Here is a 71,730-nt window from a genome sequence, read left to right as displayed (position 1 = left end):
TAGTGGGGCAGTCACAATGTTGGGCACTCCTCACAGTAATTCCATGAGGTAGTCATTCCTTCCTTTTACAGATGAGGAAGCTGAAGCTCAGAGAACCTCTCAAAGAGGAGGAGTGGATGGCTGGTGTTCCATGGACAATGGAGGCCCAGGCATTGGACATGGCCAGGGAAGCTATGCCTCTCCCCTTGCTGTTCCACATCCGGAAAGCCTCGGAACCCTGAGAGTGTTCCCCACTTTTCTTTAACAGGGAGATAATCCACTCTGCTTTTCAGAGCTGTGGGATCTAGGGCCAAGACCAGCTATATAACTTGCAGGGTACAAAGTGAAAATTCAGGGCCCCTTGCTTACAAACTAAGAATTTCACAATGGCAACATCAGAGCATTCAATCAAACACAAAAACCTAGGCATGAGATTTGTGTGTGTGTTGGGTGGGTGGGTGGGGAGTGTTTATTTTTTCTATTTTTGGTACTGGGGATTGAACCCAGAGGTACTTCATCACTGAGCTATATCCCTAACCCTATTTATTTTTTATTTTTGAGACAGAGTCTCACTGAATTGCTAAGAGCCTTGCTAAGTTTCTGAGTTTGGCCAGGAACATGAAATCCTCCTGCTTCAGCCTTCTGAGTCACTGGAATTACAGGTGTGCACCACCACGCCTGGTTGCATGTATGTTTTTATTTCTATAATAAGGAGGTTGGATAGACAGTAGTTCTTAACCCTGGTTACACATTAGAAACTCCTGGGACTTTAAAAATAAATGTCAGCCCCACCCCTAAAGATTCTAATTGAACTGGGTTAGGATGAAATTTGGGCACATGAATACATTCACCCTCATTCTGAGACCCTGGTTTCTACATTTTACGAGGATGAAAATGTCCTTCTCCTCCTCTAAAAAAAAGCAACAGAATTGTCTGAGTGATCTAGCTCCAGTTCGGCAGGGAGTCTTAAGGTCTCATATCTAAGAAGTTTAACAGGCAAAGACACAAAGAATGTATGTTCTTGTGGGTCTAGATTGGGGATGGGTCTTCTGGGGGATACTGTGTCTCTGCAGCCATTTGCCCAACTGTCCATTCATTCTGCTGAGAGTCTCTACACTCCATTGCTGATGGTCTCTGGGGGATGCCATCCATTTGTGGTAGTATTTCTAGGCATGAAAGGAACAACAATGGCTTTCTCACTCCTTCTGGAAACTTCTAGTTTGCCTGAGCAATGTGTGTAGAACTGTTAAAGAAAAGAAAGTAAAAATGGAAATAATGTTTACTGAGCACTCTCTGAGGGTCTGGCATTACACTTAGGAGCAATATTGAATCCTCCAGAAATCCTTCTAGTTAAATATTTTTCTTAAACCCCATTTTTACAGCTCAGAACAGTTGGGTAAGTTGCTGAATATCATACAGCTGATTGAGTGGTCCCTCCTACCCCAGTAATATTCCCTGGTAAAACCCTGTCTAGGGGACACTGTGATCCCAGACCTCTGTGGCACAGGCCCTCCCTTTTCTGGCCAGGAGAGCGTGGCTGAAGGTAGTGGGGCATGACCCAGGCCTGCCTTATCTTGGCTGCTCAAATCCCAGAAACCCCTCACATCAGGCCCTGTGGAAATGGTCTGGAACACTGCATCCTTTCACAGATGTACGAACTCAAGGACAAAGGAAAGTGCCTGAGGAGGCAGCCCAGGTACCTCACAGGAGCCCATCAGGAGATGTGGCCAGAGCAGATGGGAACTATGGGGCCTCTGCGAAGAGCTGAAAATCCCTATGAATTCAGACTCCTTCTCTGAAGCCAGTCATGCTGCAAAGAAGCTGGGTCTGAGATTTATACAATGAAAACTACAGAACCCTAAAGAGAGAAGTAGAAGAAGATCTTAGAAGATGGAAAAATATACCCTGTTTATGGATAGGCAGAACTAACATTATCAAAATGGCGATATTACCAAAAGCTCTCTATAGGTTCAATGCGATGCCAATCAAAATCCCAACGACATATCTTGTAGAAATAGAGAAAGCAATCATGAAATTCATATGGAAAAATAAAAGACCCAGAATAGCAAAAGCAATTCTAAGCAGGAAGTGTGAATCAGGCGGTATAGCGATACCAGATTTCAAACTATATTACAGAGCAATAGTAACAAAAACAGCATGGTACTGGTACCAAAACAGGCGGGTGGACCAATGGTATAGAATAGAGGACACAGAGACTAATCCACAAAGTTACAACTATCTTATATTTGATAAAGGGGCTAAAAGCATGCAATGGAGGAAGGACAGCATCTTCAACAAATGGTGTTGGGAAAACTGGAAATCCATATGCAACAAAATGAAACTGAATCCCTTTCTCTCGCCATGCACAAAAGTTAACTCAAAATGGATCAAGGAGCTTGATATCAAATCAGAGACTCTGCGTCTGATAGAAGAAAAAGTTGGCTCCAATCTACATATTGTGGGGTCGGGCTCCAAATTCCTTAATAGGACACCCATAGCACAAGAGTTAATAACAAGAATCAACAAATGGGACTTACTTAAACTAAAAAGTTTTTTCTCAGCAAGAGAAACAATAAGAGAGGTAAATAGGGAGCCTATGTCCTGGGAACAAATTTTTACTCCTCACACTTCAGATAGAGCCCTAATATCCAGAGTATACAAAGAACTCAAAAAAAGACAATAAGATAACAAATAACCCAATCAACAAATGGGCCAAGGACCTGAACAGACACTTCTCAGAGGAGGACATACAATCAATCAACAAATACATGAAAAAATGCTCTCCATCTCTAGCAGTCAGAGAAATGCAAATCAAAACCACCCTAAGATACCATCTCACTCCAGTAAGATTGGCAGCCACTATGAAGTCAAACAACAACAAGTGCTGGCGAGGATGTGGAGAAAAGGGTACACTTGTACATTGTTGGTGGGACTGCAAATTGGTGCGGCCAATTTGGAAAGCAGTATGGAGATTCTTGGAAAGCAGTATGGAGATTCCTGGGAAAGCTGGGAATGGAACCACCATTTGACCCTGCTATTGCCCTTCTTGGACTATTCCCTGAAGACCTTAAAAGAGCATGCTACAGGGATACTGCCACATCGATGTTCATAGCAGCACAATTCACAATAGCTAGACTGTGGAACCAACCCAGATGCCCTTCAATAGATGAATGGATAAAAAAAAATGTGGCATCTATACACAATGGAGTACTATGCAGCAATAAAAAATGACAAAATCATAGAATTTGCAGGGAAATGGATGGCACTAGAGCAGATTATGCTTAGTGAAGCTAGCCAATCCCTAAAAAACAAATACCAAATGTCTTCTTTGATATAATGAGAGCAACTATGAACAGAGTAGGGAGGAAGAGCAGGAAGAAAAGATTAACTTTAAACAGAGACATGAGATGGGAGGGAAAGAGAGAGAAAAGGGAAATTGCATGGAAATGAAGGGAGACCCTCATTGCTATACAAAATTACATATAAGAGGTTGTGAGGGGAATGGGAAAAGTAACAAGGAGAGAAATGAATTACAGTAGATGGGGTAGAGAGAGAAGATGTGAGGGAAGGGGAGGGGGGATAGTAGGGGATAGGAAAGGTAGCAGAATACAACAGTCACTAATATGGCAGTATGTAAAAATGTGGATGTGTAACCGACGTGATTCTGCAATCTGCATTTGGGGTAAAATTGGGAGTTCATAACCCACTTCAATCTAATGTATGAAATATGATTTGTCAAGAGCTTTGTAATGTTGTGAACAACCAATAAAAAAAAAAAGAAGCTGGGTCTGCCAGCCACAACTGGAGCGGTCCTTACCCTCATGTCCATAAGCCTCTGGTCCTTTGAACAGGGGATAGCCTTGTTTTGGGGGAAGAGGCTCAAATTCCCCTCACTATATTTGGGGTGTGGGGGAGCTGATAGAAGCTCAAGGAAAGAGTGAGGTCCTGGGTGAAGGAGTGGGAAAGAAAGAAGACTCCAGGCAGCTTGGGGGTGGGGGAGTGCAGAATCATAGTTTTCCTAAAGGAGCCATAGCCAGAGTAGAGGCTGGAATGAATGTGGAGGCCCAGGTGCTGGAGCTGAGGTCCCAGTCCCTAGGAATCTGCATCACCCCTTTCACCAGTGTGGGCCTGCAGCTTTACAACCTAGAGCTGGCCAGAGCCAGTGAGGCCCACACCAGCTAATAGGAGCCATGAAGAACAACTTCTAGTATATTGTGAATCCCAGGGCTGCCAAGTGGTTTGGAAGCAGAGGGCTGGGGAATCCATTTTAAATTCATTCTTCAAAAGCACAGAGTCATAGTCAGGCATGGGAACTCAGTCTATAATCCCAGGACCCTGCCTTACCCACCTCAGCAACTTAGCAAGACCCTATGTCAAAAAATAAAAAGGGCTGGGGATGTAGCTCAATGGTGAACTGCCCCTTAGTTTGATCCCCAGTACCCTTAGTCCCCTTTCACCCTGCCTCACCCACCTAGTCAGCCTCTGTGCCCCTCTGTGATCACACTTTCATCAGTCAAGAATCTTACCCAGACTCTCTACAATTAGGAAAACACCCAACTTCAGGTAACTAAACATCTGCAGTGGCTTTACCAAATGGGACTTTGTGATTGTCACATACCAAGCAGTTTGAAGGAAATTGTTCCGGAAGAAGAGCAGCATTTCCATGATATGTCCTGGATATTTCAGGCTCTTGTCTTTTTACTCTGGGGTCTGAGGCATTTGACTTAACCCCCTGCATGGTCACAAAGTGACTGCCCCACCTCCAGCCTCATGTCTGTATCTGCCTTTTCCATAAGGCAGAAATAAGGAAGGAGGAAATTGTGGCCACTGTGTTAGGAAAGCAAAGCCTATCCCAGAAATTTCTAGTACATATTGGCTTAGCCCACGTATGGCAGAACTGTGTCACATGGCCACCCTAGCTGCACAGGAGTCTGAGAAAGTATTTCAACTGGGTACACTGTTACCATAAAAGACAATTGGGCAGAGCACTGTGAAGAAGAGGAGATGAGAATGACCGCCCAGAGTGACCAAAACCATGTGGTGCTGCATCCCTGTGTCCAGGCCTGCGTTCTTCCGCCATGGCCACCAAGTCCAAGGGAAAGCTGAAGGGGATGCTGAAGGAGATAGAGCCACAATGATCCACAGAGAAGATCCACCAGGCTGTCTGCTAAACCTGCTCCTCCAAACCAGAGCCCACGCCTGAAAAGGACCCCTGCAAAGAAGGAGGAGAAGGGACCCAAAGGGGAAAGCTGAGCTGGTAAGGATGGAATAGCCCTGCCGAAAGTGGAGAGGCCTGGACCGACCAGGCACAGAAGTGGAAGGTGCTGGAGATGCCAAGGGCGCTGTGAGTGTGTTTGATAGCTGTGTGTTTCTGGTGACTATACAGATTGAAATAGTATTATTATCAAGCTTTATAAAAATGCAGAATTTTGTTTTACTTAAAAAAAAAAAGACAATGTTATTATCACACAGAATCCTTCAATGTTGTTTTGGGGAAAGTAGCGTATATCACCAGCAGAATGTCTCCAAAGCTAGACTGCTGTGGGGAAGCGCCTTTTCCTTCTGGTTTTGAGGGACTTCCTCTGGGCTCCCAGGAGGAGGGATTCCTTCAGGTTGGCACACACAGCCGCCTTGGCACATATGCTTTGTGGTGTGGAAAAACTCAAACTCATCCTCTTCCTCTCTGCTGTCAGCTTAGACTTAACTCCCCTAAACCCAGAGACCTGTTGGGACCTGACTCCTGACAAATCGGTTTTACTAATGTGTTGGGCAATCTGGACTTTCCAGTGACATCATTGAGACAGTGTCCCTCAAAAGAGCAGCAGATCCTTTTCTAGATTGTGGATCTCCAGACTGATAATTCTGCCATTCTCATTTCCTGAAAATCAGGGTCAGCTCATGAAAATTTATTAAACAACAAGCTAAACATGAAATGTCAACTGTCACTCTTAAATCCCTATTCAAAGCATCAGATGAAGACTTCATTGGGTTTTATAGTGGCTTTCTGATTTTGGTAGCTCATCCAAGAAGGGAATTTGAAAGTTTCTGTATATTGTTAATGATTGTTTGTTCCGTGTCCTACCTGGAATACCATGAATTTTTATGAAAAGTATCTTAAATAAATATGGACACAGGGGCTGGGGTTGTGGCTCAGTGGCAGAGCACTTGCCCAGAGTGTGTGAGGCACTGTGTTCAACCTTCAGCACCACATATAAATAAATAAAGAATAAAGGTACATCAGCAACTAAAAAATATTTTTAAAAAAAGATGAACACAGTTTGGCTTTGGAAAAAGAAAAATCTGGGCTTCTATTAGTAAAGAAGAAGGGGGACTAGATATTGGGTAGGCAACTAGTCATGTTCCCCACTGTAAGTATAAAATTACATTATTATATTGACTTTATCAAATCAAACCCTCCACTAGAGTTTTTGACGTATCATCTAAAGAGGCATGCCCTTCTCCAGCACCTGACACATTCTTGAGAGTTAGCACATTCTCTTCTGTCTTTCTGTCTCACTGCATGATGCCATCTACCACAGGCCCTTGCCAGAGCTGGCACCATGCTGTTTGGACATTTAGTCTCCCAAACTCCCAACTGTAAGCAAAATAGACCTCTTTAAACAACAACAACAACACAGTATTAGCACATCCTAGTTAATTCATAATTGCCACGGCAGGGGCCCTTGATCACCACCAGTTGCTTCCTAGATCATCTGGCCAGGAGTTCTCTGCCATTTCCAGCAGACTAACTCTCTTGCATTCAGAAAGTAAGCATTTCAGAATGTGTTCCAACTATTTAATTGCTTCATAACAAACTGCCCCAACATTCAGTGACCTCTAGCAAAACCAAGCATAACTTTGCTGACCAATCTTTCCTTTGGGCAGGGCTCAATGAGGACAGTTTGTCTTTTTCTTTGTGGCACCAGCTTGACTGGGGCCAAAGGATCCAATGGTCATCCACTGAATTTTTTATTTTTGTCATTTTTTATGCATAAAAATTGATTTAATTCTTTTTTCAAATATACTTGGTCTCTCTTTATAGTAATCTTTAAAGTGATGGAAATATTAAATAACAGTTATTGTGCATCTTTTCCCAGCTCCATGTTCAGTCATATCACTTTGGGAGTTTGCAGTCAGCCATGGTGGGAGAATTTACAACATGGAAATCAGCAAATGTTGTGAATCAGGGTTTGGTTTATTGCTTTGTTGATTGTCTAGACTTAAAGAGAGCTATGAAAAAAAATATTTTTTTAAAGAGAAAGAGAGAGAGAGAGAGAGAGAGAGAGAGAGAGAATTTTTTCAATATTTATTTTTTGGTTTTCGGCAGACACAACATCTTTGTTTATATGTGGTGCTGAGGATAGAACCCGGGCCGCACGCATGCCAGGCGAGCGCACCACTGCTTGAGCCACATCCCCAGCCCCTATGAAAAAATATTAATAATTTAAATTAAATTTTAAATTGTGATGTATCTTTAGCCATGGTATTGTGACTAGTACAAAAAAAATCAAGAAAATATTCCTTCAGTGTCTGAAAATTATTATCTGACCCAGCAAGAAAGTAGCTTATGTTGTTGAGTAATGAATGAAGTTTCAACAAGTCTTCATTGTTTCATTTCATCTTCCTCCTTCACATAAAAGTGTCAACCAACATTCATGTTAGAACTATGTTAATCGCAGCCAGGGGATGGCTACAGATATAAGAGTTTGGCAAAAATCAACAAAAGTATTTTGTGAGAATCCATTGTCTATGTGGAATTTATAATAAAGAGTGATTCGTATTTTATTATTACTTGTAAGTGATATGCTACATTTCCTTTGTATCAGTAAGATTTGTATATGTATAGGCACACATTTCCCCCCACTTCACTGTATGAACCCTAAGACAGCCATCAAAGTACATCCTCAAGATCTGAAAACTTCAGGGTACCATAAGTTTTTAGTTCTACGGGTTATTTTGTGTTTGCTCAGTGAGACATTTCAAAAGATATTTTGTTGAATATTTTATTCAGCACTTATTTTTTTTACTAGAAGGACCATTCAAACTCATGTTTTCCATTGACTCCCAGCTACAAGGAGTTTGACTAAACTCTAGTCCAAGGATTAGTTTATATCCTGTTCAACAAAAAGGATGCAAACTCAGCCATGTCAGTAGGAGCCATGAACTAGTATTTGATTGTGATGCCACTTTCTGTCTTCTCATTAAACATGTTTGGATTGATGGTGAGGTTTGGGCGTCTCCATTATTTTGTTTTGTTTGCATTTTGTGAATGTTTCAAGTGGCTTTGGTTTGGGTGGTTGTCCCATAGTCCCGATTAGTTTGGGTAGAACAGCCTGCCACACAAAGGGAGCCATTCATTGTAATCATCCTGGGCTGCCAGGAAGCTGCTGGGTCCCTGTCTCAGCTCCCGCTGTTAAATATAAAAGTATGTTTTTGTAGTAAGAACCACAGACTGGGTTCCTTAAGCAACAGAAATCTTTTTCTCACAATTCTGGAGGCTGGAACCCAAGATCAAGATGGTGGCTAATTCAGTTCCTTGATGAAGACTCTTCTTAACTTGCAGATGGCCACGATTTCACTGTGGGCTCCTGTACTGGAGAGAACTGGCAAGTTCTTTAATGTCTTCTTTTATAAGTACACTAATTCTACAGGACCAGGGCTTCATTCTTATGACTTTATTTAACCTTAATGACTTCCTCATTCCAAATACAACCATGGTGCAGACTACAGCCTCAACATATGAATTTAGGGGACATAATATTCAGTCCATAGCAGGTACTGTGGTTTAGCCCACAGACTGCCATTTCCCAGCCTTCTATTCTCACCATTAGCTCTCCTGCTCCATTTCTGGTTGGTTAGGAGAGTTGTGTGAGAAACTTTTACCTTGCTGTTCACATTCAGGGATTCATTCTGGGCTTGCTGACCTCTTCCTTGGCTCCTGGTTCCTAACCTCAAGCCAAGTAAGGCTGCATATCAAATCCAGTCCAAGGATTGGCCCCACCATCCATAATGCACTACAGGCAGTATCTTCATTAGAGACAGGAAGTCCTGTTTCAGATTTTCACTTAAGACCCCTTCCATCTCTGGGAGTCCCAAAAAACTGGGTGGGACCCAGTGAAATTCCAGGAAGTCTGGCTTGCACACACTGCAGGTAAAGAGATCTTGCCTAACATGTGTGAGGCACTGGGTTCAATCCTCAGCACCACATAAAAATAAATACACAAAATAAAGGCATTGAGTCCATCTACAACTAAAAAAAAATTTCTTTTGTTAAAAACCTATGTGATTTACCACCCAGCTTAGGAAATCAAATATTACTCAGATGTTTGAACCATCCTTTGCAACATCTCTGATTCCCTTTCCTTTGCAGAGTTAACTATCATCCTGAATTTGGAGGATATTTTTCCCATTCATTCTTTAACAAAAAGAAAAAAAAAATACATCCCTTAAATACGTCTAAAATTTTGCATTTTCAACTCTCTCACAATGACCTACCCAAAATCATGTTTACAATTTTGCATTTGATGTTATTTGGTGACAAGTTACTTAAATTATAATTGTGATATTTAGTCATCATCATTCATTTACATTTTTGAAAAATGAAAAAATCTAACATATAAATTGATTTTAAATGCTATTGAATGTTTCCAAATACAGCTAATATAGTTGAAATATCAGTTATGTTTTATAGACAAATTAACAAAACAGTAATTTTGACTTTGCTGTTTTCCTTTCATAGTTTGGAGCCTTAGGCTTTCTACATGTTCCTATGGGGATGGAAACCTCCTAAGGCCTAATTCTGTGTCCAGAGTCCCTAAGGGGGATAACAGATCCTGATGATAGAACAAGAGCATTAAGAAAATCAGCAGCTATGGAGCTGGGGATGTGGCTCAAGTGGTAACGCGCTCGTCTGGCATGCGTGGGATGCTGGGTTCGATCCTCAGCACCACATAAAAATAAAATAAAGTTGTTGTATCCACCAAAAACTAAAAAATTAAAAAATTTTAAAAAAAGAAAATCAGCAGCTACACTAAAGGTGACAGTTTGGAGCATTCATTGGACCAGGCCTCTGACATGAGCAGTTCACATCTGTTAACTCACCCCTACCAAGTAGTTGCTACTGCCATTCCAAGTTCCAGAGAAGAGAAGAGGGAGGGCCGGGTAGAAAGGGCAGAGCTATGGTTGAACCCAGCCATTTTCTGAGCACCAAATGTACATATATGGTTCCAAGTATTTTCTCAGACTTCTCACAAAAACCAGATATTATTATTATCCCTCTTTTGTAGGGATAATAGTAGGAAGAGAAACTGGTCCAGAGAGGCTCAGCAACTTGCTCCAGATCTCATAGTGGAAAGGGACAGATTCTGTGTGAGTCCCAACATTGCCTATGCTTCTCAGGGCTCCACACTTGCCACTTTGCAGCCAGGCTGAGTCCTCTCCTTCCTGCCCTTCTCTGCTCTCCTCTGTAACCTTGGTGGTTATATGTGGCAGGGGTGGGGGTGGGGGACTCACTGGGTGGGGGAGGAGAAAGAGGGGCACCAGTTACTTATTTCTGTTAGCCCAAAACACCTGCACTAGGGAAGGGGGTATCTGCAGGTCCCTGCCCAAGGCTGGCCATGTCCCCTCCCTACCCCCCTTCCTCTCACTCTTCCCCTGCTACCCAGGTAGGTGGGAGCCCGCAGGCACAGGCCACTTTTTAGATGCGATAGTCTCAGCTGGCTGCCTCTCCTCCCACAGGTCTTACCTTATCTTGGGCCATCAGAACCTCTCCTTCCATCAGGTCCCCAGCTCAAGGTCACCTCCAGCAGGTTCCAGTCTTGCTTACTGCACAGGGCCCTTCTGCCTACCTGGAAATTGGAAGGGAAAGGATTTGTTGTTGTTGTTGTTGTTGTTGTTGTTGTTGTTGCTCTCACTCAGAGTCCCCCACTTTCCACACAGAAAACAAATCCAGAGTGAAGGTGGGAGGTGAAAGGACAATAGGTTTTAGACAGAAGACCAGGGTTTTGTCCCCAGGCTCTGGGCTTCACTCCTATAACCTTGGATTAGTCACTTTCTCTTTCTGGGCCTCTGTTTCCTCACCTGGAAAGGGCGTGTAAGGCCCAGAGGCTTTCTAAGATCCTTCTAGTAAGTGTGTAACTAAATCTGTTCCCTGCACCGGAGTGTTAGGTTTGTGACAGGTGTATATGTACTTTTTATTTATTGTGATTTTTCTTTAACTAGAACCATTTATATTCTAATAAAATTTGTATATATGTATATAGTTTTTGCTTTAATTAGAAATATTGGCAAGCCCATCCCTGCCATCTCAGGAAGAAGCCCACTAACTGCTCAGTCAAGAGGGAAAAAGAAGACCAAGAAGGACCCAGTTTCTAGGTGAGAGAAGATGGGAGAAGGGGGTGGCAATCCCAGGTTTTCCATTTGGGAAGAGCACATCAAAAATGGGCTGTGTGAGTCCACTCCAGACCAATTAAGTCAGAAGTTCTGGGAGTGGAACTGTGAGTTTTAGAAACTTCTCAGATGAGTCCGATGTACCCTGAGAGTGGAGAACCACCACTGGAGAGTATCAGTTCTCATCCTTCCATGGCCTCTATGTCCCTTAAAAGGCTGGGTATCTGGCCTTGCCTGTGGACCTTCCCACTCAGTAAGTCTGGGATGGAGCCTGTATCAGTTTCCTACGGATGCTTTAACAAACCACCATGAACTCTGTGGCTTAAAAGTGTGAATCTATTGTTTTACAGTTTGAGGGGAATGACTTTCAAAATGAGTCTCACCGGGTGAATGTTAAGGTTAGTGTAGGAAGAAGTTCCTTCTGGAGGCTCCACGAGAGAACCTATTTTCTTGCCCACCATTTTCAGTGCAAGTCCAATGTCAATCTGACTGGATTAGCTTGGATCACATGCTCACCTCTACCCCTACACTGTGGATTGGAAGCACTGACCAGCCCAGGGTGGATGACATATCCTATCCCTGACCTACTCTAGTGAATGAGCAACTCATGAGGAGGAAGAGCAGAAACTCATGGGCTTTAAAAATCAGACATATCCAGGTTATTGATTCATTCATGAATTCAAAACATTAAGTATAAGGCACCAAACAAAACCGACCTAGTCCCTGCCATGTGAGTCATTTAAACCAGTGTATCAGTTATTTATTGCTGTGTAACAAATCACTTAAAACTCAATGTCTTACAACAACGACATTTCATATGCTCACCATGGGTTCACTAGACTTGATGGGCATTTCTTTTGGGCTCATTCATGTGCCTGCCCTCACCATGTGGTGCAACTAGAGCTGGATGAACTAAAGTGGCCTCACTCCCAGGTCTGGCAGTTGACAGGGGCTGTTAACTGGGCCAGGCACCTCCAGCAGGTTAGCTTGGGCTTCTTCATTTGGCTTCAGTGTTCCCAGAGGGCAAACCTAATGCACGTGTGATTTTCAACCTTATGATTGTGACATCTTGCTAATGTGCTATTGGCTCGAGTAAATCACTTGGCCAGGATCACAGTCATTATGGGAAAAGACTTTACAGGTTGTAGTTATGGAAGACATGATCAATTAGGGACATATGGTAACAATTGTTGGGACTCTCCAGCATCTACCTGCCCTGGCCCACAGTAGCACTCTACCTCTTCCTCGAAGAATCTCCTTCAGTGCAGGAGGACTCCTAACTTCCCACTAGAAAAGCAAGAGGACCCCATGGCTCCTGGACTCAGAGGTGCTATTGGGGAGGAGAAAGGAAATGGCGCAGCTGGCCCAGGCCTCTGTGTGTGTTTCTCACATCCTGGATGTTTCTACTGTGATCAGGCTTCTAAGCCAAGAGAGACCATCCCCCACTGCCCTGCGGCCCACAGGTGGGCTCCACACTCACAGCCCTGTACTAAGGATGGTTCTGGTTCAGTGTGTGTCACCAGCAAGGAAGACCTAAAACTGGAGTTCTGCTGGGCTTGGCAATGCCCTTGCCCTTGGATAGGTGGGCACAGTCTAAATGGGGCCTCTGTTTATGCATACACAGTTCTGGGTGGGGGCAGAGGCTAGTTATGGAACAGCTGGTTCTGGGGCACCCTGATGACCTGGGAAGGTCAGACCCTCAGGGCTACTCTTTCCTCTGGCCTTTTACCTGATGTGGAGTGTGATTACGAGTTCTCAGGTCTTTTTGACCATAAGGATACAAAGAGGCTTTTCTGGTGGGCAGGTGGGTGGCATCTAACTGTCATGCTAGGGTGACTATGTCCTATTTGCCCAGGATAGTCCTGTTTATACCTGCTGGCCTTGTGTAATTATTAATAATGCCCCTTTTCATTCTGGTTTGGATGATACCTGTGAAAGGTCACCTTGGTGAAAGCCCATGTTCATCCCAGAGCCCAGGAAGGTGACTGACCAGGAGCCAGCAACAGGAGCTCTGGTCTTGCACTGTTGCCGATAGGTCACTGTTGCCGATAGGTTGGGGGACTTGGGCATGTCCCTTTTTCTCTCTGGTGGCAGTTGCCTTGTGACTGAATTGAGGGTTGTATCAGACAGCTCCTCCTAGCTGGGGAGTAAATGAATGTGAGATGTTCCCTCCACCCCAGGGGGGTTCTGCTCCATTCACAGGTTGGTGAGGATATTGCTCCTTCTCTAACCTTTGGTCTCAGAGTCCTCCGGGGACCCAGCCATGTCCTGCTAGTTTCCCCTCTTCCATTCTCTGCCTCAGCTAGCCTGTGTCTGAGTCTCTGCCACAGAGCTCTAGGCTAGCAGGGACTACCTGTTCACCATCCCCTCCCCCATGCTTTGCTCCAATCAGACCTTTCTTTATTTTTTTATTTTTTATTTTTTAAAGAGAGAGGAGAGAGAGAGAGAGAGAGAGAGAGAGAGAGAGAGAGAGAGAGAATTTTTAATATTTATTTTTTAGTTTTCGGCGGACACAACATCTTTGTTGGTATGTGGTGCTGAGGATCGAACCCGGGCCGCACGCATGCCAGGCGAGCGCGCTACCGCTTGAGCCACATCCCCAGCCCTCAGACCTTTCTTTAACCTGCACCTCCTAGTTGTGTGACCTTTGGGAGAAATACTTAATCACCTGTGATTGTTTCCCCATCTGTCATGAGGGATAATGGTGTCATTGCACATGAGTGTCTGGCTCATACAGGGACTCACCAAGGTATTATTACATTGACTTCTCCATCTTAATATGATATGTCAAGAGCTTTGTAATGTTTTGAACAACCAATAAAAAAAATATATTAACCATCTGGAGGGCCCAGACCAGACCTCACAGGATTGTTTGAGGAACAAAGAAAGTGATTTGCAAGCACAAAGGCACTAGAAGTTTCCTCTCGTAGCACTTTGTCACTGAAAGCTTCTGTGAAAACACTCAATCCTCAATTTTACCTCACAGATCACTCGTCCCACCTGTCATTTGACTAATACATGGGATAAAACAATGGGGACACTTTAATCCCTTTAAAATGATCACATAGTTTCTTCAATCTTCACCCTAGCAAGACCTTTGTGAAGTTCACCTTCCCTGACTTGCGACCTGTTGGCTTTGTTTTGGGATGTTTTGCTCCACTAGAGAGAACATCAGCTCTGCAATCTGTCACACAACTAACTGAAGCCTTGTCCCCTTTGAACCCCAACATCTTCTTTTTGATAAGGAAATAATTGTCCCCAACTCTCAGAATCATGAGGGCTTATACAAGGTGGATATGAAAAGGATTTGTCCTGCAGTAGGACTCAGTAAATATAGGTTTCCTTGCATTTTATCCTGTTATCTTTCTGATTGCTGAGAATATACAATTTTCTGGGGGGTAAGATAAGAAAGTTTCTATTTTCTAGTTTCTATTGCTGCATAACAAATGATCCCCAAACTTAGCAGCTTAAAGCAATCACACTTTTGCTCAGGATTTTGTGGTAGAAATATTGAAAGGCTCCCCTGAGCAGTTTTTGCTGGAGGTCTCCATGCAGCTACAGTCAGATGTTGGATGGGGTTGTCATCGTGTGAAGGCCCAAATGGGCTGTGTGCAAAATGACTCACACAGCTGGCAGCTGAGGCTGGCTGTCAGCTGGAGATCCATCTGGGACTGTCAATCAGACTGCCTACACATGCCCTTCCAGCAGGACAGTCTCAAGGTAGCTGGATTTCTTACAGAGGCTGATTTTCCCCCCACAGCAAGCATCTCAAGGGGACCAGGTAAAGCTTCCTCCTCCTCCTCCTCCTCCCCCCTCCCCCCTCCCCCTCTCCCCCCTCCTCCCCCTCCTCCTCCTCCTCCCCCCCTCCCCCCTCCTCCTCCCCCTCCTCCTCCTCCTCCTCCTCCTCCTCTCAGAAATCACATACCAGCCTGGCACAGTGGCACATGCCTGAAATCCCAGGCCAAGGCTGGAGGATCACAAGTTCAAGGTCAGCCTAGGCAACTTAGTGAGACTCTGTCTCAAAAAAATAAAAGAGCTGGGTATGTGGTTCACATAGCACATACTATCACTTCTGCCCAGATTCAGTAGGAGAGGACAAGGATGGTGCCTTTTTTTTTTTAGTTGTTGATGGACCTTTATTTTTATTTATTTATTTGTTTGTTTGTTTACATGTGGTGCTGAGGATTGAACCCCCTCACACGTGCTAGACAAGTGCTCCACCACGGAGCTACAATCCCAGCCCAAGGACCTCGCCTCTTTTTGGAAGGAATGCCCAGGTTATATTGTTGAGATGCAGACACTATTAAGGCCTTTTGGGGGATATAATCTGTCATATCTCCCAATTTCTTTTTGTAAATTGGAGCTTTAAGCAGTCAGGATTCTTACTCATGAGCAAAGCCATCTTTTGTGGAAGGCTTTACAGTTCACAGAATGGATATTCGACTAAAAGCCAGGAATGGAAAATGGACCAGAACCAAGGAGCTCTGAGGATTGGTTGGCAACTACTCACACAAAGGACAAAGTTGTCTGGTCCGAATGCCACAGGGGCACCACTGCTCAGAAACATGTCACCTCCAAGTGCCCAGTTTCCTTGCAGTGTTCCTTAAAGAGCAGCATCTACCAAGAGGGAGATGATTGGTTGAATTCTATGCTGCCTCCTGATTGGACCAGTGTGGACAGGAGGAGGAGCCATCTGGACCTTCAGAGATTACCACATGGTAGGTTCTCCAAAAGAGGGTAGTGGTGGCCAGCAGGGAGAGGTGAATGCCGGATATTCCCAAACCACAAATGCCCACCAGGGAGTCCGCAGACTCAGACACCCCACCTGAAGCAATCAGTACCCCCAGTCAAGGGAGGTAGGGACTGAGAGCTGAGGAAGCTCAGAGGAAGCAGAATGGTGTCTAAAGTATTAAAGGACTAGCACTTAGATTTAACTTGCTTCAAATGGTGGTAGGTTAGGCTTTGGGCTCAATACTAGGAGGAACTAATCTTTTTTTAAAAAATGATTTTAAAAATATTTTTTTTTGTTGTCGATGGACCTTTATTTTTATTTATTTATCTGCAATGCTGAGAATGGAACCCAGTGCCTCACTCATGCTAAGCAAGGGCTCTACCACCGAGCTACAACACCAACCCTTATTAAAAAAAAAAAAAAAAAAAAAAAACATTCATTATATTTTTAACATTCGAATAAGCCATAGTGTGTGTGTGTGTGTGTGTGTGTGTGTGTGTGAGAGAGAGAGAGAGAGAGAGAGAGAGAGAGAGAGAGAGAGAGATTTGTTTAAAGGAACGCAGTGAAAGTCCCCCCCCTTCTGTTACCACCTACTCCTCATTTCATTCTCCACCTCTTCTGGTTTAATAGTGTGGGGTTGGGGCTGTAGCTCAGTAGTAGAGCGTTTGCCTAGCATGCATGAGGCACTGGGTTTGATCCTCAGCACCCCGTAAGAAAATAAGGTAAAGGTATTCTGTCCATCTACAACTACAAAAAAAAAATTTTTTTTAAAGATTTTAATAGTGCTTTGTGTGTGTGTTCCTATTGATTTTTTCCTTTTGCGTTTTCATTTTTAATTGTAATGAGGAAATTTTTTACTTTATTTTTAAAATTGTAAAATATACACAATAAAAATTTACCATTTTAACTATTTTTCAAGTGTACAGTAAAGTAGCATTAAGCATAAATATGCACATTATTGTGCAAGCATCAACACCATCCATCTCTAGAACTTCTTTTTTTCCTTTTGTCTTACTGGGGTTGAACCCAGCGGCGCTCTACCACTGAGCCACATTCCCAGCTCCCCACTTTTTATTTTTACCAAGTATGTTTCAACTTTATTCAACACTTAATCAGAACAATACTTTTGGCATCTATATAGTGCATATATTTAAAAAGTGCAAAATATTGACCATAACCACATGTTTATGAAACGGAATGGACCTAACTAAATAAACACTTTTGCTCATGGAAAGAAGCCGCAGCTTTTTTGGAAAGCTTTCTGGACCTTAACTGCTGGTCAGCATCTTCCAGGTACAGTTTTCTGAGGATCGAAGGTCAGACCACCTGGAGGGAAGGCCTGGCGTCAGGTTAGAACAGGCAAATGAACCAGACACCTCGAGAGGAGCAAGGCCAGGAACAGCTGAAGCAGACTATCAGTCCTTTTAAATTTATTTTGAGACAGGGTCTGGCTAAGTTTCCCAGGTGGCCTTAAATTTTCGATCCTCCTGCCTCAACCTCCCAAAGAACTGGAATTAACAGGTGTGGCCACAGGACAAACCTATTTTACCTTGTTAAACAGAGTCTCTGCACAAAGAACTGTAACGGCATTTCCTTCACCACCAAACGGCATTTCCTTCACCACCAGCCCCTGGGATCCACTGTTCTATCTTTTGTTTCCGTGAATTTGATTATTTCAGTACCTCATATAATGGAATCTTACATTATTTATCCTTTTGTGACAGGCTTACTTCACTGAGCATAATATCTTCAGGGTTTTACCATTATTCTATCGTACATCAGAATTTTCTTAATTTTTAAAGAATAATATTCCATTGTATGTATATACCACATTTTGTTTTTCCATTCACTTATTTATCCAAATGTCTCTGGACATTTGGATTGCTTTCACTCTTTGGCTGTTGTGATTATACAATACAATGTTGACCTCAAAAATCCTCCATTGATAAAGTCCATCACCTAACATGCTGTTTTTATTTCATTTATTCTAGTTGTTTCAATAGGTTGGTTTTTCGTTTTTTATTTTGTTTTGGGTTTTTTTTTTTTTTTTTTTTTTTTTTTTTGGTAAGAGGAATCAAACACAGAAGCATTTTACCTCTGAGCAACATCCCCAGCCCTTTTTATTTTTAGTTTGAGACAAGGCTTTGCTAAATTGCTGAGACTGGACTTGAACTTGTGATCCTCTTGCCTCATTCTCCCTGGAAGCTGGAATTACTGGTCCACCATTGCCTGGCCTCAATAGTGCTTTTTTTTTTTTTTTTTTTTTTTGTAGCTTTTTGTTTTGACCCAGGAGCCTATCAAGGATCAAGCAAAGCATTTTATGGACTTGTCACATCTCTTTAACCTAGAATAGTTCCTTTTTTTTTTTTTTTTTTTTGGTTTTGTTTTCTATGACACCTACATTTATTTTTTAAGAATATAGGCTAAGTGTTTTGCAAAATGTCCCTCAATTTGAGTTTGCCTCTGCTTGATTAAATTCAGGGAATGCAATTTTGGCAGGAAGAGCCCAGAGAAGATGCACTGTCTTTCCCAGAGTAGCCAGTAGGGAGCATGTCACGCACAGTTCCCCACTATTGGTGTTCTTATTCTTGATCCCACAGTTGTTGTGGAAGAGAGTCTCAGAGATGCCTATATCCTCTCCCCTCTCTCCACAGGTCACCCACACTGGAGACTCCCCATTAGTGTGGGAGGCAGCACTGTGGCTTCTCATGGCTGAAGGAATGGGGGCATGATAGAGGTTCTTCCTAATCCCATCCCCTGCCCTATTCTGGGGACGGTGTGGGTAGCTCTCCTGGGCCCGCCTTTGCAGACTTTCAGAGAGCACTAGAGAGAAATATCATTATCTACCACATAGAAACAACCCCCAAGTACATCTGTGACACTTTTCAATTTGCAAAGGATTTTCCCATTCATTTCTAATCACACAAAACAAGAACTACTGCTTTGTCCAGTACCTAAGCCAGGCTCTGTCTTAAAAAGACCACATGTACCAAAGTCCTCTGGATACTTTTGCCACCCTTATTGTATGAATGGGGAAAGAGAAACCCAAAGAGGCTCAGCAGCTTCTCTGGAAGTGACAGGGCTGAGACTCACACCCTGGTGTCTTTGAATCTCTGGCTCAAGGTGCTAAGCACCCTGGCATGTGGTTTCCAGGAGGTATGCAGGGCAGACATGAGGTTCCCACTTGCAGACAGAGGAAATCCAGAGAAGCTATGTGTTCTGACCAATCTGTGGAACTGTGACCAGCCCCAAGAACTTCCGACTCCTGGCCTAGTGTTCTTGTCACAATCTCAGGTTGCTTGTGGGTCCAAGGGTAAAGATGCCAAAAGTGTTCCTGGTGACCTGCCAAGAGGGAAGGGAAGAAGGAATGGTGGCAGCAGTGACCACTCCTGCACTGCTCCCCAACACACTACTCCTCAGGCAGGGGGAACCCCACCTTGAAAAAAGACAATGGGAACATTCTTTGGACCCTAACTACTTCCTTCCTCTTGCCTGCCAATGTGGTTGCCACATCTGGCCTCTCCCTGGCTTTGGGAAGAATCACCCTGTCCTGGTGGCCAGTCATCCCTGATCATCAAGACACCCATATTTTAGGAGAAAGTTGCTAGTGCCTCAGGTGAACCCCTGCCCAGCCTGCTAGACTTAAGTAGTAGATTTCTTGAACCCTGGTCTCAGAGAATAATCCCAGAATTCCAACATGTGGGCAGCCAATGGAAGTTCTAGGCCAAGTGTGGGGATAGGGGATGTGGCCCTTCTAGGATTGCCTGGTGTATGAGACAAGAAAAGCCAGATGGGAGAGGGAGAAAGGTCTACCCTATAACCCATCTGCAACTCCTAGATCAAACTTTACCTCTTCTGTGAAGCCCACCTGATCACCCAGGACCCACCAGGCTCCCCAGGTTATTCAGAAAAACGCGGGATCTGTTTTAACCACCTTATATTCCTTCTCTTCTATAATATACACAGGTAGTGGGAAGCATCTTTGGGCAATTTAGGCCCAATATCCTGAGGCAGGGCAGCATGACATCCCTGCTTCCCTATCTATAAGGCAGCCAGCCTGGTGAGCAGACCTTCTACCTTCCCATCCCAGCCTAGGTCTCAGGGACCATGCCACCTACAGCTTCTCTTATACCATTACTGCCCTGTGCCACCATGGAACCTCGAGGCCCAAAGACCTACAGGCAATAGCCTTCCCCGCTCTACCTTTTGTCTCCTTACCCTCCTCTTACTTCAATTGCCATGTTCTTAGATGTCTGTTTCCAGTAGTGACTGCACATGCCTAAAATCAAACCACCTTCTAGCTCTGGTCAGAAGGGACCACAGCATGGTAAGGTGAAAAGATGACAGCCTTTGAAATCAGATAGCCCAAGGTTTGAATCTCAAGTAAGTTCCTTAGCCAATATAAGAACTCAGTTTTTTTTAATATGTAGGTTGTAGCTACAGTATGCATCTTGTAAATGTTGAGAATTTAAAATCATATTGAAAGAGTCTAAAAATATATTGAAAGAATCTTTCCACAGTAGGTGCTTAATAATGGTCTCTATTGCTGGTAATGCCCTTGTGATATCTGGCTGTCTAAAGCAGTATGTTTCTCTGCCAAGAGAGTGGGACAACCTGTTACCCCATGCTGATTCAGGGAAGCCACACTCAAGTTCCAAGCACCATGACTGGGTGCTCAGGTGTTAAATGTGGCATTAGAATCTTTTACAAATTTGGGATTCTAATTGTCAAGGATGTTTTTTTCCCTTAAGCCCAGCATTGGCCAAGATGCATGGGAAAGGCCACTTTCCCCTGACTTGTGGAGTACATGCTTTGTTTGGTAGAATCAATCTTGAGGGGAAATCTACCCATATGTACCAAAACAATCCTGTCTCTAGGAATTAATGAAAACACATGCTGACTTATGCACCTGGATGCTCATGACAGCATTATTTATAATATCAAGTGAACAAAAACTAGGGAATTGGCTGAATAAAGCATGGTATTGTCCTGCAATTAAAAATGATGTTGTATGGGCTGAGGTTGTAGCTCAGTGGTAGAGTGCTTGCCTAGCATGTATGAGGCTCTGGGTTTGATTCTCAGCACCACATATATATAAATAAACTAAAGATCCATTGAGAAATTATATATATATATATATATATATATATATATAATGTTGTAGAAAAACAGTATGGGAAGATATTTACAAAATATTAGGTGACTAAACCAGGGCATGACAGTGGAATCCCAGGCATACTGTTGGGAGGCTGAAGCAGGAGGATTTCAAATTGGAGGCCAGCCTGAGCAACTGGGTGAGATCCTATCTCAAAATAAAAAGGGCTGGGATGTAACTCAGTTGTAGGGTACCCTTGTATTCAATCCCTAGTACCACAAAAAGAAAACACAATTAATGAATAACACAGGCTGTAAGTTGGTATTATAAAATGAAGCACTACTCCCCCACTTCTCCCTACCCCTTCTCTAACAAGTTCTAGAAAAACTTAATGAATACAGATCAAAATATCAGTGTTGCTTCTGGATAGTGGGATTACAGGTATTTTTTTTTAACTTTCTTCTTTGTGTACTTTTTTCTGTATTTGCCAAAATCTCTACAAGAAAAGTTAGGAGATCAAAATTTATATTGACAAAATACAGGCTAGGCATAGATTCAACTTAAGTTTATGGTTAATTCATGTGAAGATCCTACATATTAGCCAATCATAATTCCTGATCATAGATCAATGAACTTGTGAAAAACTCTTAAACCTTTTTATATTTTTTTTATTAGCACCTTTTAAAAATTTTTGGAATCATTTAAGATTTACAGAAAAGTTGCATGGACGATACAGATTTCTAGTACATACTTTACCCACTGCCCTATCGTTAACATCTTACATAACCGTGGTACATTTGTCCCAACTAAGAAAGGAACGCAGGTGCATAATTGTGAAATAAACTCCGAACCTTATCTGGATTTTACATCTTTCCATTAACATCCCTTTTTCTTTTCCACATGCCAATCCCGAGTGCCACATAACATGGAGTTGTCCTGTCTCCCAAGGTTTCTCTGGCCTGACACTTTTTCAGATTTTCCTCATATTTCATTCAAGTATCCTGTATGAATTTTGTAATTTTGGAAAGAAAGGAGCAGGAGGAGGGTTCAGGTGTGGGAATTCCTTCATTCTGATCTCCGTGGGAGACCAAAGACACCTCCCCCTTCTTTCTCTGTTCCTAGGGACAAAAAGGAAAAGAGCAGGTATCAGTGGGATCCACAGAAGTTGGGTCCCCTGATCCCTGCCCTCTGACCCAGCCCAACGCAGGGAGCCTCGGGGCGCCTGGGCTGGGGCTGGGCCCCGTGGGTCGGCTCGCCGGTTGGGCTGCGCGCGGGCGGCTCCGGGTCAGCTGTTCCGCGCCCCCAGCAGCCGCCCCGCCCCTCCGAGCCCTATAAGCTCGCAGCCCCGGAGCTTGCTAACCGCCCGCTGCTCGCCGTCGCGTCCTGCAGCATGGCCCGGAACACCAACCTCCGCTGGAAGCTGCCGCTCACCTGCCTGTTCCTGCAAGTGGCCATGATAGTTCTGTTCGGCGTGTTTGTGCGCTACGACCCCGAGGCCCATGCCCAGTGGTGGGTGGAGAAGAAGCGTAGGAACTTCTCCAGCGACCTTGAAAACGAATTCTACTATCGCTACCCGAGTAAGTCCCACCCTTCGCAGGGCCCACCTGCGGCATCTGCAGGCGGTGCCCACCTGGCTGAGGGCTGCCTGGCTGCACCTCCGCAGCCAGCCTGAGAACGACAGGTAGATAGGGACACCCAGGGGGAGATGCTGCCCCACAGCACCGCCCCCCGCCCCCGGCCCCGCGGCAGGCTCCCCACCAGGGCAATCAAGGACTACTGAGTATCACTCTGGAGAAATGTTCAGATGTGAACACGCTCCTTTTCCTTGTCAAAAACTAGCAGGAAACACTCACCTGGGAAGAGATTTTTTTATTTGGCCACCCCACCAGCCATGAAAGGCCCCCAGCATCCCTGTCCAAGAGCCCTGCTCCATGTCCTCAAAAGCCCAGAGTCCCATTTCAGTCATCAACCTGTGAGTGAGCTGGCTCCCATATCCAGCTGTACAAATATAGGGGTAGGTCCAATGTCAAGGGCCAAAGGGATGGCCCGTCAGTCCTGCTGGGAGGACAGGTAGGGGGGACCAGTGGTGGTGTTGGAACAGGAGGTCATGATACCCATCATTTTTGGGTTTGGAGAAGATCAACCAGCACCCCCTGAATTTTCTGTGTCCTTGGTTCTGTAGTTAAAAGAATGACCCTGGAATCACAGACCCCCTTCCTGTCATGACTGTGCTGCTACCCAAGTGGGCAGTTTTAGGCAAATGACAACCTTGCTGAATCTTAGTTTCCTGGTCTATTGAATAGGGATGGTGATATAAGACCTGTCTCTCGGGGTGGAATAAGGCTGGTGTGAGACAGCTCAGGCACAATGCTAAGTATACATAGGTAATTCCCACTTTGTAATGGCACAATCACTAGAAGAGCACCAAACACAGATATCCAAGGACCCTAGGCTGCTAGGAGATAGAAGAACTGGCCCAAGGTCACTCTGGGCAGCCCAGCCTCCAGCCTCCAAGCCCAGGACTCTTTCCATTCTCTAGTGTTTTCTGATTTTCTACTCCATCTACCAGCAATTCTTCTAACTCTGGGTGCTCACATGGTCATGGAACTGTTAGTTTTGGAAGAGACCCTGAAGTTCATCTCCAACAGGCACCTATATCAACCAATATTCTTTCCCTCCATGGCTTGTACATGGAGGATTCGCTACCTCCAGAGATAATGTTTCACATAGGTCCAAAAAACAACTGCTTATATTCAGAATGGCAGCCTAAGTGAAAAAAGATTGCATTTGGGGTGGTTCCAGGCTCAGTGGAAACCAACTGTATTAAGTGGCTGCCAAAAAGTTAGGACTATGGTGGGGTACAGTCATATAGATATATGGTACCTGAAAGAACGCAGGTGACTGAAAAAGGTGTGCCCCCTGCGGTGAGACCACAGCTACTGGACTGCACTAAGGACTATGTTTTATTTATTTATTCATTCATTCACTCATTTATGGTACTGTGGTTGAACCCAAGGGTGCTTTACCTCTAAACCACACTCCCAGCCTCTTCTTTTTTGTTTTGAGACAAGGTCTCACTCAGTTACCCAGGATGGCCTGGAACTTGGAATTCTCCTGCCTTAGCTCCCAAGTCACTGGGATTTCAGATGTGAACCACAGCACCCAGCTAGAGCTGTGTTTTAAAACATATCTTGACAAGTGTGGGCTTGGAACTGAGGCTCCAAATTCACTCTTCACATTGCCCACCGTTCCTCTCCCTGGTGGGTTACGACCAGGCAAATGGTGAGGCAGACAAGCTTAAAGCTCCCTTTACCTATTTAACTTATCCCTCCAGCTCTTGCTTGCCTTTTTTGCCCCAGAACTGGGCCCCCAGGAAAGTAGTAAGGGCAAGGCTTCCCTTCCATGGGCATTTTTTTTTCTGGTACTGATGATTGCATCCAGTGGCAATTTATGGAGCTACATTCCCAGCCCCCCACCTTTTGTCTTTTTTCCTTTCTTTTTTTTTTTTTTTTTTAAACAGGGTCTTGCTAGGTTGTCCAGGGTCTTGCTAAGTTTGGGAGGATGGCTTCGAACTTGTGGTCCTCCTGTCTCACCCTATAATCATTGGGATTATAGGTGTGTGCCAATACACCTGGCTCCCCTGGACATTTCTGGTCCTTTACATGCCCAGGTAAGTGGAGGGCCTTGAGATCTTACAATGGTGCTTCAGCAACTCACCCCTGTCTGGAAGCAGGGGTGCAGTTCTCACATCTCCCCAGCTCCTGTATCTTTCCCTCCACACCCACCTACTTGCCTTTTATGCTCTACCTTCATTTATTCATTCAATAAGCACTTTTCTCTAGAGTGATCAAGTAATATATCATCTAAAGAGACTTCTGTGAGCAAAGGGAAAGATGCTAGTTATGACATAACAGGACTGAGGCATAAGCAATGACTGTCCCAGAAAATTAGAGCTTACAATCACTCTGAACAAACAAGTTCAATATTCTGGGTCTCTGACCCCAGAGGATTCCCAGACTTATTGGAAGCAGAGAGGTAGACCCCAACACCCTCAGTGGGGCCTATGCTCTGGGCATACAGGCTGTGACAGTTTCCTGGGAAGTAGTACATGGCGAAGAGGTAGAGGCACGGCAGCCCAAAAGTGAGTGCTCCAAAACAAGAGTAGGGTTTGTCAGAGGGGTGGGGAAGTTACCAAGGGTAGAGAGATCCCTGTTCATGAACGGGGTTCCTGAATTTCCTCTATGAGTGCAGGGGAGCACTTGGCCATCAGAGCAGAAAGACATAGGAGAGGTATGTAGTGAGGGAACCTTGGCCTCAAGGTGCTTTGGCAAGGGCAGGAAGGTCCTTCCAACTGCACGTAGATTCCCTCCTTTAACTGGTGTGACCACACCATGAGGAAGGCACTATTGGGATTCCTGTTTTATAGATGAGGAAACTAAAGTCAAAAAGAAGTGTCTTGCAGAACTAATTGATCAAGGAAACCAGGAGCCAGGGGAGCGGCCCTGGGATCTGAGCCCACACTCCTGGTTCACTCTCCTACTCTAGTCTTACCTTTCCCCTCTCCCGGGCTCCAGGTCACAATGGCAATGGTGAGGAGCTAGAGGGTGTGAGGCTTCCTTGCTCAGCTGGAACCCCAGGCCTCAGTTCTTGGGCAGCTTAGGTAACCCCTGAGGGTGTGGGATTAGGGCAGGCCCTTGTGGAACCTTCGCAGGTCTTGGCTCCTGGCCATCAGCACCTGCATGGGCCTCATTCCTACACAGGGAATTAGCAAGCCTGTTAGGCATCTGCGGTTCCCAGCAGAGTCTGGCTCCAACTGTCTTGAACTAGGGCTCAGGAGGGCCTGAGGACGGCTTCCCAGGTATGAACCCCTCAGCAAGAAGCTTGCACAGAACTAGCTAGGAAACCTGCCCTTGCTGAGGCCTTGGAGGCCTGTGGTGCAGTATCCACTGCTGATCTTGAAGCTTTAGGGCCAGTGACCTCAGCCTGAGTGGCAGAAGGAAATGTCTGCCAAGAGGTTGATTCGATGAGAACAAGCTTGGTGGGGGACTCCTCTATGAAGAAAAAAAGAGTGAGCCCTGAGGTGGCGTGTAGCTTGTGGCTGTGAGAAGGGAGAGAACATCTGCGTGCTCACCACGGCCCCCCTGGTGGCAGCTCTTGTGGCTGATGCAAGCAGTGCCAGCTCCGCCCATCAGGGACCTCCAGATGCAGGAAGCAGTTTTTGGCAGGGCAGCCTGGAGAGGGAGCCTGAGGGTCGACATACACTGGCCTTCAGCAAGTAGCCAGCCAGATGCAAAACATCTGTTCAGTCTTGAAAGAGAAAAGGAAAAAAATAACAATTCATATGATTGAGCAATCACTAAAGAACCAGGCCAGTACCAGGCCTTGAATTGGGTTCTCTCATTAAATGTGTGCCTCAGAACCTCTGGGCCAAGTGCTATTTGAGCACTGCCATTATCTCCCATCCATTTTCCCATTTTTTTTCTTTTTTTTTTTTTTTTTTTTTTTTTTTTGGTACCAGGGATTGAACTACTCAGGGGCACTTGACCAATGAGCCACATCCCCATTTTGTATATTATTTAGAGACAAGGTCTCACTGAATTGCTTATCACCTCACTTTTGCTGAGGCTGGCTTTGAACTTGAAATCCTCCTTCCTCTGCCTCCCAAGTCTCTGGGATTACAGGCGTGTACCTGGCTTATCCCCCATTTTTACCAGTAGAGAAACTGAACCAGAGAGATTATGTCCTTTGCTGAAGTCATACACATTATTACTATTTACTTCATTTTAGGCAGCCCCGAACCTCATAAAACAGAAAACAATGACTGATACATTTCAGTGCTATATCAGAACCAGGTTGGAAGAAAAAGACAAAGGTTCATGCCCGGGGAGCAGGAAGCTGGTATCTGTATACTGGGGAGAGGAAAGAAATAGGGACACCCCAAAAGAGGGTCACAGAGAGGCAGGGAACCCAGGGAGCAGGGAGAGGGACAGAGAACTGGTGAGAGGGGAACAGGCAGAGAGGAAGCATGGGGAGGTGAGGACCACCTGCTCCTGCTCTGGGGCCACTGAGAGATGGAAGGTGACCCCAGCACTGCAGATGCCCATTTGACACTCTTCAGCCCTGCCTCTGCCTACATGGCTCCTCTGTGCTACCAGGCAATCAGCACCCTCTCCTTGAAAGGCTTCATCTTCTGTGAACAAACACCGGGGTCCCTCCTCCTCCCTGCCAGCGCCTGTCCCCGCCATGCCTACTAGCTTCACAGTAGTCCTTCTTCCACCTGGGTCTTTCCCTCTCTGTATTCCCATGTTTTGGTTCCCAGCTCTGTTCACAGGCCTGCCCAGTCTTGGCCCACAGCTTCTGCCTCCCAGAGCCAGGCGCTGTCTCTCCCAAGCTGCCAGGGGCTCTCTCACCCCCTTCCTCATCCCTGTTGGTCATGTCCGCTTCACCATGGCCAGCACACTGGACCCAGAACCTCCCTCCCACCACACCACTTCTTCCCTCCTATTTCCTTGTGTTTGTCAACAGCCCTGCCATCCTGCCACCTGCCACCCTGCCATTTGGCTCCCCTCCATGCTTCTGGATTTGTCATTTGAATGCATCCCTCCCTCTCCTTCACAGCGCTCTTCAGTCTGTCACCCATCAGTTCTTCCCAGAATAACCACAATACCTTTTATGGTGCCTCATGTACATCAGCTCAGCCTCCTCCACGGCCATTGGAAACGTGATAAACCACGAAACATGATAATGCATGAAATCAGCTGCACACGTTGAGAAACCTAAGCTAAGGTGTTTGTTCGCGTCAACATGGCACAGAAGCCAAACTCTAAGGGAAGTTCAGAGCATCATGTGAAGCGGGGATGGGGGCCCATGGCTCCCCCACACCAGCTTGTATCCCTGCCCTTCATTTTTCCAGGTCCCCTATGCTTCCTCTAGGTGACTACTAGCCAAGGGGTCTGTGGACATGACATGGGCCTCAAGGAAGCCTGGAGGGGAGATGGATGAGGACAGATGGGGCAGACAAGGTCAAGGTGGCTACAATACAAGCATTGCCCCCAACTACCTTAATCAGGTTTCAGTGGCCACCAGAACATATCAGCTCTGTGGGTGGCAGATACTGGACTAGAAACTCCCCCTTGGGCTTCCTAACTTCTGCACGGCTGGGAGAGCTGGGTGCTGCTGAGACCAAAGCTCTTCAGTCACTTGTGGATGTTCATTGAGAGTCTCCCTGGGTGCACTCACAGAGGCTGGGAATAGGCATGGTCCCACCTTCTTGGATTTTCCTAGTCTGATGGGCTAGAAAAACAAACCAACCTATAATTTCAAATTGTGCTAAGAACTATGAGAGAAAAGAGGCTGCCACAAGGGAGAGAACCCACTTGAAACTGGGTAATGAGGAAGGCCTCTCTGATGACGGCACATTGCTGAGATCCACAGGAGGAGAAGTCTGTAGCCACTCTGAGGGCAAATTCATCCCAGGTGAATGGACCACCACAGGTGAAGACCCTGGAGTGGGACTGAGGAGCAGAGGGGGCCAGAGCAGCTGGGGCTCAGGAGGGAGGGAGGAATGGGGAAAGCGGGGAGGAGGCAGTGGCCTGGCAGGCCCCTGAAAAGTTCCCTTTTCCTTTTTAAACTTTGTATTTGGAAATGATTTCAAATTTACAAAGGTTACTAAAACAGAAGTAGTAGAAAGAAACAGTATACTAGATGGTTTTCTGGTTTTTTTGTTTTGTTTTGTTTGGGTACTGGAGATTAAACCCAGGGGTGCTCTACCACAGAGCCACAACCCAAAGCCTTTTTATTTTCTGTTTTGGGACAGAGTCTCACTAAATTGCTGAGGCTGGCTTCAACTTTCAATCCTCCTGCCTCAATCCCAGCACACACTCAAATACTGTCCTCTACCCAAACCATTTGAGGGTCAGTTACATGAATTAGAATCCACTGCCCTTAAATACTCTCTATATAATTTCCTAGTAATGTAGGCATTCTCTTCCATAGCCACAGCACTCAACTTCACAAATTCATATTGATGCATTACCTTAATTCACTGTTTATATCTGATTTTCTTAGTTGACCAATAATGATGTTTATAGCTCTCCCCTGCATCCCCTCTAGCCAAATACAGGATCCAGTGTATAGAGTTAGATATTATATTTAGTTAGCATGTCTTTTTGTGTGTGTGCCAGAGACTGCACCCAGAAGTACTTAATCACTGAGCCACATTCCCAACTCTTGCTTTTACATTTATTTATTTTTATTCGAGACAGGGTCTCCCTAAGTTGCTTAGGGCCTCACTAAGCTGCTGAGGCTGGCTTTGAACTCTCAATTCTCCTACCTCAGTCTCCTGAGCTGCTGGGATTACAGGCATGCTCCATTGTGCCCAGCTTTGACACAATTTTTAATCTGGAACTTTTTAAAGGCCCTTTCTTCGTCTTGTATGACATTTATTTTTTACATAAATTCATCTTTTTTATTTATTGGTTCTTTTTAGTTATACATGACAACAGAATCCATCTTGATATAATTATGCAAGCATGGAATATATCTTATTCTTGTTAGGATCCCATTCTTATGGATGTACATGATGGTTGACATTGATATCTTTCAAGAATACAGTCTTGCTCCTTTTAACAACAGATTTCCTTGTTCTGTGTTTGACTGATATTTTCTTGTGATTAGACTTGGATTTATGGAGTCCCAGCTAGGATACATACAGGTGATATGAGGCAATATGTATTTCCAGGTATCACATCTGGAGGCACAAAATGTCCATCTGTCATTGGTCATGTTAAGTTTGATCACCCAGTGAAGAATATAGTCTCATTTCTCCACCTGCGTAGTTACTATGGTTGTTTTTCTCCCTCCCTCGCAACTAATAAGCAATCTATAAGAGAGAATCTTTAAGACCGTGAAAATGTCCTGCTCCTTATCAAAATTTCCCCCTGCATTTAGCATCCACTGATAAAATCTTTACAGTGAAAATGATTTTCCAACTCCAGCACTCTCCCCACCTTTTACAGTGGAGTCCCAGCATTCTACTGTAAGCAAGAGTCCCATTGCCACCTCATCTATTTGTTTACCTATTATCATTATGGACTCATGAATTCCTATATTTAAATAGCTTTAATTCATTATGGCACATAATTATTTTGATTCTCAAACTGTTCCAGATTTGGTTGGTGGGAACCCTCCAACCTGGCCCCTGCGTCCTGTGACCCTTGCAGTTCCTTTTAGTGTCTTATACTGCTGTAATTCTTTGCTTCTCAAAGCTCTTGGTCTTCTGTCATCTTCTTGAAGTCTAGAAGTAATATCAGGACTGGAAGGATATTTGGATCATTCAAATTTATCTCTTCAGTTTTATCATTGAGAAGGTGAAGGCTCAAAAGGGGGAGTGGCTTTTCAAGCCAATATTGTGAATTGGTAGAATTGGGTCAGAACTCAGAAGTAGTTAACAATAACACCTGTCCATGTTACAGGGTAGACATGGTTTGGCACTTTACATACACATCTGCATTTAATACCTGCAACATCCATGAAGCCAGCATTACAGAAGGTGCTGAGCCCCAAGTGTGTTTAGTAAATTCCCCAGAGTCATCCATCTAGGAGATGCAGGATCTGGGGTCCAAATTCAAGTGTCAGTGATGTGGGGAAGTTTACTTGCTGCAGGAGGTGGTCCGTGTGCTTGGCCTGTCAAGTCACTGTTTGGCCAGAAGAGCATTGATTTCCCATAGTAAAGAAAAAGGTTTTAGGTGGAGAGGGCGGGGCATAAGGACCCCAGATGGTCTGCACTCTGGACCTTAGACCCTGGGTGTGACTCATGGTCTGGCCCTAAATTCAAATGCCCAGCTGCCCACCCCCATCTGGGGCAGAGCCATTGGGATTGGAGTGTGGAACCAGGAAGCTATCATTCCCAAGGGAAGCTCTAGGGCATCTCCTGACATTATAACCCAGTGGTCTAAGCTAGGGTTCCATCTCGGATCCCCCAGACCAGTCCCTTCCAAAAATGCCAGTGGGGGTGGTGACAGTTCTTCTAGCAGAGGAGCCACTCCTTACTATGCCCAGCCCAGGGTTCGGATGCTCGCATGGAGGGGACGAGGCTTGGAGGGTTAAACGAAGAGATCCCGGGTGGTTTGTCCTGGGCCAGACCCAAGGCTGTGGCTGCGCTCTCCCTGCAGGCTTCCAGGACGTGCACACGATGGTCTTCGTGGGTTTCGGCTTCCTCATGACCTTCCTGCAGCGCTACGGGTTCAGCGCAGTGGGCTTCAACTTCCTGCTCGCGGCCTTCGGCATCCAGTGGGCGCTGCTCCTGCAGGGCTGGCTCCACCACTTTGAAGGCGGCTACATTCTCCTGGGCATCGAGAAGTGAGAGCCGGGCGGCCAGCGGGTGTGACCGTCGGGCAGGGCAGTGGGACTGGCACGGTGGGATGGGGGAAGCTGGTCGGCGACGCAGGACGTGGGTGAGGAAGAGGCGGAGGGGCGGGGTAGTGGGTGTGGGGCCCACAGGTGAGGCAGGGCGCTGTGTGTGTGAGGGAGAGGTAAGGAGGGAGGGGTAAGGGGGGAGGGGTAAGGGTGGGTGGGGGGTAAGGGTGGTGGGGGCAGGGCCTGGACGGTGGGGTGGGGCGGGTTGGCGGCCTGGGGCTGTAAGGGGCTTCTCCAGGTCAGGTTGGGCCTGCAATGGACAGACAGATGGACACCCACACCCGCACACACACACACACACACGCCCACGTGCCCACCTGTGCATTCTGCTTCAGTGACTTCAGGGTGGACTTCATTCCAATGGTGTTCAGGTGATGAGGGAAGGTTCCTCCTCCAAGACAGAGGCTGTAGGGACAAAAGCCCCAGACCCTTCACCCTAGCACGTCAAAATTATCCAGCCCTGTGACCTGGAACCCAGATAGGGGAGCCGGAGGCCTAAGCCAGCCTCAGAAGGTCCCTTGTTGAACAAGGAAATAAGGAGTACAGCAACTTGAGGATTCTCTGCCAGCAATGCTTCTACTCCCTCCCCCAGGGAGCAGGCATTAGAAAGAGCTGTGAGACAGGCACCAAGTGTGGGGTTTAGGGCTTGAAACTATCCTGCTTCAGACTCCAAAAGTAGGCGGCCCTGTCCTCAAGTTGCACCTGCATTCTTCTCAATGACCTTTCTCTGATAACTTTCTGTTTGATGAGTACCACTCGACCCTCCCCACCAAGTAACTCAGTCTCCTCTGTTCTGAGGTGCCCTCCTCCAAGCCTCCACCTACCCACAACACCAAACACAGGATATAAAATAAATTTTTTATTTAACTAAAAATTTAAATTTTTATTTAACTAAAAAATTAAATAAATTTAAATTTTAACTTGCCAAAAGTCAGTGGGCAAAGCAGTCCTCTCACTGAATGGTCAGATTCCTTCATCAAACTTTATCCCATGGCAGCAATTTATGCTGCCTGGGACAAAATCAAGAGCCTTCGGGAAAGAGTGCAGTGGTGCACACTTATAATCTCAGTGACTCGTGAGGCTGAGGCAGGAGGATCACAAGTTCAAGGCCAGCGAGGGCAACTTTTAGCAAGACCCTGTTTCTCAGGGTGCTGAGAGCCACACCCAGGGTCTGCTTTGGAATCCAAAACATCTTTGCTGCTGTCAGGGGACTAGGAGGCCCCAGTCAGGCAAAATGGGCGTATGGATGGAACCAGAATCTGCTGTGGCCATACAGTGTCCTCCTGGCTGTCCACCTCTCTATCAGTCCTCTACTGGGCCCAGATTTGAGAGTGCCTGTGTGCCTGCTCCTTTGTCTCCATTTTCTCTGGGCATCTTCCTGCCACTTCCTTCCTCCCAGTCCCATCGAGACCCCTCCTTCCTGAAGGATACTCAGTCAGTGTGTGTCTCTCTCTCCCCCAGCCCCTCCCCCCAGCCTCTCTGGCAGGTAAGGGAAGGCTTCAGTAGCTCAAGTCCCTGCAAGGCCCTGATAGCCAGTGGGGCAGGTATGCACAGGATGAGGCTGAAGGTCTGGAGCAGAGGCCACGTTGGCTGGAGTAATCAGAGAAAGAGGAGGCAGTGAAAGGACATTCTGGAAGGACAGCTGGAAGACAGAAGCAGAACAGGGCCCCAAATAAGGCTCCACTCGGGTACCCTCAACACAAACTGTTTGCAAAGAGTGTGGGCTGCAGGGCAGGGCGTGGCATCTTGTGGGTGCCACTCTGCTCCTGGCACTTTACCTGTGCAGCCTGAAATGTTACGTTCCCATTACCACAGGTGGGAAAACTGAGGCTCGAGTTAAGCCACAAGCCCAAATCCACAGGTGACCCAAGTCCAGACTCAAGCCCTGGGCTTAGAGAGTCGGTTGGTGCTGTCGCCCCAGCCCCTCTTGGCCTATCTCTCCGCAGCCTCATCAATGCTGACTTCTGCGTGGCCTCTGTCTGCGTGGCTTTTGGGGCAGTTCTGGGCAAAGTCAGCCCAGTCCAGTTGCTCATCATGACCTTCTTCCAAGTGACCCTCTTCACGGTGAATGAGTTCATTCTCCTCAACCTGCTAGAGGTGAGCGGGGCTCAGACTGGGGTCGGGGGCAGAGGGGACACTGGTGAGGATACAGAAAGGGAGGGCTAGAGACACATGCCAGCTTGGCAAGTCACTCAACCTCCTGAACTTCAATTTCCTCATCTCTGCAGTAGGAGTAATGGCATGTTCTGGGCAGACCTGATAGTCTACTTAACACGTCAGCCCTGGGCAGAGCAGTGTTCTCTGAATGTTGGGGTTTTCCCCTTTCTTTTCCATCTGATGGAAGTAATGGGGAGTTCCTGCACGTACTCCTGCCTGCATGCTACCTCTCCAGATTGTTCTGCCAAGAAAAGGACCAGTGTATAGAGGGAACAAATCTGTTTGTAATGATCCCAGCGGAGTGTCCGTGTACGGGTGCATGTGTTGTGTCCCGCACAACTTGCCATTCACATGGACTCTGGAAAGAATGCTGCCCTCTAGGGTTGGCTGATTCCTTGGCCCAGATAAGGGGCATCATGGACCTCTGACTCTCAGGAACCTCCTTGATGCCTTTGGGTGAAAGAGGGCCCCTTCTCCACTCACCCCATCAGGCCAATCTCCACCAGCGGCCAAAATGGCCTGTTAATAATGCATATGGTGGGGGGGGGGGGGCTGTGGCTGTGGCTCAGTGGTAGTGCACTTGCCTGGCATGTGTGAGGCACTAGGTTCAATTCTCAGCACTACATACAAATAAATAAAATTAAAATCTATCAACAACTAAAAAAAAATTAAAATACTGCATATGGGACTGTCCCCTAATACAAACCCAGGGTTGGTTTGGAACTTCACTTAGAATAGTATCTAACTTGTTCTAAAGACCTCTATGTCCTGACCCCAACCCTTCTCCCCAAGCTTCTGGTCCACCCTCTCCCCACCTTCTGTGCTCTGCCTGTGGCCTCCTGCCTGCTTCCCAGACGCACCAGGCAGGTGCTGCCCGAGGCCTTTGTGCTGGCTGTTTCCTTCGCCTGGAAGGGCCATCCTTATCCTGCTCATTGCTGAGGCTTCATTGGATTCCCCTGCACAGCGTCGCTCCCCTCGTCCCCTCCCAGGCACTGTCCCTCATGTTTCCCGAACTGTTTCCTTCATGGCACTTGGCCTTTCCTGACAAGGGCAGAGAACCCGCTCTGTCTGGGCCGTCTCTATCCCAGCCCCTCACCGGTGCCAACAGGTGCTCAACGGAGTATTTGTCCAGTGAAGGGACTCTGGAGTCAGCGGGCCTGTTGGGCAGAGAGGGGACTCTAGTGGCTCAATCTGGCTGAGAAGGGAGTTTAGAAAGGTGACAGGGATGCGGGAGGAGCCTGGATCACAAAGACCCCACAAAGTCACAAAGTCGGTGCTCAGGAGTCCTGAGGGCAGTGGGGAGCCATGGGGGGTTCTAAGCAGGGGGATGACACAGATGGACCCATGTAATGAAAATGTCACTTTCACTCTGGTGACAAGAACAGAGGAGGCAGGGAGCTCAGTAAGAGGCCATCCTGGTCACTCTGGTAAAAAGATAATGGGACTGGAACTGGTTTGGTGCACTGAAAAGAAAGAGGATGTTTCAAGAGAAATAAAGGAGGAGAATAAACGGGCCTAGGGGACGAACTAGGGTCAAGGAGAAGAAAGTTAGGCCAGGCGAGGGGTTGGCAGGGGTCAAGCTCTGAGATCTGAAGCCACTGCAAAGGCAGCATTTGGGGTCTTAATGAAGAGGCAGGGAATGCTCCTTAACACGGAAAACCCTGTCCCAGTCTTTGCTGCAGTTAATTCTTTTAGAGCATCTTTCAGCGTCTCATTGAGACAAATTTAAATGCAATTATCCTCAATGACATGTAAGGAGCGGTGTCCTTTACTGGATTCTGCTCTGAATGTGTGACATGGGTTAACTCCCCAAATTCTCATCTTAAAGATGACAATCATTACCCTCACTTCACAGGTAAGAACACTGAGGCTCAGAGAGTCTAAGGGCCTCATCCAAGGACACAGAGCTAGTAAAGGCACTCATGAAGTTGAGAGTCAAGAGCCCAGCCCTGTCAGCGACAAGTTCTGTGACCTTGGATGACACACTGACCTCTCTGTCTGGGTTTCCCATCTGCCTTAGTGTATTTTATGCTGCCATCACAAAATATTAGAGGCTGAGTAATTTATAATGAACAGAAATGTATTTTTCCGAGTTCTGGAGGCAGGGAAGTTCAAGGTTGAGGGGCTGGTACCTGTTGAGAGCCTTCTTGCTTTGTAAAAGTGTTACCGAACCCAGGTCAGAAGGCTCGTCCCTTAGAAAAACCAAGGAAGAAGAGATGAATGTTCAGGAGGAAAAAAAGGCTTTACTCACTGACCAAAGGATGGAGAAGAGGGAGCTTTGCTCACAAGTCAGCTTCTCTACTCCAGAGGGTACAGGGGTTACAGATATAGGACAGGAATAATGAGGGGGAAAGGGAGAGAAAGGGAGGGTGGGCGGCTAATAAAGCAGAGGAATATTCATGTCTTTTCTGGGAATAGGTGGAGATCTTCTAGAAACTCAGGTGCCACCTCTTTTCCCCCTTTCATGGTCTGGTGTTTCTGGTCATGGTGGCTGATAGGTGTCTTTAACCCTGAAAGGGGAGAGGAGAGAGGAGGCAAGTCTAGGTCAAGTTATCCCTGTATTATAGTTCTGGATACAACATTTCTCAAATGATCCATATGTCTACATGCTGTGCGTGTAGAATTTGACCCAAAGGTTAAGGCAGCAAAGGAGACGGACAACATGAAGGCAGAGGTGCCTCGCCTTCTCATCCCATCCCAGTCACCCACGGAGCATCTGCAGGCCCAAGTGAAGAGTCAGCGATTTCAGCAAAAGTAGCCTTCAAGTCCCTGAAACGTAACCTAGGCAACTGTTATCACTATAACCCACTCACCAGAGGTGTTATCTACAGCAAAGCTAGTGGGAAACTAATTATGTATTGCTTCAGCCATGTGACCTCCAAAATTAGTGATTTTTTAAATCAAGTAGGAGCAAACAAAGCTAAAGTGTTTACTTAGATTTTTTTCCCAGTAACAACCATAGGACAGAGGGCAGAAAGGCAAAAGAGGACGAGAACAAGAAAGAGAGGACAAGCTGGGTGCAGTGTCGCACGCGTGCAATCCCCAGCTACTTGGGAGGCTGAGGCAGGAGGATCACAAACAACAGCAAGGCACTGAGCAGCTCAGTGAGACCCCATCTCTAAATATAATACATAATAGGCCTGGGGATGTGGCTGAGTGGTCAAGTGCCCCTGAGTATGATCCCTGGTACCCCCACCCCCCCCAAAAAAAAGAGGATGAACCCACTTTTATAATAAACCTGCTCTGGAGGTAAGGAGCCCATACCCCCAATAATGACATTAGTCCACTTCTGAGCCCTTGTGACTTAATCACCCCTTAAAGGTCCCCTCTGCACTAGGGATGAAGTTTCCAAGATATGAACTGGGGGGACACAGTCCAACCAGCTCCAGTGGAGGAGTGAACCTGGTCTGGTCCTCTGAGCCTGGTTCTGAGTGGGAAGGAGGCTGAAGAGAGGGGAGGGGCCCTACGGCTATCAAGCACCTGTTGAGTGCCAGGCCCGAGCCAGATGTCATTCACAAGCTGTCTAGTTTAATTCTGACAACAGCCCTGCTAAGTCACTATGACCTCCCCCACTTTGCAAATGAGGAACTTGAGAAGAAGTCAAGCCAGAAGTGGGACAGGAAGTGACAGACGAGGAGGGGACGATTCTGCCTGTGCCAACTTAGGGGGATGGAGAGGGGCAGGTAGTGGGAGGTTGGCCTGGTGATTGGAGAGCAAGGACTGTGACAGGATGCAAGAGTGGGTAATGGCAGTCCAGGTGGGAGGTGTTGGAGCAGTTGTGTAAAATGAAACACGAAATCTGGAGACCCAAGGGAAGGGGAGAATTCCCAGGAGGCCAGTAGGTGACAAACTAGGGGGTTGCCCTGGGTTCTAACTCTCCGTGTGACTGTGTGACTGAGCAAATTCCTCTCCATGTGTGGGTTTCCCCATCTGGGATCATCCCATTTGTTAGGTGACAGGCCTCCGGGCTGGGTTCAGGGGTTCCCACTGCCCCTTCCCCAGCTGATTGGTCTGTGGGGGCCCCAGGCTGTGCCCTGCAGCCTGAGGAGTCAAGAGACAGCTGAGAGCCTGTAGGAAATGCTGGGGAGGGAGGATCAGACAGTGCCAGACCCTGACGGGCTCCTTGCACTACAGGTGAAGGATGCGGGGGGCTCCATGACCATCCACACTTTTGGTGCCTACTTTGGGCTCACGGTGACCTGGATCCTATACCGACGCAATCTCGAGCAGAGCAAGCAGAGGCAGAGTTCTGCGTACCACTCGGACCTCTTTTCCATGATTGGTGAGAGTGGCCAGGGTGGCTGAGGGCTGCCTTGGTTTGTGAGGGCTGCCCTGAAGGGTGAGGGTGGCCTTGATGGGTGGAGACTGCCATGATGGACCAGGGCTGTCATGATCACTCCTGAGTCCCGCTGCGGGATACCCGGGAGAGGCAGAGGGAGGCTGCCGGTAGGGGATTCTAGGACCCCAGGAGTCTGTCACTCTTCCTAATGTTCGCCCTAGAATGCTCTGAGGCAGATGTAGTGGTCACCAGGAACTGGCCACTCCATCCCTGGGCTAGGGCAAGGTGTGCATTCTTACCTCCTGTGCCCATTCATTCATGAGAACCCATGCGACCAGGCCTCCCTGGTATTTTAGAGCCCAGCCCCGCCCTCAGGAGGTCCTCACAGTGCAGCGTGAGGCAGCAGGGCCACCACATAATCTCCCTACAGTGGACAGAAGATTCTACCCTGCGGTGCTGGGGGAGTGGGACAGGGGGACCAGTTGACTTCCTGGTCAGCTGTGGAAGGCTGAGTGGGAGAGGTAGGTGAGAAAGGCAGGGAGGACCTTCCAGGAGGAGCCCCTGGCTTGAGCAAAGCTATGGAAGTGGGGGACACCTGGGCCATAAGGTCACTTGGCATTTCAGCGCTGAAGGGCAGGGTCTCTGCCGGGGCTCTAACACCTATTCCCTTGGACCCTGGTCCTCTCTGGGCCCACCCAGGCACCCTCTTCCTGTGGATATTCTGGCCCAGCTTCAACTCAGCCATGTCCTACCATGGGGATGCCCAGCACCGAGCTGCCCTCAATACCTACTGCTCCCTGGCGGCCAGTGTGCTCACCTCCGTGGCAATGTCCAGTGCCCTGAACAAGAAGGGCAAGCTGGACATGGTGAGTAGCGGGGGCCTCGGGGTTCGGGAGGGATACCTCTTGCCTGCCTGTGCCTGGTGGGCACTGATGGCCACGACCTGCCAACACCTCCAGAAGCAGGCAGCATCTGGATGAGCTCTCTATCTCTCAGGTGAAGAAACTGATCAGAACATCCCTGGTGTGGGGCAGAAGCCAGGACAGGATTCTTTTTTGTTGTTGTTACCAGGGATGGAACTCAGAAGCACTCAACCACTCAACCCCTGAGCCATATCCCCAGCCCTATTTTGTATTTTGTTTAGAGACAGGGTCTCACTGAGTTGCTTAGTGCCTCACCATTGCTGAGGCCGGCTTTGGACTCGCAAGTCTCCTGTCTCAGCCTCCCGAGCAGCTGGGATTACAGGTGTGCGCCACCGCACCCAGCAGAAACAGATTCTTGAGGTTCTGCTTGTGGGCTGCTCAGGACAGGCTGGCTCCTTCTGCTCCTCAGTCTCCTCCTGCTGTTTGGGTACCAACAGCCACCATGGGCTGAGCATGGCCTCAGGTCTTCCTCCACGTTGCTGGAGCCAAGTCCAGACACTAACCATCAGGCTCTTCAAGCTGCCCCAGCCCCATCCCACACACTTTAGGAGCATCCCTTGTTCACTTTACTGATGAAGTTTACGGGGTAGATATGGTGGCACACAGTGTCCTTTCTATCATACCATTTGCTTGGGTTTTATTGTGGTACTGAGGATTGAATCCAGGAGTGCTCTACCACTGAGCTACATCCCCAGCCCTCCCCCCGCCTCTCTCTCTCTCCCTCTCTCTCTCTCTCCCCCCCCCCTCTTTGAAACAGGGTCTTGCTAGGTTGCCCAGGCTGGCCTCCAACTTGTGATCCTCCTGCCTCAGCCTCCTGAGCAGCTGGGATTACAGGTGTGCGTCACTGCACCCGGCACACACCATTGGTTTTTGTGGGTTTTTTGTTTTGTTTTGATTTTGTGGTGCTGGGGATGGAATCCAAGGCCTGGTACATGCTGGGTAAGTGCTCTACCACTGAGTCACATCCACAGCCTTCATGTCACACCGCTGGGACCTCTATTTTGAGGTGGGAGGGACAGACCTCATGAGTGTTGGCAGATTTTTTTCTATAAAAACAAAAGTGGAGACGCCAGCTCCCCATCATGGCCTGCACTTCTTGACTTATGAACTGAGGCACTGTCAGGAGGACCTGTCATAGGGTCCCAGTCATGGTCCCTAGTTGCACTAGACACAGAGGTGGCCCTCAGGCACCGAAGGGAACACACTTGTTGCTCCCAAAGCCACATGCAGGGGGGGGTGTCAAATAGACTAAAGGAATAGGTTCATCTTTCTGCCCCTCACAGCTCTGCGCTTTTAAGTTATTTAACCTGCCTGCACCTCCGTCTCTTTACCTGCACACCCATCTCCAAGGCTTGCTGTGGAGACGGAATGAACCAGTCCCCACAGTAAGCAGTACAGCCCCTGGGGCAGGCTGACACTCAGCATCAGCGGATGGGATGGGGACATGTAGTCCCACAGGCATGGTATGGACAGGAAGGGCACCTGCAGGTGCACTGACTGGCCCACTGGCATGTTCAGCAGCACATAGGACACAGAAGATGCCCAGGCCTGCTGGGCTGGGTGGGTGGCATGCTTGCAGAGCACACAGAGGGCTGCCCAGGCCTGCTGAGGTGGACTCTGAGCCATTCCTGGCTGGGTGTTGCCCTCGTGCAGTGTGGAAGCTCATGCCAGTGCTCCAGGGAGAGAACTGAGCCTCTGCCTGCTCTGCCCGCCCTGCCAGGTGCACATCCAGAATGCCACGCTCGCAGGAGGGGTGGGCGTGGGCACCGCTGCGGAGATGATGCTCATGCCCTACGGCTCCCTCATCGTTGGTTTCATCTGCGGCTTCTTCTCCACCCTGGGTTTTGTGTATATAATGGTGAGGGCCCCAGGCAGGGGCTGGGGCTGTTTTCCTGTCAGTGGGGGGGAAGTTCCTAGGGAGGGAGCCAAGGGCTAGAGAATCCTGGGTCCCTGTGTATAGGAGGGCCACCAGAATCCTGCAGCCCCGGCTGCAGCCTCCTTGCTGAGTACCACCCACCTCCCCCCTCAGCCATTCCTGGAGTCCCGGCTGCGGATCCAGGATACCTGTGGCATTCACAACCTGCATGGCATCCCCGGAATCATAGGTGGCATCGTGGGTGCTGTGACGGCAGTTTATGCCAAGCCTGACATATATGGAGATCCAGGGTAAATGCGGAGGAGGTGCGGGGAGGTGGGGCTCCCTCCTTTCTTCTCCATCCCTCCTTCCTTCGGGCCCTCTGAGGTCCAATATCATTTCTTTTCCCCCTTCCTTCCTTACTCTGGACCATTGTGCTGTGGGTCTCTCCCCAACCACATCCCTTCATAAGAATCTCAGAGAGGCCAGGTGCCGTGGCACACGCCTATAATCCCAGCACCTCGGGAGGCTGAGGTAGGAGGATCACAAGTTCAAACCAGCCTCAGCAACTTAGTGAGGTCCTGAGAAACTCAGTGAGACCCTGTCTCTAAATAAAATACAAAAAAAGTCTCAGAGAAAGATGACTGATTTGTACAGCACCCCCATTTTGTAGATGAGAAGGCTGAGGGACAGGGTTTGTCTAGACTTGGTATCCATGCACTTTTGTGGGGTGGCAGCAAGTGGTTAACTGGCATCTTTGTGGGACCCTGACCTGCCCTCTCTCTCTGCCCAGCATAGTCCATTCCCTTGACTTTCACCATTTCAAGGCCTGGTCCACCACAAAAACACAGGGCGAGTTCCAGGCATATGGCCTCCTGCTGACCTTGGCCATGGCCTTTGGGGGCGGCATCATCCTGGGTAAGTGATAGTAGCTGGGCCAGAGAAGGTGGCATCCCTGTGAGGCTCCTGAGTGGGGGACCCAAGAGCTTGTTCCAGGGTGAGCTGGGAGCGCCCAGGATTCCCTCATATCTGCCCTTCTGGCTGTGGGACTGGGGGGATGTGGGTCCCAGCTGAGAGCAAAGGCTAGGATGGGTGGTAAGTGTTTTCTGACCTCTTGTGACCTCCAACTTTCTTTAGGGCTCATTTTGAGATTACCATTCTGGGGACAAGCTGCTGATGACAATTGCTTTGAAGATGCCGTCTACTGGGAGGTGAGTCCTATAGACTCGTCCCCTTGCCAGGCAGCTGTATCCCCGCCTCCCTGCATCCTCTGGTCTGGGGTACACACCTGTGTCATCCTGCTCCTCTACCTGGGAGACTGCCTCTCTTGTGGTTTGAAGTCTCTTCTCTCTCTTCCCTTCTGAACCCCAGGCTTTGGAAGGGGTCATGTGTATGTGTACCTCTCTTTTTGCACTCCCTGAAGGGACACAGAAGCAGCCTATGGTCAGAGCTGTGGCTGGAGCATCCACAGGTAGCTGTATTCTGGCAGTGACTTCTGAGGTCTGCCCTTACCCCCACCTCACAGCAGCAGTACCAGGAATTTGTTAGTAATGCAAATTCTCACATCCCATCCAGACCTCCTGAATCCAAAAGCAGAACTCTGCTTTAACAAGCCCTCCAGGTGATTCTAATAGAAAAAAAAAATCACATTGCAGGGCTGGGGATGTAAGCTCAGCTGCAGAGCCCTTGCCTAGCATGTTCAAGACCTTGGGTTCCATCCCCAGTACTGGAGTTGGGGGGAGCACATCTGAGAACTAGTGGCTTTTCCAAGCATTCCAATGTCCAGTCTTAGCCCAGAGACTTAGATTTAATTGGTCTGGGGGTTGGATCTGGATATTAGAATATTTTTAAAGCTTGCTGGGTGATTCTAAAATCCAGCCTGGATTAAGAATCAAAGTGCAATGCCCAATTTCATTCTCTGTTAGAACCACCTGGAGACCTTGTAAAACTGCACTTTCCCCCAGGTAAAAATACACCTGCCCAGAGAGTTTAATTCAGCAAAACCAGGACCCAATATGAACAAGCCTGCAAGTGATGGTGGTACAAAAACTGAATTTTACAACATGCCACTACTTCCATCACACAGAAGCGTGTCAGTACATTGTTCTAAAGCTGTAAATGGTGAAATGTAGCAGACCTCAGTTTCTTTAAAAACATACCATAGGGGCTGGGGATGTGGCTCAAGCGGTAGCGCGCTCGCCTCTCGTGCGTGCGGCCCGGGTTCGATCCTCAGCACCACATACCAACAAAGATGTTGTGTCTGCCGAGAACTAAAAAAAATAAATATTAAAAATTCTCTCTCTGTCTCTCTCTCTCTCCTCTCTCACTCTCTCTTTTAAAAAAAAAAAACAAACATACCATAATTTGGGCTTTCTGTGGCTTAAGGTAGGGCTCTCTCCCCTCAGATTGTTATTGCCGTGGCTCACCTGCATTGGATGGTGGAGGATGCCTCCTGCATGTCCCCATGACAAGGGTGAGGACCAGACTGTGTCTCTGCACCCTGGAAGGAGGGACATCACTGCCTTTCATTTGGCTCTGTGTTTTTAAAACCATACCAAAAGTTTCCAGGGTAATTTTAATTAATATCCACCATAATCCACATATAACTCTAATATGATTTATACAATTCATATAATTTTGTATATGTAACTAATAAGTCTTTGGAATTAACTATTTAATTTTTTTTAAATTATAAAATGACTAGGAAACCCAATAAAGAAATTCTGGAGCCAGGCCTGATGGCACATACCTTGTAATCCCAGCAACTTGGGAGGCCGAGGCAGAATGATTGCAAGTTTAAGGCCAGCCTCAACAACTTAGCAAGACCCTGTATCAAAATAAAATAAAAAGTTAAAAGGGTTGGAGCTGTATCTCAGTGATAAAGAAAGCCCTGGTAGGTTTAATCTCCAGTACAAAAACAAAAACAAAACTGCTAATGTGGGCTGGGACCATAGCTCAGTGGTAGAGCGCTTGCCTGGCATCTATGAGGCACTGGGTTCAATCCTCAGCACCACATAAAAATAAGTAAAATAAAGGTCCATTGACAACTAAAAAAAACCCCCAATATTTAAAAAACTGCTAATGTTTTTGGTATATATGCTTTCCTTTCATTCTCTTTTTCTCTGTGTGTAATTTTTCTTGAGATCATATTACTCACTCAATTTTATATTCTTTTTCTTGAACTCAGGAACACTCGATCACTGAGCCACATCCCCAGCCCTTTTTTGTGTTTTATTTAGAGGCAGGATTTCACTGAGTTGCTCAGCACCTTGCTCTTGCTGAGGCTGGCTTTGAACTTGAGATCCTCCTGCCTCAGCCTCTTCAGCCCCTGGGATTCAATTTTATATCCTGCTCTGTCCCTTTACCTCTCCAGCATAAGAGTTGTTCTGTTGAATTACATTTCTAATACACTTTCCTTTTTCTCTGCACAATTATTTTCATTCTGAACAAAAACTATTTGAGATGCCACACTTAGAAACCACACAGGTTGCATGCTAATGAAATAAACCAGAAACGTTATCCCAATTCCATAAATATTTTGTTTTAATCTTTAGGATTTATCCCAAATTCACAACTGCTCTCAGATGTATACCTTCAGCAGTCCTTGGTTGGGAGTAACAAATCAATAGGAGCAAAAGCCATCAGACAATACCTGAGGTCCCTGGGTATTCTACCTGGGAGGGGAAGTGGCTTCCCAGAGGATGGGGGTGAGACGGATATTCCCCAGGACCACAGAGAGGCAGTCTTTTTTGAGGACAAGGCAGACCTGATCTGCCTCAACCCTACTCCACCTCCCAGACCCACCTCCAGTCTCCTTTGCACTTCCGCCATTCCCTTTTTGGCCCTATTAGAAGGTGCCTCATCTCTCAGAAATGGATTCTGCGCAACCTCCCAGAATCCCTCCAGGATGGGTGATGACGGCAGTGTCCACCACAACTCTAATATCTCTCTCTGTTTCACCTGAGTGCCTCGCCATTGTTTTTGTGGCGCAAGGACCCTGTCTCCTCCTTGGACGGAGCTTCACAGGAAGCAGGGGCAAGTTACAAAGCGGCATGCAATTTTCATAATGACCACACGGTGGCGCTCGCCACCCACCATTTGCGCTCCTGGCTCACCCAGTTAGTTGAACTACATCAGGGACACTTGCCCTGCCCGGGAGAGGTCCCACTGAGTTGTTTCCTCTCTTCACAGATGCATGAAGAGAAGAGCACTGTCTACCTCCCTGAGGACCCCACCCTCAAGCCTCCAGCACCCTCAGTACCCTTGTCACCCTCAGTACCTGCAGCACCCTTATCATCCTCAGAACCCTTGGGACATTCAGTACCCTTGGCACCCTTGGTATCTTCAACCTCCTTGATACCCTAAGCTCCCAAGGCAGGGGAGAAGCAGGTGAGATGAATTCTGCTTGTCATAGGAGATGCTGGGCTGGCTTTCTGCAGAGTGGGGGAGTTGGGGGGAGGGAGAGAGCAGATCTCAGAATCAGACACCAACAAAAGGCAAGCATGAAGAAATGAGGATGTGCTGGGCACAGTGGTGTCAACCTGTAATCCCAGCCACTCTGGAGGCTGAGGCAGGAAGATCACAAGTTTGAGGCCAGCCTTGGCAACTTGAGACTCTTTCTCAAAATTAAAAAATCAAAAGGACCAGAGATGTAGCTCAGTAGAAGAGCATCCCTGGGTTCCATCCACAGTACACAGAGAGAGAGGGAGGGAGGGAGGGAAGGATGTGAGCTTTCATTCCTCCTGCCTGAGGTGGTGTGGGCAGGCTGCACTGGGAAAATATATGGAAAGAACCCTGGGGCACACTTTCAGTTTGTGACTATGCTTTCTAGCCATATCACTTTAACCACGCTTCAGTTTCCTCCTCCATAGCAGTGAAGTTGAAGTTGGGCAGGAGTTGTGCGTAGCTGTAATCCTCATGACTCAGGAGAATGAGGCAGGAGGATCACAAACTGGAGGCCAGCCTCAGAAACTTAGTGAAACCCTGTTCCTAAATAAAAAATTTTAAAAAAAAGTGGAGCTGACAAGTCTGGCTCTATTCAGTCAGTGAACTCCAGGCATGAGTCTTCCTATCTCCTTCCTTCTTTTCATCTACCTCCTCTATGGGATGCAGCAGCCCTGGCCCAGAGATCACATACCTAATCATCTAGAAAATTCCATGGGGCAGGGTAATTATTTCCCTCTTTTTAATAGAAAATGATACTAAGAAAGGTTCAGGATCTTCAAAGCCACACAGCAGGCTAGGCCTGCTGCCCTAGCCCTGGACCCCTCCTCCTTTCCTGGTCAGTATTATTATTCTTATAGGTATTTGCACTCCTTAGAGACCAGAGCTTAGAAATAGCTGCGTCTGGTGCAAAAAGGCTGAGTGGCATGGATGGAGAGAATGCCATGATTCTCGGGACAAGTTAACCTTGCAGCAGGGTGTGGTGTCATGCACTTGTAGTCCCAGCTACTCTGGGGGCTGAGGCAGGAGGATCTCTTGAGCCCCCAAATTTGAGTCCAGAAACTAAAACCAAAAAATCTACCTTAGAAACAAGAAAAGTGAAACTGTGACCCATTGCTCCTAGTGTCCATCCTGTCCAGAAAAGAAAGTGTGCCAAGAGGCTACAGCAGGACTGGCAGTGACCAGTTGTCCTTGGCTCTCTCCCTGCAGGCTCCACAGACTGTTGGGGGCTCTGGAAGGAGCTGGTGCTGACCTTAGCTGGGGACTCAAGAGCAAGCAGCAGCATCCTGCCTGCTGCCCTGGCCCTGGACCCCTCCTTCCGCCCCTGCCTTCAGCCCAGGGGCTCCGCCTGGGAAAGGAGAAGGAGGAACTGCAGACAAGTAGGCTTTCAAGCCAAGGTCCCACTGAAGAAGGTTTGCCCCTGCCTGGGGTCTTGGTGGCCACTTCCTGAGAAAAGCAGGCCCAAAGAGGACCCAAACCCTCCCAGGAAGCCATTTAGCTGCCAGATACTACCTACTGGGCTCTTCCACCCCTTACTTGCCCCTCAGCCAGCACCTCTCAGGCTCTCTTGGTCCCCTGCATTTTTGTGTCATGTAGCTGGCAGCCTCCATGAATAAATATTGTTGATGTCCTTTGTAGAATAAGGTGTGGATGCTCCAGTGGGGCCAGTTTGAGGGAGAAGTGGACCCAAGAGAACTGGCCTCCTGCCCAACCAGGTCCTCACCCACAGGTCCACCCACAAGGCCAAGAATGCAGCTAAAGAGAACAAGCAGAGCTCAGCTCTGGGATGGGGTCTCAAGGGCTCTGCTTCTCTTATGTCAGCTATTATAGAAGCTCATCATTGAGAAAAACCTCAGCCTTGCTATGCCCTCCACGGCCCTGCTCTAGGCATTCCAGCAGGATAGGGGAATAAGAAGGGAGGGCTCTTTGGGGCCATCAGCCTTCCCCCAGCCCTTCCCTGCTCCTTCTCCGACAAGCCAACCCTGTACAGTGGGGAAGGTTCCAGTCCCACCAGCACCCAGTGCAGAGTAACACCACAGTTCCTGTCATGGTCTAGGACCGTCCTGACAGAGTGTCCACTCTGAACAGGTGTGGCTGGAGAGGCAGTAAGTGACCAGGTGGCTTTCCAAAGTTAGGCCACCTGAGCAGGGTTCTGGAGGCTGAATAGGAGTTTATTAGCAAGATGACAAAGGGAATCAAGATGGTGAGGTTGGGTATGGCTAGCAGAGAGGTGAAGCACAAGTGCGCCGGCTGGAGAAAAGGCAGAATCCAGATCGTCTGTGGAGCAAAGGCTCCTGGGAAGAAGGGGTGAGAAAGAGAGGGAGGGGACGGGGTCTCTTCTGCCTCCAACTCCTCCCCTCCCCTCGCAATCTATTCTCTCTCTCTCCCTCTCTCCCCCACCTTCCCTCCTCTCTCTCTCCCCCCACTTTCCCTCCTCCCTCCTCCCTCTCTCCTTCCCTCCCGCCCTCTCTCCCTCCACCTTCCCTCCTCTCCCCCCCACTTTCCCTCCTCCCTCCCCCCATACTCTCTCTCTCTCTCTCTCTCTCTCTCTCTCTCTCTCTCTCTCTCTCTCTCTCTCTCTCTCTCTCTCGGCTTCGTTCCTCTTACAGCAGGGGTGGGGGGAGCTGAAACGCAACCTATTCATGTTCCCGCGATGTAACACCCCTCATTTTCCATGCTGGGTAAAGACAAAAACCCTTTACAACCTGTTTCTGGAACTTGTCAGCAGCTGCCAAGAGCAGCATGTTAATTAAACGTCGGCAAAGATGGAAGCCGGAGGCCCCGGCTCTAATTGGACAGTTTGCTTCACCGGATTGAAAAACATTGTGACAAAGGAGGAGGTGCGCGGCGGCTCGGCGGGGGTGCGGCGTGGCGGGGCGGGGCGGGGCGGGCGCGGCGGCTTTGATTCCCGCGGATCGCGCCGCCGCCGCCCGCCACGCCCGGGCCAGCCAGGGAGGGGCGCCGCGGCCGACGTCCGACCCGGGTCCGGCCCGACCGAGGGCCGCCTCGGAACGCGCTCGGCGAGGCCCTCCCCCGCTCACACGACCCGGCCCGGGGGCTGCCCTGGAGGGCACCGAGGACGAGGACCCGCAGTCCCTGGGGCTGGGGCCACATCCAGGCTGCTCTGGGAGCCCGGGCCGGGCCACTTCCTGGGAGAGATCTGGCCGAGGGCTCCGTTGCCCACGGGGGCCGGGGCACGGGAGCAGGCCTGCGGCCTCACCAATCTGGCAACTAGGGCTCCTCCCGGAAAACCCACTGCGAAGGTCCTCCTCGAGCCCTGCAGAGCCTGGAGTTGCTCTCCACCCGGGCAGCAGGGTCCAGAGCCTGGTCCCATCTTATGTCTGATGGCTGGGCTCCAGGTCCCCTCTTCCTGACTCAGTGCGGTGGACAACAGAATGCGTTGAAGATTGTGTGCTGGGAACTGTGCTAAGTGCCTCACTGTCATCTGTCATTTAACCTCTCAGCACCAGAAGAGAGAAAGAGAGGGAAAGAGGTTATAGCCCTCTCTGCTTGAAGCCAGGGAAACTGAGGCCCAGAGAGAATAGCATCCTCTATGCTATTAAAGATGGCGCTAGGGTGAGACTTGGGCCCAGGTCCCTCTGATTCTAATATCTGAACCTAGACTTATGCTCCCTCATCGCAGGCTCGTACCCTCAGCCTGGTGTCTAGAGAGGTCTTTATGATGGTCTGAGAAAAGGGTAAATTCCTAAGTGGACAATGCCTTACCCAGAGCCCTGGGCTGGGATGCCCCACATATGGGGGTAGAGGAGGTTGGAGGTCACTCTTCAGGGGCCCACACATGTTCTTCTTGCCCACTGGCATGCTCCAGGGGGAGAGCGCTTAGCTAAAAGGGCAGAATCCCCGCATCTGTCCCTTTCTGCCTTGGCTCCAGCCTTGCCCAGCAGCTCTCATCCCCATCCTGAGCTGATGTCCAGGGGTTGCTCCATTTGGAGTTGGAGGCCAAGCTGGGGCCATGGAGAGCCAGGAGTAAGTATGGGAAAAGGAGCCATTGTGGCTTGGCTGCGGGGATTAAGAGCTCCAAATTGGATGTGGAGGGCTGAGGCCATTGACTGCAGTCCCTTGAGCCAAGTTCCCAAGGGGGGGGGGTGGCCAAGCAGCCTGTGCCTGAGCTGCATCTGGGCTGCCTGCTGGGCCTAATCCCCTGGGAGCTGCGGCCCAAGAAGCCCCAGAAACACAGCTGCTGTGGAGAGAGGGCAGCTTGATGCTGGTTGTTTGGGGCAGTCATTCTGAGGAGGGATGGTAGCAGGCAGGTGTGCCCACTGAAGACACGTGTGCCTGGGCATTGTATCTGGTGGGACACCCTAAAATGGGCAACCCAGTCTGTTAGGGGAGTGCCACCTCTAGGGTGTGTTTCAGGTTTGGGGCCTGAGAACAGCAACTGGGATGACTCAAAGGTCCCTGAGAGAATGAGACATGGTGAGAAAGTGGCAGGACTCCCCCCACCAGCAGGCCCAAGTGGGTGCTGAGTGTGCATGTGTGTGTCTGTCTGTGTGTGTGTGCACTCAAGGGCTGATGGAGCGGGGTGCTTGAGAACAGCCCTTCAGAGGCGACTGGAGGGGCTTTGCAAATTGTAATCAGATTAAGGGGACCAATCACTTAGGGCTCTTGAAAAGGCCACAAGGTTTCTAATCAGCCCTGAGCGCCCCAGCCCACAAAGCCGGGGAGGAACTCCACGGGAGCTGCCCTCTGGGGGGGCCACAGGGGTGGGGGTGGTGGCTTTCTTCTCTCTCTGTCTCTCATAATTATGTCAATTTGCTAGCCAAATTGTTTGCTTGAGTGGATGGGGGGCTTGTGCCCCATTCATGTGGTAATGTGGGAACCAGCAGGCCTCCTGGATGGGAAAATAGGAGGTACTAGGACCCTTCTCCAGGGAGCAGGCAGGCCCAGGGGTGTGGGGTGCCCAGGCCTCAGGAACTCTTCCCTCACTAGGAGGGACATTTGCTGCACACATTCTAGCAACTTCTAGCCTAGGTTGTGCCCCTGGGATATCCTTTGGGGCTGGCCAAGATGAAGGATGAGATAAGAGAATAGTGGTGGGAGACAAGGGCCCCCCAGGGAGAGGGCTGGACAGAAAAGGTACCCGCCAGGATCCCTTTGGTGAAGGTGGGCATTCCTCTGTCTAGCCCCTTGTCCCTAGTTCCCTGGTGGGACAGGCTGAGGCTTGAGTAGTTTGGGAACAACATGGGACCTGGGAGGTGACAGGAGGTGGATTCCTGAAGGAGTGAGTGGACCCACGCACAGACTCGAGGATGCACAGAGACTTGGAGAAAGTTCTTACTGGTTTACTGGGGCTTTTTGTAGGTACCTGTGACAGTGCCATCTTTGAATGCAGCAGCTCGTTGAATATGACAGCAATCCAAGGGGGCAGGCACTGGGGTGACACATTTCAGTAACAAGAATACGGAGGCACAGAGAAGCTAAGTGACTTGCCCAAGGCCACACAGCTTGTAGGTAATCAGCAGAGATTGGAACCCAGCTCTGTCTGATCCCTCTGCCCCAACCATCTATGTAGGACTATTCCTTCTTTGGCCAGAAAACAGGAACTGACCATCCACTGAGTCCCAGATGAGACATGGGGGATGTGGAGGACTAAGATGACCCAGGAGGGGCATGGGCACCTTTGGCACTGGAACACCATAGCATGGGCTGTGGTCACTCTCAGCATGGCTCTCAGAAGGGTCATGCATTGGACAGGGCACTTAGGGACAGTGGTCATGAGGAACAGTGGTTGCCGTCAGTCCAGATTCAGAACTGCACCTGTTGTGTTTCCCTGCCTTTTGGACCACCTAGAGCCTCTGCTCCTCCCCAGCCCCATGCCCATCAGCAGGAGGACCCATCCTATGTTCCCTGGGTATGAAACACCCCCCCATCTCTATTTCTTGGATCATGGAACCCTTTTCTCCCTGGCCGCTTCCTGCTGGGCTTGTTGGTGTCCCTCAGAAAGTGAGGCGCCTTAGACCACAGAGTCTCACAGGGCCACTGCCCAGCCTCCCCACCCCGCAGTCCCCACCTCCAATGCCTGCTTGCTGTTCTCTTCCAGGGCTGCTCAGGTTTGCCCTGTTAACACTGGCAGAAGGCTGGGGTGCAATGTAGAAGCTGGGAACACAGAGAGATCCCTGGAGATTCCACAGCAAAGCATTCCTTACCCCAGCTGGGACAAAAGGCCAGTTCATGTTTATTACGGTATGGGATAGTGGGCAGAAACTCTTCTTCTCAGAGTGGGCCCAGTTGGTGGACAGTTACTATAGGACCTCCCCCGGGCTGGGTGCTGGAAAGCCCAGGTATACTGACCACAAGGTTCCCCAACCCTGGGGAGGGGGCAAGACTAAAACCTAGGACATAGTAACTAGTCAAGATAGGAGAGGACTGAAGACTGGTAACAGCAAACACAAACACTTACTGTGAGTCAGGCACTTTACATATATTTGCTTAATCTTCACAACAACACTATGAGGTGGGTGTAGTTATTATCCCCATTTTCACTTCATGATGAAACTGCAACACAGAGAGGTTGAGTAACTTGCCTAAGGTGCCAAAGTAGCACCCCTGACCCTCTCACTCCCCTCCTTCCTGGCAAAACCCACAAGAAGCCAATGGATTCGAACGGGCAAACAGGAGAAAATCCAGCCCAGCTCTTCAGAGATCATGATGTCCAAGCTGGAATCCTGTGTTAGCTTTTTGTTGTTGTGACCGGCACAGCTGACAAGAACAGAGGAGGAAAAGTTCATATGGGCTCTTGGTTTCAGAGGTTCAGTGCCTGGCCGGCCAATTCCATAGCTCTGCACCTGAGGTGAGGCAGAACCTTGTGGTGGACAAGCATGGTGGAGGGAAGCTTCCCAGTTTGTGACAGCCAGGAAGCAGAGAGAGCTTGGGTGCAAGAAGTCAGGGATGAGATCATCCCCAAGGGCACACCCCCAGTGACCTACTTCCCCCAGCCACGCCTTACCTAACTACAGGTACCACTCATATTCATCCATTTAGATTATCAACCCATTTGATAATTATGAATCCATTTGGTAATGGATTCATTTACTGATTAATAACAACCTAGTCATTTCACCCTGAATATTCCTGCATGGGCTCACACAGAGGCTTTCAGGGGACACCTCATATCCAAACCATAACAGGCCCTGAAAGAGCAAGAGGAATCTTTCAGGCAAAGGATGAAGGGTGAGGAACCAGCTTTTGGGAGGTGACTGTGGAGCAGTAAGGCATGGGGCCAGAGAGGAAGGCAGGGGGTCTGTTCAAGGGCACATGCGGATCTTACACGACAGTTAATGGGAAGAAGTCACTGTGACTGGACAGGAACAGCATTCTCCACTCCCCCTTGCTGTTGGGGATCCAGTCTCAGGAATTCATCCAGTTTTAAGAACCGGCCACACTCAACCTTTGCTGAGAGTGTTCTACATAGCATGACCCATTCTCTTGATCTCATTCATTTACTTTACCCTATACTTTTTCTTCACAGTGTTTATCAAGTCTGTTGATGGTTTATTTCTTTGTGGGATTAGCTAACTGCCAACCTCCCCAGTAGACACGTTCTATGAGAACACAGAACTCATATGCCAAGGCTGAGCCCAGCGCATTTAAAAGCTTGATCGTTACATATCGAATAATGAATGCATAAATGAGCAAATGCATTTTGACGCTACTGGGATAGTTGGAATGAGGGAAGCAAGCAGAGAAACCAGCTCTGCACACCTATGGTGTTTTGCCTGAGCCACCCTGGGTCAGTGACATGCAGACTGTGAATGAGGATGGCAGACTTGAATGAAGACCACGGACATATTAAGTGGCTTGGGAAGTCTGTGGCAAAATTTATAGCTACTGAAACTACAACCCATGCATTTCTCTTTTATTTGAGCATGGGCTGGATGAGTAGAAGCTCCAGATATAACCAAAAGAGTTTTTTATTTAAACTGTACCCCTTATACTCCAAAAAGAGTTGGAAAGTTGTGCTTTGAATTGGGGGAAGGTATACCCAGAGGGACAGGTCCAGACACAGATAATCAGGGTGACAGGAAGTAGGTAAGAGCAAGCAAGGCTGTCATCCTTGTGACTTGCAGTGGGTGCAGAACAGCTAGTGGGACCCTCCATGCCTGACCCTCATTCCTTGCTTGCTTATTCACTTGGGCGTGTCTTTTTTGCGCCTGTGCACCTCATACCTGATCCCTGAAGGTGCCAACAGAAGTGGAGCCACCATAGTCAATGCTTTTAGGCCTGGATGTAACAGAGGTCCACTCGGAATCTCCTTTGCAGAGATACAGAGCTAAGGCTACAGAGCTGGACCATATAGGAAACACATTGCTGCTCTGGCTAACTGACAGATTACTAATTGTACCAATCAATGGGCATATGGCTTCCCATGATAAAACTACATTTCCCAGACTTCCTTGCAGCTGGTATATAATCACATAACCAAGTTCTGGCCAGTGAGTGGAAGTAGTATGTATAACTTCTAAGTCAGGCCTCAAGAAGGAACCCCCTTTCCTCTTCCTACCAATTGACATGCAGATGAAATTGAAGGCAGCAGAGCAACAAGACAGAAAGAGTCTGGGTCCTTCATAATTATGAAGCCACCACTCCAGCAACTGGGCCATCTTACCCAGATTTTTATATAAGAGATATAAGCTTTTAGTTGTTTATGCCCTTATTCTCTTGGGCCTTTTTGACCTATCATACAAACTGAAATCCTGACAAATATACCAACCCTTGGTGGGGGGGAACAGGAAGGACCACAGGAAGGGGTTGTGGGTTAGGAACCCCCTGCCTAGTTATGAGCATTTATAAATCACAATCCATAGTTTCAGGTGTACAAGAAACAATGCCCAGTGGTTCTATCACCTCTTCCCTGCCTAGGAGAATTTTTCTCTATTCCAAGGGTGTTGGAGAGGGAGAGTCCCCTACTTCCCTCCTGTGCTTTCCAACACATTCAGTCTTTGCCTGCAAATCTTCAGAGTTCTCCTAGGGAGAATTCTTCTAGGAACAGAAGCCAAGGCAGGGAAACTCACTGTCTTCCAGACAGCCTATCTCATCACAGTGGGCAGTGGGTACAGAGCAGACCACCTCTCTGCAGGAGTTAAAGAAAAGGACAGGAACTGATGGTTGTTGACTTGTGCTCAATAGCACAGCATTGTGGAGAAGGGATCAGAGTGGCAGATACAGGGGCACCAAAGTGAGAGAGAAGATGCCATCATGTCTAAACCTAGCATAACTTACTAGGCAATATCTAAGACGTGATTCTTGGCCTGGTACTATCATAAAGAGTAGATGTGTTGCAGGCAGATAGACTTAGGTTTAAATCTATCATTTCCACTTCCATGTCCTCTCTGCCTCTTGGAAGAACCTGTGAATGACTTGACTTTAACCAATAGAACAGAGCAAAGGTGACAGGATATAGATTCTGTGTACCTGGTTATATCATGATGTCATATAAGATTATAGCATCCATCTTTTAAAAAAATTTTTTTGTAGTTGTAGATGAACAGAATGTCTTGATTTTATTTGTTTATTTTGATGTGGTGCTGAGGATCGAACCCAGTGCCTGACGCATGCTAGGCAAGTGCTCTGCCACTGAGTTACAGCCCCAGCCCCTATAGCACCCATGTTGCTGGAGTCCTTTATGACCTTGCTAGTTTTGATGAAGTAGATGGCCATACTGGGGCCCAACTGAGAGTGGCTCCAGAAACTGAAGGCAACTGACAGCAAGAAAATGAGCTCTCACTGCTGTCAGTGCCTGGGAACTGAATTCTGTCAATAACTGCATGAACTTGGAAGTGAATCTTTCCCCAACTGAGCTTTCAGATGAGGACCCAGGCCTGATCTGCACCTCAGCTGCAAGCTTACAGAGGACCCAACTAAGCCATTTCAAGAGGCTTGACCCGGGCTGGGGATGTGGCTCAAGCGGTAGCACGATCACCTGGCGTGCGTGCGGCCTGGGTTCGATCCTCAGCACCACATACAAAGATGTTGTGTCCGCCGATAACTGAAAAATAAATATTAAAATTCTCTCTCTCTCCTCTCTCTCTCCCTCTCTCACTCTCTCTTTAAAAAAAAAAAAAGAGGCTTGACCCACAGAAACTGCAAAATAATAACTAAATGTCTTATGTTGATGAGTTTTTACTAATATCATTATGCAGCTATCTATATCATATCTGTATCTACCTATCATAAATCATAAATGTAAACACACACACCATATACCACACATGACCAATCCTGGCATCCTGTCCCCTTGACTACAGTGGTTGGTCATGAGGGCATATGACACAACCAGACTCCTTCCCTGGGATTTTATAAATAGAGGAAGTGAAAGAGAGAGCCTCTGTTTCCTCTAGGCTTGCTTCAATGGTATGATGTGAGCCTTATGTGGTTGACATCCATGTTCTCCTGCTATGAGGAACCTCAACAGCAGGAAAAAATACAACTGGCTCGCAGAGAGAGACCCAAGACACATAGAAAATAAGGCTGCATGACAATGATATCGGTAACAGAGATCTTACCATATGTGAAGCCAGCCTGTCCCTAAATTTCCCAATTGTGTGAGCCATTAAATTCTTCTTTTTGCTTCTCTTGGCTCCCATTGCAGGCTCTGCGCTCCTAAAGGTCAGGGAACCTCTCAGTTTCCCCATAATATTCCCCTTGGGGTGCAGCTCAGAAGGCATTTCCAGAATAAGTACAGCAAATGGTAATTGGATGGAGAGACCTTGCTAGGTGCCACATGCCTGCAAGAGCATTCTCTTACTTGATCTTATTCAATCTTTACTAACAACCCTGCAGAATCATTACTAGGGTGGATGGTTTGATGGTAAATAGCAGAAAATCCCAACCAAAAGGCTTACATGATAAGGGGCCTTATTCGTTCACATAACAAGACTACCCCAGAGGTATTCCGGGCTCCAGGACTGGTTCTGTTAGGTTTGTTTTTCTGTGGGTCTCCTGGCTCCACCTCCTCTTGCTGTTGGCTTCAACCTCAAGTCAATTTAAAGGTCACAGCATCTCTGGCGTCACATGCAACCCTGCAATGTCTAGGAAGTGAAGAGCCACTGTCTCCTGCTTTTGTTTCTTTTTACCCCTTCTGACATTTTTAAAAGGTGCAACTGTATATGTTCATAGGTTGTCTTCATTTTAGTTTTAGGGTTGCCTTTTTTTAAAGTGATGTTTTTCTCTGTGTGTTGCAGCTCGTGTATCTTATTCTCTGATCAGAATTCTTCCTAGTAGACAGGTGTCCTAATTTGGTGGTTCTCAAAGTGTGGTCTAGATCATCAGCATTTTCATCATCTGGGAAATTGGTAGAAATTCTTGAGCTCTCCAACCACCAGCCTGCAGAATCAGAAACTCTGAGAATGGGGCCTGACAGTCTGGGTTTAACAGGCCTGTAGGTGATCCTGGTGAATGGTCAAGTTGGAGATCACCTGCTGTCATTTAGGCAACCATTCCCTGTTGACGGACAGTCAAGCTGTATCATACCCCTCTTTCCATGGGTGCCACCATGCTAGTACTGGGGCAGGGCACTTTGTCACTGAGCTACATCCCAAGACCTTTTTATTTTTAATTTTATATCACTTATTTTTTTGGGGGGGTGGAGGGTATCAGGGATTGAACTCAGGGGCATTCAACCACTGAGCCACAACCCAGTCCTTTTTTGTATATTATTTAGACAGGGTCTCACTGAGTTTCTTAGTGTCTCATCATTGCTGAGGCTGGCTTTGAACTCAAAATCCTCCTGTCTCAGCCTCCCAAGCTGCTAGGATTACAGACAGACATGCACCACCATGCCTGGAAAGACCTTTTTATTTTCTATTTTGAGACAGGGTCTTGCTAGTTATTTAGGCCCCTGCTGAGTTGCCCAGTTTGGCTTCAAATTTGCAGTCCTCCTGCCTAAGGCTCCAGAATCATTGGGATTACAGGCATGCCCACTTGCTTGGTTCTCTCTGTTTTTGCATCCAGTGAGAATAGTTCTTCTCTCTCAAAAGTTTTTTCATATTCTCTCTCCTTCCTTCCTTCCTTCCTTCCTTCTTCCTTCCTTCCTTCCTTCCTTCCTTTCTGTTTTGAGGATCAAACCCAGAGCCTCATGCATACCAGGGAAGAGCTCTGTCTCTGAGCTACACTGCTAGCTCTCACATTGACTCTTCCAGATGACCTTTAAAATCTGCTTCTAAATTCCAATCTCAGTGGTATTGCAACAAATATATGCTTTAATTTGGGAAGGACTGACATCTTTGACAATATTGAGTTTTCCCATCAAATATTGAAATCCCACAAGATTTTAAGTGTAACTCACATAATTATATGTAATTTAGACATGCTTTGGTATGATCCCAAATATAACAATTATAGGAGATATGAAAATGGTCTTCTTTCCCACAAGGCTCACATCTTACCATCAAAGTAAGCCTGAAAGTAGGAACAAAATCATGAAGGGTTGTCTTTAGCCTTATGTCTTTTTTTTTTTTTTTGTACCTGGGATTGAACCCAGGGGTGTTTAACCACTGAGCCACATCCCAGTTCTTTTTAATTTTTATTTTCTTATTTTGAGGCAGGGTCTTGAATTTGCAATCCTCCTGCCTCCAGCCTTCCAAGCTACTGAGATTACAGGTGTGTGGCACAACCTTATGTTGTTTTTCAGGAACAAAGAAGCTTTTCCCAGAAATCACTCCCTGCTTCCCCCAAAAAGAACAGCTGGGCACAGTGGCACACACCTGTAATCCCAATCATTCAGGAGGCTGAGGCAGGAGGATCTCAAGCTTGAGGCTAGCCTCAGCAACTTAGTGATACCCTGTCTCAAATTTTAAAAAAATAAAAGGAGTTAGGGATGCTCTCTCAGATCCTCACTTCCAAGATGACAAAAAAAAAAAAAAAGGAAAAAATGGTTGTGCCAAATAGGGCCATGACTATGTGCAGACTATTGCTGAATGAACTGCCCCAGGTACATGCCCAAGGACAAGGCTATTAAGCAGTTCATCATTTGAAACATCCTAGAGGCCACAGCCATCAGAAACTTTTCTGAAGCAAGTGTTTTCGACACTATGTGCCTCTCAAGCTCTATGTGACAATACATGACTGTATGAGTTGTGCCATTCACAGCAAGGTGGTCAGGAATGGACCTCATGAAGCCTGCAAGGACAGAACACCCCCACCCTGATTTAGACCTGTGGTGCTGCCCACAACCTCCACCAAAGCCCAGGTGAGGAGCCGGGTCCTAAAGGAATGAAGAAAAGCTATCCTCCCGGGGGAAAAAATGAATAAAATGGGAATATATATAAAAAGGTGGTGCTCAGTGGTACAGCCCTGCTGGGCTCAATTCTGGCTACAGATAAAGAAAAAGAAAAAAAAATCCCCCTGCATCAGACTTCTCCCCATGTTTCATTAGCTATGGAAGTTTAAAAATATGGCCCCCAAACTCTTTGATATTCTGCCCTTTGAGAGGCAGGTGTACATCCTCCCTTGATTCTAAGCCAGGTGATGCTTAACCAACAAAATATAAGAAAGTTGACACTGTGACTGTTTCCAGGGTCCACTTGTACTTCTTGTCTCTTGAAATGCTGGCTCTTGGAACCCACCCACTGTGATCTGAGGAAGTCCAAGCAAGGAGTCATCAAGGCCCTGGACCATGTTCCTAGGCTGAGTGACCAGCCCACAGCCAACGACTTGCCAGCCCCCTTGGAAATGGATCCAGTAGCCCTAGTCATGTTAGGACCTAGAAGCCACGAGGAACAGAGCCAAGCTGCCTCCACTAATCCCTATGCGAATAACAGATTCAGTTAAATAAATCCTTGTTGTTGGTTTAAGTTTCCGGGTAGTTTGCTGGGCTGCAGTAGATAACGGCTAATGGTATGACCAACAGACTTCCATAATTAAGCCAGTCACTGGCATGGGGACTGGGACCTGTGTGAATGACTTAATCCAGCCAGAACCCTCCTCCTGAGGCTGGGGCTAGGGCTGCTGCACCTGGGTTGCCCTTCCCAACCAAAGCAGGCTCTGCCAGCAAGGACAACAGGCTACTGGGGGCTCATCAACAGCATCCTCTAAGGACATGAGGAGGTAAATGGCTCAAAGTCACATAGCTAGTATGTGGTAGGTTGCAGGAGCAAAGCTGAAACTGCGACTTCCCCTAACGGCTCCTCTTCCCCTTGAGAACTTGTCCCATGTCCCCTCCTCCATGAAGCCATCCCAGATGACGTTTCACCAAGGTCATATCTCCCAAGTAGCACATATCGTATTGCTGTATATTCTTGCCATGTGCCATGTGGCTCCTCCCAATAAGACATGTACCCCCAATTGCTATTTGTCTCCCCAGGAAGTTTATCTTGTATAAACTTAATTGATGTGCCTGTAATCATTCATACTCAAAATGTTTTAAAATTAAAAATATTCTACAAGTATAATTGAATATGCACTCTTTCTTGAAGTGCTTGGCAAAGTTGGAATTATGTGTAGTTGAGTCTTCTGTGGAAGTTAGAGTCAGTACTTAAGGTAAACCCTCAGGAGTCAGCAGATTAGCCACAAACAGATTCAACAAACTGTGGATGGAAAACATATATATATATATATTAGATTGCATCTTGTAGCTGGGGATGTGTCTGAGTGGTAGAGGGCTTTAGCATGCATGAGCCCCCAGGTTTCATCCCCAGCATTGTTAATTAAAAAAAAAATTGGGCTGGTAATGTAGCTCAGTTGGTAGAGTGCTTGCCTCACATGCACAAGGCCCTGGGTTCAATTCCCAGCACCACAAAAGATAGGGAAAAAAAGTTCATGCTTTATGCTATATAACTTGCTATTAAAAAGAATTAATTTAAAAAATTTTTTAAATGAAAAAAAAAATTGTAGCAAGACTTTAGCAACTTAGCAAGACCCTATCTCAAACTAAAAAGAAATTTAAAAAAATTTTTTTAGGTGCCCCTGGTTTCAATGTCCAGTACTTCTCTCCCCAAATTGCGTCTGTGCTAAACATATACACTTTTTTCCTTGTCATTATTTCTTAAGCAATATAACAAATATTTACATTAAATTAGGTATTATAGGTAAACTAGAGATGACTTGGTGTATATGGGAGGACATGTATATGTTCTATGCACATACTATGCCATTTTAATGAGGAATCTCTGGATTTTTGGAATCTATGACACGTAGTAGAACCAAATTCCATAGATACCAAGGAACAATTGTATAGTCAAAATTACCCTAAGTGGGCCTTTAAGTTGCCCAGTAAGTGAGTTGACATGGTTTGGTATATACAATTTTAAATAGTAATATAAATGTATGAGTATGTAACAGTTGTACTATAATGTAGTATATAAGAAAAAATACATATTAAACTGATCTTGTAGAATATTTTAAATTTTAAAACTTTTTTTTTTTTATTGAGCATTAAGTGCAGGACTAACTCTGAGCTACACCCCAGCCCTTTTTATTTTATTTTGAGACAAGGTACCCTAAGGTACACAGGGTGGCCCAGAACTTGTAATCCTCCTGCCTCTGCCTTCCAAGTAGCTGGGATTACAGGTGTGTGCCAATGCACCTAGCCCTAATTTTAAAATGTTTTGAGTATAAATAATTACATGCTCATAATTAAATGTTTACAAGTTAAACACCTCCATAAATAACAGATCAATCATTAAATGTACAAAGAGATGGGTCTGGCTCATTGGCCCATATTTTCCCTTAAACTCCTCCAACTGCTGGCCAACTACAGTTTGTCTTTCTCTTGGGCCTGAAATTCCCCCACTTGCATCACTGAGAACCAGGGCACACAGGAGAAAAATCTTGAAGGCCACATTCATGAGCAGCACACCTGTGCCCCATATGTGTTATAGTCTCTCTGAGCAGCTGTTACCACCATTTGCAATGAAAGTTCACTTAGGGGACCCCTGGACACACTAGGAATGATCTTGGAAGACAGATTGTACGTGTGCGTATGTGTGTACTTAAATGTGTGTGCTTGCAAAAATATGCTTCATTAAGGACTTGGCCCTTCTTATGTTCCTAAGAGATGCCATCTTGGGGTTCGGCAGGCACAGCTGGCACAAATACCAACCAGTGGCCCCAGTCTCATAGGCCAAGGAAAGGGAAGGGTAAGGGGATGCCCAGGAATTTTTTTTTTTTTTTTTTTTTTTTTTTGGTATGAGGGATTGAACTCAGGACGCTTAACCATATTCCCACCCCTTTTTGATTTTTACTTTGAGACAGGGTCTTGCTAAGTCAGTTAGGGTTACTGGAGTTGGCCTGGAAGTTGCCTTGGCCTTCCGAGTCACCACCAACCCCCAGCATTTTAAATCCTGTCCCCTAGAGGGTGCCTAGGGATGCTGCAAGAAAGAAGTCCTTTTTTTGCCTTTGGTTCCTTCCTGTGCGTTACAGCAAACATGGTTTTCGTTTTTCATCTGGGAAACTAAGAACATTTGTTAAAGTTCTTTTTTAAAAAATTAAAAAAAAATGCCTCACTTGTTTCCAGATGAATTCAAACTCCTTTGATGGTGGGTGGGGCACCCTGTCTGCACAGCCTCCCTGGATCCCAGTGAGAGCCTCCCCCTACAACTCCAGCTTTCAAAGTTCCAGAAACAGGTCAGGCTTGGAAATGTCCATGTGGCAGACCCAGCCTGCAGGTAGTTCTCACATCCTCTGAGCTTCAGCTGCAGGTGGGCACCAGAGTAAGTGTCTCTAGGGACACTGTTTCTGACTCCTGGAAGGGTGGCCTGAAGGGCACATAGCCACAGCTGGGGCTGTGCTGTGCTCCCTGCCCTCTCTCCGCTCCTTCCCTCTCCTGTCTTGCCCCCCCCTTCTCTCTCTCTCTCTCTCTCTCCCTCCCTCCCTCTCTTGCCAGAGCCTCTTACCTTTCTTCCCATCTGTCCTGCTAAGTCTGTCTCTCTGTCCTCTCTCTGTGACTCTCTTCCTATCTCTTTCTCCCTCTTTCTCTCTTGGCCTCCTCCCCTGCTCTGTCCCTCTGGGGGTGGGGGGTGCTGTGGGCTCATGCCAACCCCAGAGGGAAGGTCAGGGCATCCTGTGGGGACCAGTTCAGACTGCCATTAACCTGTCACTTCTTCCTCCAGCCAGGAAAACAGTGGGACTCAGTAAAGGCAAGGAATTATAGTCCCTGGAGATAGAACTGAAAGCAGAAGCCACAGCGGGAGGGCTGCAGGCAGATGTGCTCCAGGGCCCCCAGGGCAATGTCTTGGGGTTCTGGGCACCAGCTGCTTGCATGGCAGCCCTCTTTTGACTCCTGGAAAAGGAGATGGGGAGAGGATCAGTGCCACATTCAAGCTTCCCTTCCTGTGAATTGGGGGATAAGGATCTCAGGGAAGCAAAAGAAAAGGTCTCAAACTCCGCAGAACATGGGCTGAGTGTGCCCCGAACCTGGGCTTCAAAATATGATACAGCATTTCAAAGCTGGTAATTTTCTCTTAACAAAAAAAAAGTCTGTTTTCTACTGAGGAGCCAGCAACACTGAGCTGCATCTGCACAACTGGGTCCCTGGAGGATAGTACAGGTTCCCCTGTCCCTCCTGGCTCCTCCTCAGAGGACCTGGATGTCCCAGAGATCTGTCTGGCCTCTGTAAGATCACAGTGGTCTGGCCTCTGGTAGGGCAGAGAGATTATTTGAGCAGGGAGTAGAGGCCCAACTGCTAGCACCAATTTTATCATGTGACATTGGGTAAGGCAGGCAGGCCTGCTCTCTGGGACTCAGCTTTCCCATCTGTAGAATGGGAGGTTAGATGAACCCACTGGTGTGACACATCCTTTTGAGCATCTGATGAAAGCTATAGACCTTCTCCCTAGAGAAAAGGACCTGGGTGTAGATTTTCCTGTGACTTCAGGAATTTATGTGCCCCTTCTCCTGGGGGATGGGGATCCTAGACATTCTCACTGACTGGTGCCTCCCTTCCTCTGGGTGAGTCAGGGCTCTGCTCATCCCCAGGGGCTGACTCTGCAACCCACTGGGCCATCATCCATATTCCGGGGGTGGGGGGGTGGGAGGGGGTCTGGGCTGGCTGGATTAGCATAGCACGCTCCTGGAGGGGAAGGCCCACCAGCGGCTTCTGTGTGCAGCAGGGCTTTGTCGGGGCTCTGAGACCCGGCAGGACAGCCCAGGCGGCTCCTACACTTTTGACTGCCAGATGAAAGGGGGCGACATAAAGAGGCTGCCTGGGCTGTGCATGGGGGCGCTTTGTGTCCCTCCAGACAAAGTTACAGACGTTTATGAACGTCAATTACAGCTGAATACAGGCGGACGTCTGCTGGGCCCAGACGGGCCTCAGCCTGCGTTCAGCTCAGGAGCTGTTTCCAGACTGGGCTGCGGATGCATTGGGCAACCTAATTTGTGACTCTCTAAGTGGCCCTAGGGTGGGAACAAGAGGGCTGGGCTGGCCCAACACACTGTGCAGCTCCTCCAGCTGTCCTGGAATATGGGGTGGGATAGAGAGAGGAAGGAGCCATGGGCCTTCCTCATCCTGTCCTCTAGGCCAAACCCTGTTGGCCAGGGTGGGTGCCATCTGAGAGCCACAGGCATCCCCTGCATCAGCCAGGCTCTCTCCCAGGCCTTTGAAGGTGCCACAGTGGCCCAGTGACCCTAACAGATTGACAGAAGAGTTGGGTCACTCCTTGGAGCCAAATCGGGAGGAGGCCACATAGCCCTGATGGGTGTGAGGACCAGGACAGGGCACCGATTCTGGGTGTGGTGAGCTGGGCTACCCTCTCCTAAACTTTACTGACCCCTGAAGTCCTATGCCCCAGGAGACTTGTATCCCCAAAACCCATTTCCTGAGAACCTCCGTGCTTCCTGGGGACTCATCCTGAAATCTGCCCAGCAGGATCAGGCCACTGGCCCTTTGGCCACCACATGCCATGCCATGATCTAAAGCTAGTGAGATGCCTCTTAGGGGAATGGGTGGGAGGGTCTGATGGCCCTAGTTATGACCTTTGCACTTCCTGAACACCTATTGTGTGACCTACCCCAGATGAGAGGCTGACAGAGGAGCCCAGTGTCCTCCTTTCTCCAGCTCACCACTCCCCAGTCCCTTTTCCTGACTGAGGCACCAGTGACAGGTGGGGTAGCCTCAGTAAGGCCTGTGTGCTCATGTGTGTACGTGTGGCTGTACATGCACGGGTGCCCCATCAGGTACAGCTAGAACAGAGACCTCGAACTTGCTGACACTCTCCGTGTCTTGCAAGACAATGGGGGAGGAGGGCCACACTCCTGCCTGGTTTAGATGAGTCCTGACATGACATCAGCTAAGAGGCCAAGGAAACTGGAAGGTTGCTGAAGAAGACAAGGACCAGCAGCAGGCTCAGGTTACCATCAGCCCTGGACTCTCATGCCTCCAGGCCTCAGAGGGCTCCGTCCCAAGGTGTGCATGCTGCATGACAGCGTGCGCCCACTGGGACTGGTGTGTACATTCTGAGAGCATGGAACCATCTTCTTGGGGAAGGTGATGTTTATAGGTGCTTGTAAGTGTAACAGATCAACGAGGGCAGAGAAGATCATATTTAATTATTTTGAATAGCTGATACTTTCACCTAGAATGAAAATTTCAAAGTTTTGCTGTGAGAAGTGTCCTTTGTACTCCTCATGGTCTTAACTGCCCAGTTCTCACCACCCCTTTTTTTTTGGGGGGGATTGAACTTAGGGGTGCTTTACCACTTTACATAGATCCCAGCTCCTTTTTGTTTGTTTGTTTGTTTGTTTGTTTGTTTGTTTTAAAGACAGGGTCTCACTAAGTTGTGTAGGCCCTTGCTAAGTTGCTGAGACTGGCCTCAAACTTATGATCCTCCTGCCTCGGCCTCCCCAGCCACTGGGATGACAGGCATGAGCCACCGTGCTGGGCTTCACCACTCCTTAAAAGATAATTGTTGTTGCCAGGAATAACGGCACATGCCAGTAATCCCAGTGATTCTAACAAATGAGGCAGGAGGATCACAAGTTTGAGGCCAGCTTGGGTAACTTAAAAAGACCCTGTCTCAAGATAAAGAATAAAAAATGCTGGGGATTTAGCTCAATGGTAGAGGGCTTCTAGATTCAATCTCTAGTACTGCAAATAATAATAAATAATAATTATGATAATGAGTTTCTCACATATCCTTCCAGACCTTCTTTGTACCTACACAAGCTAGTGCAAACATGATTATTTGTCCCTTCTTTTTACACGAAAGGTGGCATATTGTATTATACCTTGCTTTTGTTTCCTTCTTTATGACCAAGTATCATGGGGCTCTTTGGGACTTTTCTCTACCAGAGCAGAGGGAACTACCACATTCTTTTCCTCAGCTGCATGGTATGACATTAACCTATCCTCTCTTGAGGCTCATTTGGGTTGCTCGCAATCTTTTGCTTTCACAAATGTTGCTGCAACAAATAGCCGTGTGCATCAGTCAGCTCTCACAGTGGGAGCGTGTGTGTAGGATAAATTCCCAGGAGGAGGCTGGCTGGGCCAAAGCTTATATGCATTTGTAATTTTGCCCTATCTTGCCAAATCATCCTCTGCGGGGCAGGTGTCACCTCCCACCACAGTCTATGGTTCATGAGATCTTAACGAGGGTGGGTCACTAACCATTTAGGTCTATATGTAGCATGAGCTTCCACTGGAATCAGCTCTCCATTGTGGATCAATAGGGGACTCTCTGCTGCAGTCTGCTGGCTAGTCCCCTTTCCTTGTTCCAGCCCAGGACCCGGGCACACGTCTTGGTTTGGCCCGCAGTGTGGTCCTTCTGGCCCGGTGCATCTAAGCAGAGGTCTGCACAACTGGTATGGTGGCCCCATCCGCGTGTCTGTCCTCCCTCATCATCTGCCACAGTTACCATGGATGGAGCCTTCCTTCCCCAAACCCCACCACTGTGCATACATACAACTTGTTTCTGCTGCGGGTCTCCCACCCTGCTGAGTGCTAGAAGGGTGGTATGTGATCTTGGCTAAGCCTGTTAACCCCCAAGCTCCCGTGTTGTCTGTAAAATGAGGGGCATAGACCCAGGGATTCCCAAGTTCCATTTCCCCTCTCACCACCTACCATCTCCAAATCCTGTATACATCCAAGGGAGAAGAGCTGGCTGATAAATGGTGGCAACTGTTTGCAAGGATGGCTTTAAAAAGATCAAGCCAGAGAGTCCTTTGCAAGCTGGAGAAGAACTGCTGGTGAGAGCATTTATGTGCATGTCCGTGTGTGTGTTCAGTGGGGTGCACCCTTGACCTCCTGCCAACACATGAAAGAGTAAATAAAACAAGCCCAGTGTTGGATCAGTCCACCCTTGTTTCAAACCCTGCTAGCAATCCACTTGTCACTTTGTACGTTTGCACCTCCGTGTGCCCTTTTATAGAAATGGGACTCCTTCACATTTCTCAGGTGGCTATTGTGATAACTGAATGAAGTCTTATGCCTAAAGTGCTGGGCACATAGGAAGTGTTCAGCGAAGGTCGTCTGCTTTTCTAGGAGTTTCTAGAAGCCAGCTTCTAGGCTACCCTGCAAGGGCAAGGGTCAGGCTTGGAGGCAGACTGCCGGGTGATGCCCCCAGCCAGGCTGCTGGCGAGTCTGGCGCCACTGCTGCGGTGCAGGGCCCTGCACTCTCACTCCTCAGTGTCTGGACAGGCCGGGGAGGCAGAGGAGGCAGCGAGTGACAGCTGGAAAGGTTTAATTGCTCCTCAGTGGCTTGGGAGCACCTCCCTCCCTTGCCAACGATCTGCATTTCAATGTGAGAAGAGAGGAGAGTAGGGTGTGCTCAAAGGGGTTACAATGATTAATCATTTAAAAAGCAAGATCTTAATTACAGGCCGCAATTTTTGCTATTTAAGGAGTCCATTAGTTGCCAGAAAGAAGAAAAAATTATCACAGGTTATTCTCCTCCAAAAGTAGAGTGGAGGGGGAAGGGATGGGGCGGGGGAGTCGGCTGCTGCTTCAGATGGGGTGGGGAGCAAGGGTCCCACCCCTGCAAGAGGCCGGGACAGGAGCAGGCCAACACAGTCTTTGAGGAAGCCAGAGGTTGCTCAGGACTGGGATGGCGGAGAGGCAGATCTTGGGGCTTGTCCCTGGCTGGAATCCCACCTGTGGGTGTCCCTAGAGGTCTCTGTGCAGGCCTGGCAGCTGGGGCCAGCCCCTCCCAACTCCCACTGACCTCTGACTCCACCCTGCTCAGGATGCAGGGTTAATTGCCAGGCCCTCCCCTCTGACCCCTGTGTGGGTTTTACTCATCTGGTCTCTAAGCCCCTAGGGTCTACAAAGGGGACTAAGGGTTGAGGGGTGACAGTGTTGGGAATCAGATAAAAACAACCAAGCTTCTTTAGTGGATTAATTTACTGATCCTCAGGGGGCTAAAAGGTCAGAAGATCAAAGTCTCCTGTGATCTCAGAGGCTTCCGTGGCAGGGATCTGTCCCCACTTCCACACTCTGGCCACCTAGAGCCCTGGGCATATTTGTGCCTTGGATGCCCAGCCCAGGAGTTCTGGCTGACTCTTAAGCCACGGTTGGCAGCACCCCAGCCCCCCAGTACAGGACAGCCTTAAATACCAGGAACCCTATCAGACTGGAATGTGCCTGATGCTATAGGGACCATCAAAAACAATTTGGGTGAGTTCAAGGTGGAGAGTGGGAAGTGTGAGCTGAAACCAGCCTTCAAACTAGCCCTATTCCTAGGACACCATAGGTTTAAAACAAGCTTGCAAATAAGTTGCAAAGTTTGCCAGCCTACCAGGAGGAAAGGTTTATTTCTCACTAAGCCTACAAATACGTTGGGAGTGAAATAAGTGGAAATAAGTGAAATAAGTGGAAACACTTCTATTAAATAGTCTGGCTTCTTCCAAACCAATTAAATGCCTCCGTGCATGTGTATGTGTATGTGTTAGTTTCTCTCATCTGTTCTAACATGTAGGCCCCCAGAGGGCAGCTGCTAAATTGGATTGAATGATAATCTCCTAGGGGTTTGAGGGAATGAGATTTGTGAGATCGTAGCCACAGATCAACAATATGGGTTTGAATTCAAAATAAGCAAACTGATTTCTTGCTGACTGTGCCCCATCCTAAGAAGGAAGAGTGTCTGTCCCTTTAATTGCCAGGTTCCCACCTCCTGGGGTGGGAGCCCCCAACCCCCTCAGGCCTTGCCCCCACCTCTTCCTCATCTCCCCCTTCCAGGGCTGATTAATTGCAGGGTTAGGCACCCAAAACAGACTGGACCACATTATTTCTGATGTTGGCTATTTTCACTGGTCACTGCCTTGAAGCCACAGTAATGAGTGGCTTTTAGCATGTCACTCTCTTGACACTCTTTACTTAGTCCAGGAAATGGCAAATGTGATGGAAATAAGAACTTTATCATCTGTGTCTTTCTTTCCAAGAGAGGGAACAGCAAGCAGGAAGGAGTTGGGTACAGAAACTGAGACTGGAGGATAGTAGGCAGGGTCCAGCATCCGGAAGCCCTCCTTTGGATGCCACCTCAGCAGGTGGCATCTGATCCATGGGACAGATGGTGGAGCAAAGCTCAGGGACTCCGGGCAGCACCTCCACACATAAGTGGCATGCGTAGGTCAGACCCAGCTTTCGGGTCCACCCCTGGAGATGCATCCTCTGCCCCACCTGCCCCAGGTAACTGTCAAATGTCCGCACCTTGGAAAGTGCTTTAACCTCAGGAAACATGGAGGTGCCAGGACCGTTCCTTCTCTCTCCCGCGTCCCACTGTGCTGCAGTCCCCTGCAAGTTTTTTTGTGAAAATTAGGAAAGGGCGCACCCTAGGGGCAGATTCAGCCCTCACAGGGCACCAGGTTTGGGATTCTCAGCTGCCCTTTGAGGGTGATGTCAGGTGCTTCCTTCCCCATCAGTCTTCATGACGACCCCTAAAACTGAGAAGTCGTTATCTGATACAGGGGGGAATTGATGCTAGGATGTACAGCTGCAAGGGGCCTCCCAGGGCCTTTAACCAGGTGACCTAAGTCTCCCAGGGATACACCCTGGTAAGCCACCATACCACCCCACACAAACTTGAGGGCCATCAGGACCCAGAGCCCCTGGTCCCCACCCCCACCCACACAGAACACCCCCCCTGTCCTGTGCAGGTCACCACAACTTGATTCCAGAGGCACCACCACAGTCTGCTCTCCTCTCTCCGTCAGGGACACAGGCGAGATGACATCATCAACCAACATGTGGCTCCCGGAACCAGCCTGGGCTCTCCCAATGCTACTCCCCACATAAGGACTTTAACTGCTGGGTCCTTTTCATGAGGAGAACCCCTGCACCAGCCTTGGCAATGAGTAGATGCCAAATGTTTGCCTCACTCTTTTTTTCAGATCTTCAAACATTCTGCAGATACTGAACTTGGTGCCAGACCCTGCTCAGGAACTAAGGCTACCTCAGTGACTAACATCCCTGCCCTCTGGGAGCTTCTATTCTAACTTAATTAAAAAGGATGAATGAAGCCAGGTATGGTGGCATATGCCCGTAATCTTGGTGGCTCAGGAAGCTGAGGCAAGAGGACTGCAAGTTCAAGGCCAGCCTGAACAACTTTGCAAGCCTCTGTTTCAAAATAAAAAAAAAATGAGCCAAGGATATTATGAAGTTATAAAGCACCCTGGGTTCAATTCCCAAGACAAAAAAAAAAAAATTGCCTGGATAGATTGGTTTCATGTTTTTGCTATAATGTCACCTTGGTTGTGGTGATGGTAGTGATAGTGGTACTGGGAATTGAACCCAGGGGTGCTCTACTACCGAGCTCCATCCCAGCCCTTTTTATTTTTTTATTCTATGACAGGGTTCTACTGTTTCTGAGGCTGGCCTTGAACTTGCAATCCTCCTGCCTCAGCCTCCCCAGTCACATGGCATGTGCCACCTATCCTGGTTCAATGTTACCCTCTTAATGAGATGCTCCGACCTTCCCATTAAAAATGGCAGCCACCAGCACACCTTGTTCATCCTCTCTGCTCTATTCCTCTCCTTCCAATATCTCTGTAATATTCTGCACTGTCCTTTTTCTTGTTTATTCGTTGTCTCTTCCACCAGAATATCAGGTCTGTGAGGGCAGGGATTTGAGTGCTGACTACATAGCACAGCTTACCATCCTGGCCCACTTCTGATCCTGTGCAGCCCCAACTCCTCCCCTGAACCACTGGGGCCCCCTTTTCCATCTCCTCTGAGAGCCAGAAGCCCTGATTGCCTGTAATCTGCTGTGTCAACTCACAGCAGTCCCCTCCCCAATCTGGGGCTCATTTTCCTCCTCTGGCAAATGGACCAGTGTCTTTCCTCCCCGGTATTCGAATGTATTTATTCTGGGGTGCTCGGCAGGCCAGTCCTGGACCCAGCAGCCCCATAAACCTTCTGCTGTGCCCCCACCTGGCTCAGCTGACATCAGGCCTTCTTTAGGGCTGGCAAGAAGCCCAAGCTTAGGGCCTCCCCCCCAGCAGGGGGCATCCCCTTGTCCTCCCACATTTGACAGGCCCCCTTCTGCTCCAGGGCGGCTAAGGGCTGGATGTCTCTGGCTGCTTCATCCCCACAGCTGTGCTACACTCCCACCTCTGCCTTGGGCTTCTGTTGATGCCGACTTCATGTGACATTTCAGGGGGAGGGTTTCTGGGTGGGCAGACAGATGGGAGGGAGAGGCTTTTCCTCTGTCTTCAATTGCAGGATCTGAGCAAGCAGGAAAGGGTCCCTGGCTCAATTGATGGTATCATCTCAGGCGGGGGCAAGGTGCATGCTGAAATCCCAGATCTGGACTGGCAAAGCACAGTCTATCACAACACAGAGGTCCCTGTGGGACTTCAGCCACTAGGGGAGTCAGTGACCAGTGAGTGTGGAGCACAGGGAGGTAGAACAAGCAACCCTAACAGATCTCCCCAATGGAGGAGCTGAGCAGAGTTTAGCTGAATCCCTCCTCTTCCCCTTCCTAGCTGTGTGATGTTAGATAAGCCATTGTGCTTCTCTGTGTTTCAATTCCTTGGTGCCAAGTAATAGGAGTTAGTAAACCCTGTTTGAAAGGGTCAATATTGTGGAATAGATATAAACTACTTGACATAGGACTCAGGTATTCAATAAATGGCAACTATGCTTATTTGTATTCCCATGGACAAATGGTCACAGAGCACTTCAGTGTGTGTGAACTTGAGCAAGTTTCATGCCTTTTCTGGGTCCATGCATAAAAGAAGGAGCTTAGAATAGAAACCCAAGCTTTGTGATTTGTGGACTGTAGGCTGATGAGGGGGAGTGTGCTCACTGTGTCACTTATATGAACTTCAAGTCATGGGCCCCTGGAGAGGTCTGGAGGTGGGAGGAGAAGGAAGCAGAGGGGGAGAAGGATGAAGGGAAAGCAGGAGACAGAGAGGATGAGGGAGATGAGGTGAGAAGCAGGAGGAAGAAAAGAAAGGAGTAGAAGGGAAGGCAGAGGAAGGGAGGAGAAGGAAAGGGAGAGAGGAGGAGAAGAAGAAAGAGAAGAGGAGGAGGTAAAGAAGGGAAGGAAGGAGGAGAAGGAAGAAGAAAGAGGAGAG

The 71,730-nt window shown here is 47.9% G+C and overlaps 1 protein-coding gene across 1 annotated transcript; it reads left to right on the top strand.

The window, feature by feature from the left end:
- Window positions 1-22,584: 22,584 nt before the first annotated feature.
- On the top strand, window positions 22,585-45,189 carry RHCG (Rh family C glycoprotein; the record flags this gene model as incomplete). Its single annotated transcript, XM_081290261.1, has 10 exons — window positions 22,585-22,771; window positions 31,367-31,553; window positions 33,557-33,707; window positions 37,902-38,049; window positions 38,746-38,912; window positions 40,690-40,827; window positions 40,999-41,135; window positions 41,618-41,742; window positions 41,962-42,035; window positions 45,016-45,189. 10 exons carry the CDS (start codon window positions 22,585-22,587, stop codon window positions 45,187-45,189), a joined length of 1,488 nt encoding a protein of 495 aa, XP_081146387.1.
- Between the last annotated feature and the right edge of the window lie 26,541 nt (window positions 45,190-71,730).

This window comes from Spermophilus citellus (genome assembly GCF_964194105.1).
Source record: "Spermophilus citellus genome assembly, chromosome: 4".
NCBI classification, from domain to species: domain Eukaryota; kingdom Metazoa; phylum Chordata; class Mammalia; order Rodentia; family Sciuridae; genus Spermophilus; species Spermophilus citellus.
The sequence above is the reverse complement of the archived record's forward strand: the minus strand, read 5'-3'. Positions and strand labels throughout refer to the sequence as shown.